This window comes from Neophocaena asiaeorientalis, unplaced genomic scaffold (genome assembly GCF_003031525.2).
Source record: "Neophocaena asiaeorientalis asiaeorientalis breed wild unplaced genomic scaffold, Neophocaena_asiaeorientalis_V1.1 scaffold46, whole genome shotgun sequence".
Taxonomy (NCBI): Eukaryota; Metazoa; Chordata; class Mammalia; order Artiodactyla; family Phocoenidae; genus Neophocaena; species Neophocaena asiaeorientalis.
This window is the reverse complement of record NW_020175393.1, coordinates 8,142,951-8,205,292: the sequence shown is the minus strand read 5'-3', so window position 1 is coordinate 8,205,292 and position 62,342 is coordinate 8,142,951. Positions and strand designations below refer to the sequence as shown.

General features: G+C 49.1%; 2 protein-coding genes and 1 long non-coding RNA gene across 4 annotated transcripts; all 3 read left to right on the top strand.

Moving 5' to 3' along the window:
- Window positions 1–1,814: 1,814 nt before the first annotated feature.
- Window positions 1,815–27,502, top strand: TREM1 (triggering receptor expressed on myeloid cells 1). The gene is given in 8 exon segments (XM_024766063.1): window positions 1,815–2,028; window positions 3,135–3,236; window positions 4,098–4,204; window positions 21,649–22,056; window positions 22,672–22,696; window positions 23,379–23,413; window positions 23,415–23,440; window positions 27,397–27,502. Coding segments are annotated over 8 exon segments (1,023 nt in total).
- A 4,026-nt stretch (window positions 27,503–31,528) lies between these two features.
- Window positions 31,529–40,076, top strand: LOC112413831 (uncharacterized). The gene is made up of 3 exons (XR_003006040.1): window positions 31,529–36,412; window positions 36,772–36,896; window positions 39,602–40,076. It is a non-coding gene; the product is annotated as an uncharacterized LOC112413831 (long non-coding RNA).
- Window positions 40,077–43,465: 3,389 nt separating this feature from the next.
- Window positions 43,466–52,043, top strand: LOC112413830 (trem-like transcript 2 protein). Of its 2 annotated transcripts, none has more exons than XM_024765945.1 (5): window positions 43,466–44,421; window positions 46,755–47,075; window positions 49,605–50,025; window positions 51,325–51,431; window positions 51,733–52,043. In XM_024765945.1, exons 1-5 carry the CDS (start codon window positions 44,373–44,375, stop codon window positions 51,825–51,827), a joined length of 993 nt encoding a protein of 330 aa, XP_024621713.1. In that variant the 5' UTR covers window positions 43,466–44,372; the 3' UTR covers window positions 51,828–52,043. The 2 variants fall into 2 exon arrangements, with proteins under 2 accessions (XP_024621713.1, XP_024621714.1); XM_024765946.1 differs by having other exon boundaries at window positions 43,467–44,421; window positions 49,605–49,995.
- Window positions 52,044–62,342: the final 10,299 nt, after the last annotated feature.

Here is a 62,342-nt window from a genome sequence, read left to right as displayed (position 1 = left end):
GACTCGGGCCGTCCCCCGCTGTTTGCATTTCTCTGGCAGGCGGCGGAGCTTGGGTTGAAAGGAATCGCCTCCATTTGGAACGTTGTTTATTTTTCTTAACTAGCCAGCGCCGACAGACGACCCCGAAAGCACGGCGGCCGGACCCGGCCGAGCCCTAGCTGGGAAGGGGGTCAGGACCGCAGGCGGCCCGACGAGGGGGGCTCTGCGAGCCCCCGCCCGGGGAATGCGCCCGGGTGCCCTCGCGGCCGGATTGGGGGAAGGGTCGCGGTAGAGCAGAGAACGACTTTCTTCCATGTAGGAAAACCTACTTTCCCCTGTCGTAGTTACCTTAGCTTTGACCTTGCTCGAGGCGGGGCGGCGAAGTGGTTAAGCTTTCCGGCTTGGGCGTCCCTCCGCCTTGGATTTCAATTCCGCTGCCTCCCCCCTTTTTTTTTAACCTCCGTGACCTTGAGCAAGCCGTCTTTGTGCCTCAGTTTCCTCAGTTTTTAAATGGGTATAACGTAGTGCTTAGCTCTTCGCGTTGTTGTAAGGACTAAATGAGCTCCTTCACGTAAACCCTTAGCGCTGGGCCTGGAACTTGCCAGGAGCTCAGGAGACGTTAGCCCCTCTCGTCGGGGCTGCGGATGGTGGTTGGTTCTCTGGCCACGCGAGGGTGAGTGGGGTGGGGGCCGCCAGCAAATGTGCGGCCCACCGGGAAGAGGCTCGAGCTGGAGGCCCACGGCTCTCAAGCCCCGGGAGAGGTGCGGGCTAGGGAGAGTTCTGAGCGTTTTGACATGAAATGAATAAAATGCAAATGATATTCCAAGACAGATGCTAATGAGGATCTATGCTTTGAGCGTCCACAACCCCGGCAGTGCCCAGAACAGTGGCGGAGCTGGTGTGAACTCAGAGATGGACAGGGTCCAGCAGCCCGGGGCTCGTGTGTGTGTGTGTGTGTGTGTGTGTGTGTGTGTGTGTCGGCGCGCGCCTGCTCCGGAATGTGCGTAGCCGGCTCCGGGTGTGCTCGCGCCGTCATGAAAATGAGGTCAGGGAAGGTCGTTCCACTCTCCAGCATAAATCAAGGAGGAAAGGAGAATGGATGTGAGAGACAGTCCCTGGAGACCGCCCCGAGAGAGGCTGAGCGAGGAAAGCGGGAGGGGGAAAAGTTCTGCGGAGAATGGGCAAGAAGCGGGCCCAGGCGCTCGCCCTCCCCGCGCTTCCCGCCCGGCGGGTCCCTTCGCCGAGCAGCGGCGCCCCAGACTCAGGCGAGATCGTGCCTTTAACCCCCGCATCCTCCTCCCCGGGCTCCCAACACCTTTCTCTCCTTTCCCCCAACCCCCTAATTTAAATGGACCTCATCTAAGCGCTCTTTGTGTGGACGGTGAAGCGCCTTACGCCCAGCCTCCTCAGGAGCAGATCAGTGCTCCCGCGCACACGCCAATTGCACTCGCAATCGCACACTTGTTACTCCCGCGCACGACCTCCGGGGCTCCCGGGGACGCCCTGCGGGGATCGGAATCCAACGTCCCGGAGCGGGCTGCTATCCGCTGTCCTCTTGCCGCGCGACTCCGGCCCCGCGTCCTTTCTCCACGCAGCCCGCCTCCCCGGTCTCGCTGACACTCACTACTACCATCGTCCTCCAGCCCCTCTGGCTCTCCGCTTTCCACCAGCCGCTGGGGGAGCGCGATGCTCCAGGCCGGTGTTTCCCTGCGCGCTGTCCTGTGACCCCAACCGGGAATCTCCGGAGCCTCGGTCTGTCCTGGGCCGGAACCGAGGCACAAGTCCCGGGCAACCTGGCTCTCAGGGAAAGGGGGACCAGTGTGGGGCAGTTCGGTATGGGGGAGGGGGAGAGGGGGTTAGCTCTCCCTTCTTTCTTCGAGCTCCAGGCCCAGAGGGCTGAAAGTGGGGCAGGGCACAGTGCAGAAGGACCGCAGCCCGAAGCGCCCCTGTGGACCCTGGAGCGCTTTGCTCTCCGCTGGCATAGTGGGTACCCGCCGCTCCAAGAACGCGAAGAGAGCAAGAAGGAGGATGGACTGGACGGCACCCACAGTCGGAGCTTTGGGCCTGCATCAGATTTATTTCCCACTGCATTCTTTTTATGAAAATAACAATGATGTCTAAAGCCTGTACGGTAGGCACAAAATCGGCACACAATAATATATATTGAATTAAATTTACATAGAGCCGTTAACCATCATGATTCTTCCTGAGCCTCCACATTTTGTAGATTAATTCATTAAGTCATGCATTCATTCAACAAATATTTAGTGAGCTCCTACTAAGTGACAGAGAAACAGAATGCCAAGAGCCTGGCCCTCCCGGCACTTACATTCTCCTGGGACAGAAAGACTGTAAAAAAACTCAGACACATAATACGACTGGGTATTAGGCTGGGTAGCCCTGTGTGCTGTGAAGGAAAGATTCAGGTGGGTTAGAGAGGGCCTCTCTGGGGAGAAGACAGAGACCTGAATGAAGTCAGGAAATGAGCCATGCAAACTTCTGGAGGGAGAGGGTCCAGGCAGAGGTACCTGCCAGTGCCGAGATGGAGAGTTGGAAAGTGCCTGGGGTGCAGCCTGACAGGGAGGGGAGAGGAAGGAAGTGAGACGGAAGGTCAGGCCTGGCTTTGTAGGTCTTGGAGGGGAGTTTGGGATTATATATACGTGGTGTGATTGGGGAGCCACTTGAGAAGTTTTTTAAAAAAGGACTGACACAACTTGCGTTTTATAAAATTATAAACAAAGACAGAATTTAACTACCATGTCCATGGGTTCCAGGTTTGTGAGTTTCTTAACCCAGACCTCCAGCTTTGTCTTAGTCCAACATGTCAGAGATGCATGCCTAGGCGAGACTGCCCCAGAAGGAGCCCAGGAGACATCTTGAACGGTACTCCGTTCCTCCCACCCACACTTTTAGGAAGGTATCCAGAGTGGGGCAGTGGGTAGGGTCTCTAAATCTGCCAGCCCGGGAATCTGGGCTGTGGGCGAGGACTCCCGGGCCTCCGGCTTGAGGATTCCTGGCTCCCCACCCCACCTGTTGCCTCTGCTCTGCCTACCCTGGGCGTTTTCCGGGCTGTGGAGACTGCGAGGGCCACTCTGACGCGAGAAGGTAAGATCCGGTCTCTCCGCGACGCTCCAATTCCTCTGCTCCGGCTTCAGAAATCTTTCTCCCAGAGCGAGCGAGTCCGCCTTTGCGCACAGCCAGCACCGTGGTCCCACACCGCCTCCGGGTGGCCAACAGGGGTACTGCAGCCGGCGTCGGTATAGGGTGCAGACCAGTAACCAGAGACCGCAGGGGGCGCCGGAACAGGCCTACTGATGGCCTACCAGGTGCCAGGTGTTGTGCAAGGCGCTTCGCTTACTCTATTTAACCATCAGAGTAACCCCGGGAGAGAGAGCTAGCATTTCCCTCACTCTACAGTTAAGGAAATTGAGGCCAAGAGAGGCAGTGTGCTTTGTCTGAGAACATATAGCTAGTAAATGGCAGAGTGATTTACTCACTTTTGCACTCTCTTGGTGCACATAGGGTGTGTGAGAAGAGGCAAATATTGGCCTCCATCCTAGGAAGCTCTCCCTCCCTTTGGCCTTGTAGAATCAGCTAGAAAATGTCTTTAGCAGGTGCACTGAGCTTCCAGATCCGTCCCTGGGAATGTCCCAAGGTCTTTTCACCTTCTCCCTCCGAGCCCATTTCAGACGGGTCCATAGTCTGCAGGGTGAGATCAGTTCAGGCACAGCTGCACAACTCCGTCTTGCCTGCTGCATGACTGAGTGGTGGTCAGGGTCTCTATCCCCTCTCTGAGATTCAGGCTGGTCGAGCACCCTTGTCCCTCACGGGGAAGAGCAAGGTGCACTGAGTGGGGAGTTCTTGAACCTTAGCACGATGGAAGGGAAGGCAGAGGTTGACCACACTGAGCCCACTCAGTGCTCCTTTTCTATCTTGAGTCCCAAGGTCGGGAGATCTCTGATTGGCATTGGGGGTCCCTCTTATCAGGGCCTGGGACTGCTCAGGCTGGTTTTGCACCTGCAACCGGTGGGGAGAGGACGCCTGGGCAGAGAGAGGCTGCCGCTCCAGCGCGGACGTGGGCGCCGTTCTCCGTCCTCTGCTGCCCCCTGGTGGTCTAGGATATGGCTGCCGCCTCCAGCCTCCTGCCCACCCAGCGGAGCAACCTTCTCGCGTCTTCTCACCTTCCTTGCCTGGACAAACAAAGGCTCCCTCCCAGAAGCCAAAGGTATGCTGGGAGAGAGATGTGAAATTTCTGGGAAGGTTAATCTGCACAACATCCCTGAGCTGCGTCCGCATAACACCAGGATTATTAGCCCCAACAAATGTTTAAGAAGAGGCTACGGTGCACTACCCTGACAGGGCTCACAGTTTAACAGAGAAGACAGACCCCAAATGACTCCTACAATCTTTATTATTATTAATTTTTTTAGCTTTTAACTTTATTTATTAAAACAATTCTTTTTTTGGGGGGTGGCACGCTGTGTGGCATGCGGGATCTTAGATCCCTGACCAGGGATTGAACCAGTGCTCCCTGCAGTGGAAACGGGGAGTCTTAACCACTGGACCGCTAGCTAAGTCCCAGCTTTTAACTTTTTTTTTTTAAACATCTTTATTGGGGTACAATTGCTTTACAATGTTGTGTTAGTTTCCGCTGTATAGCAAAGTGAATCAGCTATATGCGCGTATATATCCCCATATCCCCTCCCTCTTGCATCTCCCTCCCACCCTCCGTATCCTACCCCTCTAGGTGGTCACAAAGCACTGAGCTGATACCACACGGAAGATGAGCCTCCAGAGAGGACACCGCCAGGAGACTAAGCCAGGACCAGACACACACAGCCTTTCACTGCTGTCCTGGGACAGGGGGAGGGGTGGAGAGAGCAAGGCTGCTGGGACCTCTGATGTCCTCACAATCCACTCACTTCAACAGTCATGAAACTATTGCCATCTTATTTTACCCAAGTGCATTTTATTGTAAAAATATTCAAACAACGCAGAACACGGAGTAAAATGTGCAAGTCCCCCTTCACACACACGCCCACCCCTACCCAGACTTAACTCCTGTTAGCATCATGAGGTAGTCCTTGCACACTCTCCCGTTTTTGCACACACACACATGCACACACACACACACACACACACACACTGTATCTATGGCTCTAGATTTATCTTCATTTTAACTCATATTAATGAGGTACTATGACTCTGTGTGTCACTCAGCAGCTTGACTTTTTTTTTGCACCTAAATGTTTTGGTGAGCTGATCTATGTACAGCAGTCCACACAGATCTGCCTCATTCTTTCCAACCTGCTGCACAGTGCCCTGTACTAGTGAGGAAACATCACTTACTCAGCTCCTTTCCTTGTCACGGTCAGTTGATTTATTTCTCAGTTTCGTTATTATGTAAAATGTTGTGACACATAGCCTTTTATTTCCCTCGCTGTGCACATGTGACTATGTTCTCTCATGTAGACCCCAGGAATGATTGAATTGTTTGCAGAAAGGGGATGCCTGTTTAATAGTTGATAAATCTGGACAAATTGATTTCCTAAAAGGATGCGCTAATTTATATGTCCGCCAACAGCTTTTAAGACTGCCCATTTTCTCACAACCTTATCACCACTGGAAATGACCAATATTTCAATTTCTTATTAATTTAATGGGTGCAAAAATGATCCCCTCTCTCAATTGTTTTAATTTGCATTTCCTATTTACTAATAAAATTGATCCTGTCTTCTGTATAACTTTTCCATGGGTGTTTTTTGGATTGCAATTTCTGTCCTTTTTTTTTTTTTTTTTTAATTTCTGTCCTTTTCTGTTTCTTCTGTAGAGTTGTTGCCCTACTTATAAAGTAATTCAGACCAGTAAATTTGCAGATCTAATTGGCTTTATTCAGGGGTTCATGAATTGTCAGCATTCCATCTAGAAGGGCACTCCAAGGAGTTGTACAGAATGGAAGGTCGTTATAGGAAGAAGGGTCGGGGGCAAGGGAGCTGTTAGCAAAAGAAAATAAAGTATTATCTTAAGTCCTGGGCGTCTTTTTTGCGGGGAGGGGAGAAAGGGTTTTATCATGCAGACGGCCTCTTCTTCCTCTGAGGGATTAGCTCATTAGTGCTGACCATAACATTCCAGACTGGCTGACTGATTGTTCCTGGGGGAGGTTGAGACTGCAATTAGGTACTAAGTCTAGGTTAGTTGTCATGGGCTTTAGCACAAGTGGTGCCATTTTGGGCCTGTGGTTTTTCTCTTTAACACCCTTTACTTACTGATTTTATGAGTTCCTTATACATTCTGTATATTTTTTGTTTTTGTTTTTTTTTTAGATTTATTTATTTATTTATTTAGGCTGTGCTAGGCCTTCGATGTGGCATGCGGGATCTTTTAGTTGCGGCATGCAGACTCTTACTTGCAGCAGGCATGTGGGATCTAGTTCCCCGACCAGGGATCGAACCCGGGCCTCCTGCATTGGGAGTGTGGAGTCTTACCCACTGGACCACCAGGGAAGTCCCTGGATATTTATTTTTTGTATAACATATATTATTTTTCTATCCTGTCACTTTTTAAAGACAGTGTTTATAGCATCTTTTGTCATACGTAAGAATTGGTTTTCTAAGTAGAAAATCTGTAAGGCTTTTCCTCCCTGGCTTCTGTGTGGGGAGCTGTTTGCATGGAGGGGCCAGTCCTCTGTGGAAAGGGTGAGGAGCATTTCTCCTGGAAGCCTGATGCAAGCGGAGACCCATTTCCTCAGGGAAGGACTTCACTAGGGACACCGTGGGCGATTATGAAATTTTAGCAGCTGCAGGGAGCCCTGCGTTTCCCACCAGTGTGCCTGAGCTCACCTCTCGGAGCCCAGTTAGGGCGACAGTGAAGCCAGACCTGGGCTGAGTGTGGGGAGGACACAGTCTTGCTGTATACTTGGGCCCAGGGACTGGCAGGTCACAGTGATTTGCTGAGACTCCCTCCTTTACCCCGTGAACAAAGAACAAAGAACTTTGCTCACCATCCAGTTCTGCAAGGGTTAAGTCATAACCCACTGCAGTGGCCCATGACTGTACCCTGAGAGGAATTCGGGGTGAAAACCAGCATAAGGCACAATGAGCTGTGGACAAACGGGCCCCTAGAGAGTTAGACGCGTATCCCAGGAAGAATTCCAATGACCCCAGATTCTCGCATCTTCCCGTTCACAGGAAAGCACTAAAATCATTAACTCAAAATATCCGTTCTTTGTGATAAGCAGTGATCTTTTACCAAGATGTAAACTTGACTGCACATATACCCTGGCCCCAAAAAATCACATAGCTGGCTTCTCCTCTTCCTTCTTCGGAGCAGTTTCCTCAGGGCTGCTGAGCAACCGTCTCTCGGGCTACAGTCCTCAGTAAGCGTCCCTGAATAAAACTTAAACTCACAACTCTTATGTTGTGTGTTTTTCTTTAAGTTCAACAGCCCTTCTTCCCGGGGTAGGCATGGCCCTGCCCAGAGAAACCCTTCCCATTCCCTCGGACTTGGGTGTCTCTCCCCAGGAGCCTGGGATAGCTAAATGGCCTCAGGTCCAGAGGGCCCTCAGACTGGGGGAGGGGAGTGGCCTCCCATGTGCCACACTGAAACACACCTCCTGGCTGGCCCGCCAGCTGCAGGGCCTCGTCTCTCTGGCCCACCCTTTCCATCTCCTACCATCTCTCCCACCCTCCCCCTCAACCCCTCATCTGAAGTCAAGGGCACGTGCAGGCCAGGTGGAGGTGGTGTTAGCAGAAGGGGTCCTCCCAGCCAATCCGCCCCCTGCCCTGAGCCCTTGGGTGGGGTTGGAGGGTCTGAGGAATGATGTGGTCCTGGGGAAGGGGCCTGATTCATCAGGGCTCCCCCAGCACCTTTGAGAAGAAAGAATTGAGAAGGATAAAGGCCTCCTTAAGAAAGTGGGAGGCCTGGGGTGATGGGCTCTAAGGGCACAGGGGAGAAAGGAAGCAGAGCCAGGAGAAGCCCCTGTCCCCCAGGTGCACAGAACATCTCTGGGCCCTTAGAGACCTCAGCTCTGGCCGCCCTACCCCACCCCACGGCAGCCACGGGAAACTGTTGTGCTCTTGGCTCTCCTTGCCCAGCTACCCCTCCCCCCATTCAGGTGGGGCAGGGGAGGAGTTGAGAAGTCCCCGGAGGACACTGTGGTCATCTCAAGGCTGTCCACTCTCCCCCTTCCCCGGCACTTTCTACACGGTGTCTCTCATTTCCTGGGTTCTGGTTTTATCCCCCCCACCCCCCAAAAGTTGGGCTAAAGACAGTTGACAAGGTCAGAGCCTCATTTGGATCTGACCACTGTCCTAAGCCCCATTGGACCTCAGAGGCCTCACGCTCAGGTCTAACTGGTGGGTCAGTGATGTGTTTCCACCCTGGGAGCTTTCGTGGGTACTGGAGGGGAGAAAAGAGCTGGGAGCAAAGGAGGGGGCGCGTGCTGAGCAGGGGTCCCCAGGGGGGCTGGGGCTGGCTCAGGAGGAAGGCTGGGAGTAGGGGAGAGGCAGCCTGGGTGCTGGGGGTACCACTGAACCTCAGCTACCCCGCCAGAGGACATGAGGTTGGTGAAATGCTGCTTGAAAAAATAAGTAGACGAAAGAATCTAACCTACTTTCCTTCAATGAATCTGAGGATTTTTAGAATCAGGAAAACATTGGTGTTTATATGTAATTGACAAAGAAAAGAGCAAAAAACCAAAAACCTAGTGAGGTGGGTGCGATTCGAGGTGTGGCCATTGCAGACAGCAGCCGACCAGTGCCGAGCTCAGGGCTTCACTGTAACGGGGCACGTTGCTAGGACTGTGACTGTGATGATGACTGCATTTACTGTCATCATCTGTTGATACCAGGTGGGACTCCCCAGCTGTGCCAGCCATCGGGCCTGTCCAGGGGGCACAGATAAGGCTGGAATCCCACGAGGTGCTGCCTGAGTAACCCCCTAAGAAGGGGATGCAGTTCTCTAATCAGCAGGCCCAGAGAGGTGCCTTTTTGTAACCTCCCCACAGGAAGGGGGGACCATTTGTCTTATTTCCAGAGAGGAGCACGATATGCCTGCCGTTGGCACTGTCATCGGAGCTCAGGGCCCAGATATGCCACTCTGTTTCTTTATTTTTAACTCACTGTATTTTTTATGAGGAAGTATTTAAAAATAAATTGCAGATATCCTGACATTTCACCTTTAAATAATTCAGTAGGCGTCTCTAAAAAAAGAGCTTCTTGCTACATAGGAAATTAATATTATCACAGCCAATGCAATTAAAAATCATTTCTTAATAGCCTGCGTTCTCTAGTCCGTATTCAGATTTCCCCAGTAAACTGAGCACTTTAACCTTGACCAGGAACCCATCTGCCTGAGACCTCTGGCTTTTCCAGAATCCCCTGCCTGGGGCCTGGAGCAGAACCTGGTCCCCAGAGGAGCCCAGAAAGAAGGCAGAGAACTGGAAAGAGGAAGTGAAAGACTGGGGTTTCTGAGGAAAAGACCCCAAACCTGGGAGCCCAAGGACACCAGCACATTGCCAGACTCTTAGAGGTGAGTGTCAATGGAATGGGGGCTTTGGCACCTTCCTGGGACTATGTACCCTCTCCAGGAAACTGTTAAAAGAAAAAGACATATTACAATGTTTAAGAGTTTATTTGAACAAAAACAAATTTGAATTGGGCAGCATCCAATCTAGCAGATAAAGAAGAGCTCTGAGCTTTTCATAAAATGAAAGACTTTTATAGGGGAGTGGAAACAAAGAAGTTATACTGGCAAAAAAGCAGGTTGGTTATTGCAAAGTTGCTTTCCTTTAGGGGATGGCAGGGGTCTATTAGGCAGAGACCTTAACTAGGGGTGATCAGGTGATTCCTGATGGACTGGCTTAAGATTTCATTTCTGGGAGAGCTGAAACCGTAGATTAAGTTTTGGTTTGGTGACGTGGGGCTTAGCATAAGTGACTCCATTTTGGGTCTGTTGTCTTGTTTTAACAGAGCTCATGTGAAGTCATGGCTATTCTGACTCATCTTCATCCCCTCCCTTTTCTAGAGAAAGAAACAGAGGTTCAGAGAGGGGCAGTGACCTACCCAAGCCCACACAGGGAGAAACTAACCCGGGTCTTGGTTCCAAGCCTTGTTTACCCTGGACCCCTCCGCTCACTGGGCTTATGTGTAGACCCCTTCCCCGCTTCCAACAGCACCCAAGGGGCTCCCAGGCTTCCGGTTGGCCCACAAGAGAACTGAGGATCCGAAAGGGTGATGATGGAAAAACAGAGGGCAAAGTGGAGAAGGTGGCCCCCTAGAGATCAAAGGTGGGAATACAGGGCAGAGTTTTAGAGCTTGAAGGAAATGTAGGAAAAAATATATATTCACATAATTTTATAACCTACAAGGCTTGTTCATTTGCCCTGTTTATCTTAATCCTCACAACAGTGTGGAGGTAATATGCCTCTCCCTACGGGTGAGGAAACAGGTCCAGAGAAGGTCAGTGACCTGCTGAAAGTGGCAGGTGGCTTTATTGGCGTCCGAGACTCCTGAGTTCCATCGGGATTTTCCATTGCGGCTCCCCCTGCAGTCAGAACAGGAAGCCAGGAGGGGGTCACGGGCTGCTGCAGAATGGCACACAGCCGCAGAGGCAACCCCGTCCCCATCCAATCGTATATCAGGTTGGTGGCCCCAGCCTCCTGGTGAGGAGGAAGGCTGCCCCTGGCTGCTGCTGACCAGAAAGGGGTATCGGTGAGGATGCGTGTGCTTTGGGCCCAGGTTGGTCAGTTCCTCACCCTGATTCTTTCCTATGTCCCCTCTGCTATCCACAGAGAAGAGGAGCTGACTTCCTGTAGGTCTGCAAGTTCGCCGTCTGCCCACACATTACCTGTCCCTCCAGCTGAGATCAGCTCTCTTGTCTCTGCTGTGTCACAGGCCAGTCCTCTCTCTGCTATACCTCACTCTCTCTAAAGCTCCGCATTTGTTCTGATGCTTCATGAATAGATGATCCTACTTAGTAATCCAAGTAGCTTGGCAATGTGGATGTTTTCAGTTCTGTTTCTAAGCAATGAGGAGATTGGAGGTAGAGACCGTAAGAACGTAGACCAGGTTCACTTAGCCAGTAGGTGAGGAGGAAAGGGGTCCCTGTCACGTGGTGGCAAAAAGTTTGGCAGCACCGCCACCTGCAGTAATGTGGAAAGTGGAAAATGTACCTGATGAACTGGGTGGTATAGCTGAGATCTCCAGGCAAAGTGATGAGGGAGCTGCCTCGTTTTTCTTGTGGCTTATTATGAAATGTGAGAGGAGAGAGAGAAACTACAGGCAGGGCTATTAAATGTGAAGGGAGCTGGGACTTGATGGCCTCGAAAATTCTCAGCCTCTCCAAACAGTAAATGTTGCTAAAATCAAATCCAGAGCACTCTCAGGAAAATATGGTCTAAAGATGAAACCAAGGGTATGATTGTAAAATCCTTTGTGAAGAGCTCAGAAAGATCAATGATAGTGCCTCAGACCGAAGGCCCTTAATGAGTTTAAGGGCATGTGCCTCACAGATTCTTTCAATCAAACATGAGGTCTTCTAAGAAGCTTAAAGACAGTATGGAGGTTTCTAAAAAAACTAAAAATAAAACTGCCCTATGACCCAGCAATTCCACTCCTGGGTATATATCTGAAAAAAACAAAAACACTAATTTGAAAAGATACATGTGCCCCAATGTTCATAGCAGCAGTATTTAGAATTGCCAAGATATGGAAGCAACCTAAGTGTCCATCAACAAATGGACAGATATATACATATATATACACATACATAAAATGGGATACTGCTCAGCCATAAAAAAGAATGAATTTTACCATTTGCAACATGGATGGACTTGGAGGGCATTAGGCTAAGTGAAATAAGTCAGACAGAGAAAGACAAATACTGTATAACATCACTTATATGTGGAATCTGAAAAACACAACAAGCTAGTGAATATGACAAAAAAGCAAAGTCACAGATATAGAGAACAAACTAGTGTTTACCAGAGGGGAGAGGGAAGGGAGGAGGGGCAACATAGGGGTAGGGGAGTAAGAGGTACAAATTATTCTGTACAAAATAAGCTACAAGGATATATTGTACAACACAGGGGATACAGCCAATATTTTACAATAACTATAAATGGAGCATAACCTTTAAATATTGTGAATCACTATGTTGTACACCTGTAACTTATATAATATTGTTCATCAACTATACTTCAATTTAAAAAAGAAAGAAAAGCACTATTCCTCAGCAGCAGAAGCCCAAGGTACGGAAGAGATCTTATCTTGAAGAGATTTGCGGGGTGGCTTTTGTCTAATTGAGTGAATCCCAGTAAGATACACAGGAGACCCACACTTTTTTTTTTTTTTTTTTTTAGGAGAATAACATTCACAGAACACTACCAGCTTGGACTGAAAGGCACGAGGGAGCATAACATTTAAAAAGTCCTTTGTGAAGATATACAATACAGATTGCCAACAAACACATGAAAGAATGCTCAACATCACTAATTAGAGAAATGCAAATCAAAACTACAATGAGGTATCACCTCACACCAGTCAGAATGGCCATGATCAAAAAATCTACAAACAATAAATACTGGAGAGGGTGTGGAGAAAAGGGAGCCCTCTTGCACAGTTGGTGGGAATGTAAATTGATACAGCCACTATGGAGAACAGTAGGGAGGTTCCTTAAAAAACTACAGATAGAACTACCATACGACCCAGCAATCCCACCACTGGGCATATACCCTGAGAAAACCATAATTCAAAAAGAGTCATGTACCACAATGTTCATTGCAGCTCTATTTACAACAGCCAGGACATGGAAGCAACTAAGTGTCCATTAGCAGATGAGTGGATAAAGAAGATGTGGCACATATATACAATGGAATATTACTCAGCCATAAAAAGAAACGGAATTGAGTTATTTGTAGTGAGGTGGAAGGACCTAGAGTCTGTCATACAGAGTGAAGTAAGTCAGAAAGAGAAAAACAAACATCATATGCTAACACATATATACAGAATCTAAAAAAAAATAATGGTTATGGGGCTTCCCTGGTGGCGCAGTGGTTGAGAGTCCGCCTGCTGATGCAGGGGACACGGGTTCGTGCCCCGGTCCGGGAAGATCCCACATGCCGCGGAGCGGCTGGGCCCATAAGCCATGGCCGCTGAGCCTGCGCGTCTGGAGCCTGTGCTCTGCAATGGGAGAGGCCACAACAGTGAGAGGCCCGCGTACCGCAAAAAAAAAAAAAAAAGATTCTCACACCCAGTGTCGACGAGGGTGTGGGGAAGAACGTATTATCTATGTTTATAGTGGCATATAAGTTGTTCAGCATTTTTGAAGGTGAATAGGAAGGATCTATGAAGTTTAATGTGCATATTCTTTGGCTTGCCGATTCTACTTCTGGGTCTTCATCCCTGAGAAATACACACATGCGCGGACACACACACACACGGGCACAGAAGGACCTGGACAAAGATGTTCATCACACATTGTTTGTAATTGTGAGCCTCTGTCGAGGGTTTAGCTAAACTCCCTGGTGGTCTTGCTCCCTGGACACCCATGTTGTTCAGCCAGGAGGCCTGTAGGGGCCTTAAACTGACGCCAGCCCCTCCTAGAAAGCAGTCCACAGAGTCACAAACAAACCTAAGCTCCCCATCTGACTTCCCTAATAGCCCTGTGGTCAAGAGCCTCCCCTGCAGCCCTGGGCCTTCCCTTTACCAAAACCCCACTCATTTTGGTTCGGGCTCAGCCTGGGTGCCCCAAAGCACTCCATCCACAGACCCTAATAAAGGCTTGGGCCCCAAGGTCTGTGCTCTGCCTTGACCTCCCTGTGTGGCCCCTCGAGGCACCCGTGAGTGATAACTTCTCTATTTCAATTTCCCTTGTGGCCTTTTGTTGAACACTAACTCACTATCCAGCATCCCTAACAATTGTTAATTTAACAAAGTCACAGCAGCCCCACGGGGCAGTAATAAGATAACCTGTGGTGCACCTCTTCCATTTGGTACCACGGAGCAGTTCAAAAAGAATAGGGTTCACCTTAGATGTGAACATAGCTCCATCTCTAAACCTCGTGTTGGATTTAATGGTTGTTGCAGAATAGCATGGATAGTATAATCCCATGTCTGTAAAGTAGAATCAACTCAGACTGTATATTTATTTGCTCATGCAAGCCTGTAGCTGTAGAAACTCAGAAATTGTCTGGAAAGCTACACATTCATCAAACCATGGGGGTACCTTTTGAGGGAAGGAGCTTTGTTAGTGTTGGGGGAAGGAGTGGAGAAGGGAACTTTATCTGTTTACTACTGTGGTGCTTGTTTTTAAGAAAGAATCTTTATGTACATGGGGACTTCCCTGGTGGTGCAGTGGTTGAGGATCCACCTGCCAATGCAGGGGACATAGGTTCGATCCCTGGTCCGGGAAGATCCCACATGCCACAGAGCAAGTAAGCCCGTGCGCCACAACTACCGAGCCTGCGCTCTAGAGTCTGTGCTCTAGAGCCTATGAGCCACAACTACAGAGCCAGCGTGCTGCAACGACTGAAGCCCGCACACCTACAGCCCATGCTCTGCAACAAGAGAAGCCACTGCAATGAGAAGCCCGTGCGCTGCAACGAAGAGTAGCCCCCGCTGGCTGCAACTAGAGAAAGTCCACACGCGGCAACGAAGACCCAACGCAGCCAAAAAAAAAAAAAAAAAAAGGAATCTTTATGTACATAATTTCATATGTTGCTGTGTAATGAAGATAATGTTTTACATGTTATATTTTAAATGGTAAAGGAGGTGGGACGGGGAAAATGGGCATTTGCCGAGGACCCAGGAGTCTGTGCTCCCGGAGGCCAGTGCAGGAGGGGTGGGTGGTGACAGCCCCAGGGCAGGACACCCCACCGAGGTGAGAGGCTTGTCTGAAAGTCCAAGAAGAAGGTATAAATTGAACAACGGCACAGGAGAACCAGTGAGAACACAGTGCTCAGGAGATAGCCAGCAGAGAGGGGCTTTAGACAAACTTGAGACCAGGAAGTGTCATGGGGACTGGAGCCCTTGATGACCAGAAGAGGGGCTGGTGAAGGGCATGGTCAGTAGTGATGGGGTTCAGGGCAGGCCACCCCAAAATATGCCACTTTGGTATGATCATTTTGAATGAAAGTTACTTGGGAAACAGCTGGTACAAGAAGAACACTCTGACTGGCCTTTGTCTCCCTGAGAGCAGGAAATTAATCTCCCATGTGAAGGTACCCTCCCTGTAGCAGGAGGATAGGAAGCATGCTTATTGCTAGAGACAGGGAGTTCAAGGCTGAGAAAGCTGTAGAAACAAACTTTGTTACTTCTTCATTATCTGCAACCTCAAGCCCAAACCCCTTTGTTTTGTCAAACCTTCACAACTAATTGTTTCTTTGTCTAAAAGGTATAAAAGCTGCCTGCTTTGGTCGCTTCTTTGAACCTCATGTCTTTGGAGTTCCCATAGGTATGAAATCAAATTTGATTGTTTTCTCTTGTTGATCTGGCTTCTGTCAATTTAATTATTAGATCAGCCAAAAAGAACCTATAGGCCCTGCCCCAGGCCCTGGGGAATCTTTCCAAGTACCTTGAAGAGCCTCTGACTTGAGCCTGGCCTTGTCCTGAGTCCTCAGGTGCGTCCTGTGCTGTCCAGGTATCCTGAGTGAGAGGAGGTGACAGCGGGGGCATGGGGGGCACAAGGTCCACAATCTGAGACCAGAGGGGACAGTGCCCCTCAGCAGACGGCAGCCTGAGAGAGAGAGAGAGGGAAGAGTGAGGAGTGAAAGCCTGAGCTGCTGTTAAGCTAACCATGCCGGAGTGACAGTCCCTTATTCTGCCTGTGCCAGGCTTGTCTTGGCGGTTTCACAGACAAGGAACTCACGTGCTTGTTGGAGTCAAAGTCACGGGCAATTTTGGTTGTCTAAATGACTGCTCAGGGTTCCCCATGCAAATGGTTTAAACCCTTGCAATGGTCAAGATGGAAAAAATTTTAAAAAACCAAATAAAATTCTCTAATTAAAGAAAAAACCCCTTCAAAAGTACTTGTATGTTCCTCTGTCGTAGAATATTGGAAAACTTTGATAAATATGCAATTTGAATCAATTGTGTTAGAGCTTCAGTTCTGTCCCAATTTGTGTCGAACTTCAAAACTGCTTTCAAATACTCAGTTTCTTTAAGGAAATCTTTTTCAGTTTCTAGAATCCTTTTTCCGGTCTTCCCAGTTTCTGGAATCCTTGCTGCGTTGCCCAGGTCTTATCTCCTTCCACCTGGTTGACAGCAAGAGTCACCCAACTGGACTCCCTCCCTGCAGTGTGGGCTGTACCTCCTGTACCTGGTCTCTGGAGGTCACAGAATTAATGGTGAGCTTTAGAAGGAGCATGGAAGAGTGGAAAGAGCCCTGACGCAGTCTGATCGTGTGTGTGTGTGTGTGTGTGTGTTTGTGGGTGGAGAGGTATTGAGAAGATCTGGTCCTGAGCCCACTCCTCTGTGGGGGACCAGAGTAGAGGGCCCCAGGCAGGAAGACTCCAGAAAAAAAACATCTAAGGGAAGGCTACTGGAAGTCTAGCCAGAGCTATGGACCTCACGGACTTCATGGGAGAGAAAGTGTAATATTCCTATTTTACAGACAGGGAAATTGAGTCCCCTCTGTCCCTGCAGCCTTACTAAGAGGGAGGAGCGGCAGGTGGAGCTGCCTCTCCTCAGCCCTCCTAGGACTGCTGTGGTCTCAGCTTCTCCCAGATTCCTCTTGTGTCCTGAATCTTGGGGTTGGAGGAAGAAGTTACAGGTACTTCCTAGGTCAACAGAGTGGGTATGGGGGCCATCCTGGGCTGTTTCCTCTAACAGGGCCACAGACTATGCCACTCCTGGCAGTGACCCTGAGTGCCCCATTTCCCAGGCACCTCCCAGAACCCAGTTCCCACAGAGCCACCTGCCCCCAGCTCCTCCTGGGGGAGCTGCACCTGTGAAGAGGAGATGGACCTCAGGATTGGGGACAGAGACTGACTTGGGGCATTCTCTCTCTGCAGCCTCCATTTGCAGAGATCACACTGAGCTTCCAACAAAGGCCCAGATATTCAGCAGAGTCTGCACCCATGGGGGCTCTGAGACCTCGGCTCTGCATGAAGGATGCTCACCCCATTGACACCGGTGGGGAGACCACAGCTCAGAGAAATGGTGACTCCACCTTCCAAGCGCTCACTGTCTGTGGTGGAGGGAGGACGCCTTGTCACACAGCAAAGAGCAAGTCGGAAGGACAGAGGGCCACAGGGAGTATAGGGTGTGGGGAGGTGATCTTGGGACCCTGCTGGGAGGAGGGAAAGGAGGGATCGGTGGGAAGCTGCGGCGCTGTTCACACACACACACACACACACACACACACACACACACACACAATGGCTGTCGTAGCGCGCTTTGGCCAGCAGGGGGCGGGGCAGCCCGTCCATCACGCCAAGCGCACCCCAGGCTCCCTGGCGCTCCCCTGCTCTGCTGCAGACCAGCCCTGGCTGAGGGCCGGACCCGGGGAGGTACCGGCATCAGAAGGAGCTCTGAGCTCGGAGGCCTGGGCCCTGGTGATGCCACTAATTCACTGGAAAACCTTAAGAGACTCCCTGTGCCTCAGTTTCCTCACCGTGAAAGGGGATAGTGACAACCGCTTCACAAGGATTTTGTGGAAATCAGATTAGATCAGTGGTAAAATAGATAGCTAGTGGGAAGCAGCCGAATAGCACAGGGAGATCAGCTCGGTGCTTTGTGACCACCTAGAGGGGTGGGATAGGGAGGATGGGAGGGAGGGAGACGCAAGAGGGAAGAGATATGGGAACATATGTATATGTATAGCTGATTCACTTTGTTATAAAGCAGAAACTAACACACCATTGTAAAGCAATTATACTCCAATAAAGATGTTTTAAAAAACAAAACAGAACAAAAAGAAAAAAACAAAAAACACCGATGCCTGGTCCCACCCCACTGGGATCATTTCATTGGTCTGGGTCTGGTGTGGGCGTTGGCATCTTCTCACACCGCCCAGGTGATTCTAAGGTGAAGATAAGTTTGGGAATTCCAGAGTTAGATACTCAGGTGACCAGGCTTTGGAAACTCTAAGTTGGAAGTTTGTTTTTAACTCTTTCTCCTAAGGTCCCTTTTTTTACTACCTTATTTTCATAAAATTCAAATTCCATCTTCTCTCTCTTTTTATCTTCATAGCTCCTGCATAACCTCTCGAAATGGAAAATGTAGATTTTCCTAACAATCTGAACTCAAATTACTCAACTATGCACTCCTACCACCTATGATGTAAATAAACCTGTGATGTAAATACACATGAAATCATTAGTTAGCCTGAGCTGAGGGCTTGTTTCCTAGGCTCCTGGGTGGTGTGGGCAGTGCAGGGTCAGATAGTTGTGAAATATCAGTTCTCTTCCCAGGAAGGTGAGTATAAGAACAAAAACCAGGGTAAAGAAGTGGTTCCAGGTCATTGTTCCAGCTTAGTCCCCAGCTCCAGGCCCCAGGAAACGGCTCAGAACTCTCCATATTTTATCTGGGACAACCTTGCTGCTGAGGAAGATGACAGACTCCAGGGGGAAGGAGAGACTTCAAGGAATGAAAAGGGGCCTGGGAAGAGGGTCTGATGGAGGAGAAGGCATGGAACAGGGAGTGAATGAACTTCTTATCCTGAATTCCCTGCTCCTTCCCCTGCTCAAAAATAAACAAATGAGGGGCTTCCCTGGTGGCGCAGTGGTTGGGAGTCCTCCTGCCGATGCAGGGGACATGGGTTCGTGCCCCGGTCCGGGAAGATCCCACATGCTGCGGAGCGGCTGGGCCCGTGAGCCACAGCCGCTGAGCCTACGCGTCCGGAGCCTGTGCTCTGCAACGGGAGAGGCCACAACAGTGAGAGGCCCGCATACCGCAAAAAAACAAAAATGAAACAACAACAACAAAAAACAAAAACAAATGAGACCTAATGAAACTTAAAAGCTTTTGCAAAGCAAAGATAACTACAAACAAGACAAAAAGACAACCCTCAGAATGGGAGAAAATATTTGCAAATGAAACAACAGACAAAGGATTATTTCCAAAATATACAAACAGCCCATGGAGCTCAATATCAAAAAAACAAACAGTCCAGTTAAAAAATGGGCAGAAGACCTAAATAGACATTTCACCAAGGAAGACATACAGATGGCCAAAAGGCACATGAAAAGATGCTCAACATCACTGATTATTAGAGAAATGCAAATCAAAACTACAATGAGGTATCACCTCACGCTGGTCAGAATGGCCATTATCAAAATATCTAGAAAAAATAAAGGCTGGAAAGGGTGTGGTGAAGAGGGAACCCTCCTATATTGTTGGTGGGAATGTAAATTGATACAGCCACTATGGAGAACAGTATGGAGGTTCCTTAAAAAACTAAAACTAGAACTACCATATGACCCAGCAATCTCACTACTGGGCATATACCCTAAGAAAACCATAATTCAAAAAGAGACATGTACCACAATGTTCATTGCAGCACTATTTACCAGCCAGGACATGGAACCAACCTAAATGTCCATTGACAGATGAATGGATAAAGAAGATGTGGCACATATATACACTGGAATATTACTCAGCCATAAAAAGAAACGAAACTGGGTCATTTGTAGAGACGTGGATGAATCTAGAGACTGTCATACAGAGTGAAGTAAGTCAGAAAGAGAAAAACAAATATCGTATATTAACGCATATACGTGGAACCTAGAAAGATGGTACAGATGAACCAGTTTGCAGGGCAGAAACTGAGACACAGATGTAGAGAACAAACGTATGGACATCAAGGGGGGAAAGCAGCGGGGGGTGGGGGTGGGGGTGTGATGAATTGGGAGATTGGGATTGACATGTATACACTAGTATGTATAAAATGGATAGCTAATAAGAACCTGCTGTATAGAAAAATAAAATTCATGAGCAGTCAAAAAACAAAAAAAGGCACTAATCCGATTCCTGAGGGCAGAGCCCGCATGAGCTAATCATCTCCCAAAGACCCCCACCTCCTAATACCATCACCTTGGAGGTTAGGATTTCAACATATGGATTTTGGGGGGACACAAATATTCAGGTTAATAATAGGAGCAGTAGTTGTAGGTAATGGTAGCCTGACTTTGGTAGTGGTAGGTAGTTTGACCCAGCATTACTGTCTAGCCCATTATTTGGTATCCCATGGAGGAAGGTATCCCAGGCCTGGGTGGATATACTGTAGTCTCTCAGTAAAGTTATAGAGCCCTGCTGTGTCCTGCTGAAAACACAGACCTGGATCTTCTTACTGCCATTCTACTTGGTCCTCCCATCAGCAAGGCTCCATTGGACCAGACCAGAAAGTCATTCCAATTCTAGGTTCAACATCCAAGAGTGTGATTAAAACTTTTGTCCCTGTAATCCAAGGGTTCTCAGCCTCGGCACTATTGACATTTTGGGTGGGATAAATTTTTGTCATGGTGGCCGTCCTGTGCGTTGGAGGATGTTTACCAGCATCCCTGGCCTCTACCCATTCGATGCCATTAGCACCCCCCTGCTCCCAGTTATAACAACAGAAAATGTCTCCAAGCATTGCCCAATGTCCGCAGGGGGAAAATTGTCCCCAGTAGAGGACCACTGCTGTGACTCCTTGACATCCCGTAGTATTTAGAACTCTTTTGGATGCAAGCAACATAAACCCAACTAAAGCAAAAATAGGAGGGGGGATTTCTTGGCTCAGGCAACTGGGAAGTATGAGGGGTGCTGGTTTGGAGCACAGCTGAGTTCCTGCCTCAGATAATGTTGCCAGGTCTCTGTCTTTCTCTCTCTCTTTTTGCCTTTCTTTGCCTCTGCTTGCCCTCATTCTCAAGCAGACTATTTCCTCACAGTGGAAATGTAGCAATTGAAGTTTCACATCCCACTGACCAATCAACACAGCCAGAAAGAGCTTTCTTCTCAATAGCTGCAGCAGTCTCAGGGAGGATTCTGATTGGCCCAGCCTCAGTCATGTGCCCATTTCTAGGCCAATCAGCATGGCCAGGATGATGAACTTCTTTGATTGGCTAAACCTGTGTCTGGGTGTCCATCCTGGAGAATAGGGTCAGCCCCATCAGTAAAGCTACATAGGATGAGAAAGATGAGCACCCTGAGAAAGAGGTGCTCTGCTACCCAAGGAAGGGAGAGGAGAGAACCACACAGCCAGACATCAATGTCCACCATGTCCTTGAGATGGCTTCCTCACCCTTTTTCCAATAGTCTCTTGAACTGATCTCTCTCCCCTGACTCAGATGAAGTTCCTCTAGCTGTTCAGGGGAATCGCTCTCTGCTAGTAGCATGTCTTCACATCCACTCTGCACCCTGCACGTCCTTCTCTATATCTTTCCCTCCCATCATGCCCCTGTTACTCACGGTCTTAGCATGCAACCCAAGCTCTGTCTTTATTCAAGCAATTTCTTCCTCTCAAAAACAATCATTTATAAAAGTTGATTTGCACAAACCATATGCAGTCTAGCTCTTGTAGTAAAAAAAAAAACAAAAAAACCTCCATAAAACTACTCACAGTGATAAGATCTGGGGTCTAGTGCTAACTTGCAGGGAAAGTTGCATCTTCTCCGGACACCTTGAGGATCTTGTCTGAAAATTGGGTGATTGAACAAGTAAAAGAGGTGGCTCCTCTTTCTTTTTTCCAAAGAGAGAAAAGCTATTCCTCACAGAGCCTAGCTCTAATTCTCTGCTTACAGAAATCCAAACTGCCTCTGAACTACCCGAGGAAAAGTGTACTCTAGCAGAGGAGCGGACCTTGAAAGTGGACTGTCCCATCACCCACGACACGGATTCCAACAGCCGGAAGGCTTGGCAGAGTCTGAAAGATAAAGGGGCGGTCCAGACGCCGGCAATCACAGAGAGAGTCTCGGGGGAGTTTAGTCAAGTCCAGGTGGGGAGGTACTTCCTAAAAGACGTCCCCAGTGAGAGCATGCTGCGCGTCCAAATGACCAACCTTCCAGTGGAGGACACAGGGCTGTACCGATGTGTGATCTACCAGCCTCCCAAGGACCCCATCATCCTGTTCTACCTTGTCCACCTGGTGGACCAAGAGCGAGTAACCTGGGGGTGGGGGGTTGAGGGTGGGGAGGGCCAGGATGGGTGGGGGTGGAGCAGTGGTGGTAGCACGAACGGGGCTGTGGCTCAGGATTTCTAGAAGCCTGTGCTCCCCCAGAAGCTCCTTGTCTCTCATTTGAGGTCCTTGAAAGACATTTGGTCCAACAGTAAGAAGTGGCTTCTTTGTATGGGATTCCTCTTGGGGAGTAGAGCCTAACGTGCTATGCTGTTGTAGGAAGTGGGTGAAAGGTGAGCGGTGGACTTGGGACAATTTAGTCTCATTCTTCAGGTCTTCATGTAGTAGTCAATTCCTTGGGAAGCCTCTGTGAGTCCCCTCCCCCTCATAAGGATGCATCTGAGGGCCCTCCTGTGTGCTTCCAAAGCAGTTCTCCCCAGACCTTACTGTGGACATGAATCACCTGGGGATCTTATTTCAAATGCAGACCCCGATGCAATAGGTCTTGGGTGGGACCTAGGTTCTGCATTTCTGATCTCTTTGATAGACAGCACTATTTCACTGGATTAAGTAGTGGCCAGTTTCCTTATCTGTCTCCCCTATTCATATCTGAGAACCCTGAGGGCAAGACCTGAGCCTTGTTCGGCTCTATATCCCTAGCAACTAATGAAGTGCCTGGCACACAGTAGGGCCTCCGTAGATGTTGACTGGATGAATTAAGGAAAGCAGATTAGAGGGAGGCAGGTTCAAATTCCTAGCACCTGTGGAATTCTAAGCCGAAGGAAGACAAGATACATATGCAATATATTAATAAAGATAACTTGTAAAGCAATATGCCACAGGTACAGGTGAGTGCAAGGCAGAGAGAATGGTATAAAGTAATCAGGGAATTATTCTTGAAGAAGGTGGGGGCATACGGATTGGTGAAGAATAGTAGGCAAGTGCATTTCTAAGGACATGAATAGCTTGGAAATTCCTTCCTTGTTCCCTATCCCCCTCCCTCCGTCTTTCCCACTCTTCTTCCCTTCTTCCCTCTCTCCTTCTCTCCCTCTCTTCCTTCTTTCCTTTTCGTTGTCTCTGACCCAGACAGATGCCACACTATTTCTTTAATTTTAGCAAAAGGAAACCTTGCTTCATGAATGGACATGTTCATTTCCCTCCTGAGTTCCATTTACCCTACCACTCATCCATCCATTTGTCCAACCACCCAATGTGCCTTCTTACAGATCCTTCGGGTACCCCTGTCTCAGGTGACAATCCTACCCAGAACTTTGCTCAGATTCCCACCCTTCCTCCTATCACCACCAAGTACTGAAGCAAGCTCCATCCCAGCCCCAGGACTGTGACCCAACCCCTCCCCATGTCAGCTACCAGCGTCTCCTCTCCTGGCCTCAAAGTCACCCCCCACAAATGTGACAGATGTCACCAGGTATGGTTTCCAGGTCTCTGGGCCCCTGGTTTGGACACCAAGCCCTTTGATTCCCAGTCCATGTGCTGAGAGTGAGGGATGGGAAGAGTGCAAGGCAAGGGTGGACTTGAGTCACCTCAGTTGGGTGGACCTTCCCAGGGGAGGAAGGAGGTCAGGCTGGAGTGAGGAGGCAATGGTGAGGCTGCCACTCTCCCCATGGTTCCCCTCTGTTTTACTTCTTGCACACCAGAGGAGTAAGAGAGGAAAACGGCATCTTTGCTGAATTCCAGTGGCTCAGCCAACCCCTGATGGTGTAGTGGAAAAAGAGATCCTGTCTTCTAACGTCAGTCAGACCGAGTGAAACTGTAACTCTGGGCCAGTCAGGAGCCCTCTCTGGCTTCAGTTTCCTTGTCTCTGCAGTAGGGTGGGGTGGAGCTCGAAAAACCAGAGCTGGAAGTGACGATCTAGCCAAACAGCTCTGAGCAGCTGCTACATGTTAAGATTTCCTGGACTGTTAGCTTTGGCTTTTATTTTTTTTCAATACTGATGCATGTGACCTACTGCAGACCAACAGAATTAGAATTTCTGGAGGTGGGGCTGGTCTTAGTATTTTTTCTGAGATTTTCAGGAGACATTTTTAATGTGCAGGCAAAGCTAAGAGTCACTGCCTTTGCATGCACACCCCTCCATACAGCTTATTACTAAATGTTGATTTATGTTAGAACATATTTATCATTAAATATTGAATGAACAGAGAAAGAAATATTCTTCCATATTCCCACTAATCTATCATGTCTTTTTTTCTCCGTCTTCTAGTTTTTATTCATGCTTATACATATTTTAACATAGCAATAATTCTAACTATACACATTTTCGTTATTTTTCTGTGCTAAAACTGTTCTCCAAGTTGCTACCTAGTCTTTGTAATTAGAATTTCAGCATACTTTTTTATCAGTAGAAAGCCATTTATAATCATTTGCCTTAGACATTAGATTATTTTAGACATTGAGATTATTTTCATTTTTTGTAGCATTGATAACTCTGAGACGAACATATATTTGCAGATGTCTTTTTCTTTTTTCTTTTTTTTTAAAATTTTTTTTTAATTTTATTTATTTTTGGCTGCGTTCGGTCTTCATTGCTGTGCACGGGCTTTCTCTAGTTGCAGCGAGCGGGGGCTACTCTTCGTTGTGGTGCGCGGGCTTCTCATTGCGGTGGCTTCTCTTGTTGCAGAGCACGGGCTCTAGGCGCGCGGGCTTCAGTAGTTGTGGCTGGCGGGCTCTAGAGCACAGGCTCAGTAGTTGTGGCACACGGGCTTAGTTGCTCCGCGGCATGTGGGATCCTCCCTGACCAGGGCTCGAACCCGTGTCCCCTGCATTGGCAGGCAGATTCTTAACCACCGTGCCACCAAGGAAGTCCCCTCTTTTTTCTTTTTTAAAATATTTATTTATTTTGGCTGCACCATGTCTTCGTTGCGACATGTGGGATCTTTAGTTGCAGCACGTGGGATCTTTAGTTGCGGCATGAGGACTTCTCAGCTGCAGTATGCAAACTCTTTGTTGTGGCAAGCATGCAGGATCTAGTTCCCTGACCAGGGATCGAATCCGGGTCCCCTGCATTGGGAGCTCGGAGTCTTACCCACTGGACCACCAGGGAAGTCCCCTCTTTTTCTTCTTTTAAATTGTTTATTCAGAAGAAATTCCCTTAAGAGAATTTGAACATTTATATTGTTCTGTATACATATTGCCAAATGGTTTTCCAAAGATTGGAAACAATTTGCAGTGGGATCCCTAATGCATAAGGGAAGCAGCATCACTGCAGGCTTGTCTACAGGGATTTGGTATTTAAAAAATATACCTGTCAAAATAGATGTGAGCTGGGACCTGCTTTAATCTCTCTATTACTGTGGACTCTGAGCTCCATAGCGTAGAGGCAGCACCCTTTCCTCCTTATGTTGTGCCTAAGTGCCTGCTACCTAGAAGGTGCTCATTAATTCTTGAAAATAAATGATCTAGTGAGAGTCAATGTTTTTCATTTTTCACTAATTTTCCAGCATGTAAATTGAGAGCGCAAACCTTCGCCCACATTCCTACTAAAGGCTGCATCTCCTTCATCTATTTATCTGTTAATTAACAGGAACCATTCTATGAGTCATATTCCAGTCAGGGAAGCAGAAGCCACTGAGCTGTTTGAAAAAGAGAGAATTTAGTGGAGGGAGCCGTTTGTCCAGGTGATGGAAGAGCTGAGACACCAATCAGGGGATGGAGGGTGTGGTGCCCCTGAGGAAGCCACCGTCACCGTCTTAGGAGGGTTCTGCTGAGGCAGGCCATGGGGAAATTCTTGTGCAAATGGTTTAGGAAGTGATCTCAGGTAAAGCCATTCGGGAAGTGGGACCGGGGAGGGAAGGAAACCTAGCAAACGGTGTCATAACCAAGGCGAGTCACACAGGAAGAACCTTTGTTCAGTCCTGCAGGGGGTTCTGGGGACCACGGGAGTTGTCTGTATGTGGGGGGCTGGGGAGCTGGAGTATTTGTACTCCCAGAACTCAGTGAGGGGCCATCCCAGCGGCACAGGAATTCCCAGGCACTGTGGCTGGGGTAGAGGTGGGATGGGGTGGGATGGAGTGCGGGTGTCTGGCCACCTGCGTGCAACCTCAGAAAGGGATGCAGTTCTGGCCCTCGAGAGTGGACACGTTCTAGGAGCTCCGTGCAAGAAAATGTTCAAGGGCTGGGAGGGGATAAGGTAGGGCACCGGCAGGAGAGACTTGGAGAGGATGGAGTTAGCGGGGCTGGGACCTTCAGGCAGCAGGGCTGGAACCGGGCACAGGCTGGCAACGCAGAGGGCACAGCTGCAAGCTTGAGGGTCCAGAGTGGCGCTGCCTTCCAGGCCGTGCCCCAGTCCCCAGCCAGTGCTGCCAGCGGCTGAACTTGGCTGGGCTGCCTCAGACATCTAGTTCCCGGAGATGCAAGGCAGTGCCGCAGGCTGGGGGTGGATTTTGGCACAAAAGGACCTTTGGTGCTTTCTATCGCCATTCTGTCATTTCTCCCTTTGCTGGTTTGCACATTCAGTTTTAAGTTTTGCGTAGGCAAATGTGTTGATTTTTGAATTATTTTGTGTTGATATTTTGAATTGCTTTTATTCCTTAATTGTGCTTGATTCTATTTCCTGGTTACTTCTCTATTTTTTCCTCTTATTTTAATCTTAATCCATGGAGGGGGGGTGTTACTTTACTTTATGGTATAAATTATAGAACAAATGCCTTTTTCTTCATCTTGTTATCCAGATCCCACAAGACTATTTACTAGACAATTCTTGCTTACTTACTGGGCTACCGATTTCCTTAGATGCTAAATTCTTAGAAACCCTTAGATCTATATCTGCTTCTATTTGTTGCCCTGCTGCCGATTTCTCTTTTGGACCCTGTGTCTCTATAGATTAATTGTGCTCGAACCTATTTCCACATCTGCTGAGTCTAGATAGGCCAAGTTTCCTCACTCATTTGCATCTCTTTCTTATGGTACCTACTGATGTTTACCCAGGACTTTTAGAATCATGTTGCTAAAGTCTATAAAAATTCATGGTGGGATTTTTCTCAGTTTATAGATGAGGAAACTGAGGCCAAAGAGGTGAGGTGACTCTCCCAGGAAGTAGGTCCTGATGCTGAGAATGGAAACCAGGTTTCCTTTCTCTGGGAGCCCTCGCTCCCTCTGCTGCATCACAGCGGGAAGGAGCCTCGTCAGCCTGCCCTTTCTCCCTGATGCCTCTCTGGACATGGACCCTATGCTCTCTACTAAGTATATTTCTAATCGGTAGCTTTAAGCAATGGAACAAGCTAAATGCACAGGACAATCCCAGTTAGTATGGGGAAAGGAAGGATGAGAGCAGATGAACTAAGGGGTGTGAAGGACTTTTGCAAATGCTCAAGTGTACAAGAGCATGTGTGCCAACAGCAGCACTGAATCTCCTCTCTTCCCCAGGGCCCCTGGGACCCGCATTGTCATTCCCGTGGCACGTGGACTCCTGAGTAAGAACCTGGTCTTCATTGCTCTTTTTGCTGTCACGCAGAGGTCATTTGCATCCTAGGCGCTGGAAGCCACGAGAATGAACTCTGACCTCCAGCCACGTCCATCTGGCAGTTGTGTCCAAAGAGGAGTGTGAGGGGCAGGGGATGGGGTAGGGCGTCAATGACATGAATTGAAGCTGTAGCACAGGTACTTTCTAAGGCTCAGGATCCCACCTTCTTGGCCCCGCTAACTCCCCTCACTTCACTGATAACCTTGGGTGCGTGCTTTGCCCCCTCACAAGAGAAGCTACTGCCCCAAACGTGCCATTCCACCAGCAGTTCAGGGTGTGCATTAAATACACTGTCCAGTGCTTTTCACTGTCAATGTCTTATGGGGGTCGTGAGACACAGGGGGCACAGCTGCTCACTCTGCCCTGGTCCTTGCCCTGGACCACAACATTTTGGCCTGAATTGGACAGAATTCCCGCTAGAGAGCATCCCGTTCGCCCGACTGCCAGGGCCGTCCTCTCCTCTACAATCAGATGTTTACGTTTCTCCCCTTAATTTATGGCCCTTTCGACACTCCCAGAAAAGACTGTTGAAAACCACGGAACGAAGAGAAGATGAGATCCACGGTGAGAATTCCATGTTTGGGAGGATGAGCTAGGATCCAGGGCATAGGACGGAAAATAGGATATCATCATTTGACTACTGCGTGCATTTATTGTGTGCATCATCAGGGATGCATTTTGCCACTGGATCCTCAGAACAGCCCCATGAAGGCAGAGAAGTACGTGGCTGGAAGGAGACCACGTGAGAAGTAAATCTCCTCTTACTGGCAGGAAAAACTAGAGCTCCTTTACTGAAGACCACGCACCTAAAAGCCATATAGAATGGAATAACCGGGAGCCTACTCTATCTAAATGCTTCTTCCTTGTACCACACGAGGGGCAGGGATGGTGGGTGACCGGCTCTCACCAGTTAGGCTCCTGAAGGCTGTCCCCCATGTGCACTTTCCCCTTCCTCTCTCTCTGTTCCTTTAACTCCCCTTTCACTCCCAAGCTCTTCCATAAAATAGGCATCCAGGGCCACCAACAGATTTAAATCACTAGTTTCTGATTTTCTACCTCTTCTGACTCTAAAGGGGACGGGGTCTCATTAGTGGGGAAGAGATGATAGGTCCTTCCATTCCCATTCAGGAACGGCCAAGGCCAATGCCATCCTAAATTCCCCAAGAAAAAACACACTCTATCACCCACAATCCACCTCGTGTTAGGAAAACACAGTCTTACCATCAGGTTGCCCTTCCCCTACTCCTGTGAGCTAAGGTACAGTCTTCCCCTCCCTGGCCCCACTGCCATCTTATGAGGACTTCCTCACCAACCTGGGGCCTGAACCCTCCAAGAGGATGGCACTGATCCCATACAGATTATCTCTGATCATCCAGCTGAGTCCATTAGAAGGTGATGAAGGGAATTCATGTCATCCTGGTGCCGTGGTGAGAGTCTTCTGAGAGGCACTGGATCCAGAAGCTGTTCTGCTCAGCACATCTATTGATATTTTCCTGGCCAAGAGAACCCAGCCACACGGAGGCTGTAAGTGCATGGCATGCAGTGTTTGCTTTCTCAGGTGGCTTGTTTGGGACCTGCATTTCAGCAGTTTCAATGTTTCCTCTGTTTGTGAAGTTGACAAAAAAGGCTAGGGCAAGGGAGGAACCACCGTTAAATGCTCTCTAGGAGAGGCAGAGCACTTTAGGGCAGTCTCTTTCGAACTGCAGTCCTTAGGCCACCCGCATCAGATACTCCTGGAGCTCCAGACACCCACTGAATCAGAGCACGGGCTGTCTCTTGGTGGTTCTCAAGCTTGTTTGGGAGATAGGGTTCTAAGGAGTCATCGTGCTCCTTTCCAAACACCACGACGCATTTATATATTCATCCTGAGTTAACCAACTGCATGATTTGGTGTGCTTGTGTGATTAATTTAATTATAGATGAAATAATACTTCAGTTCAATATATTAAACTCGCCTGAGGAATTACACACACTAAATTGGAAGGCAAATGGTTGTACTGGACGCTCTCCCACTTGCACCATCAGGCCCACTCTCCATCCTTTTCCTCCCTGGTCTGTTCCTGGGAACTGACCAGGCTCCCTTTCCCACCAGCTTCTGGTTGGGTGTGGCCAGTAGGCAGCAAGAAAGAAGGGCAGGGGATGGAAAGAGAATGAGGTCAGAGTTTTTATCCTCTGGGTTCCTTCTCCGTGGAGAGGCACGAGGGGCCCTCAAGGCCCCTTCAAGCCTTGCATCAAACAGCTGTTATCTTCAAGTTTGGGCAACTGCTCCGGTCCCTTGATTTTAGGCCACGGCAAGTAGTCACTCACCACTGCTCCAGCCCCAGGGTACTGCAGCCTCCCTTAGTGGTTTCCCCGAATTCTACCCACACTTTCATTAAACACTTCTCAGTCACCTGTTTCAGTGAGCCACCTCTTTCTTGCTGGGACCTTGACCTACACAACAGTGTTATGTGGTTAATTACACAGGCCTTGGAATTAAACAGGACCCAGGTTTGATCTCAGCTCCGTCACATCCTTGATGTATGTCTGATCTTGAGTAACTCAGTTAATCTTGCTAGGCCTCAGCCTGAAGATATTCCTCACTGCCTCAAAGGGCATAATAACCAGGGCTTCCCTGGTGGCGCGGTGGTTGAGAGTCCGCCTGCCGATGCAGGGGACACGGGTTCGTGCCCCGGTCCGGGAAGAGCCCACGTGCCGCGGAGCGGCTGGGCCCGTGAGCCATGGCTGCCGAGCTTGCGCGTCCAGAGCCTGTGCTCCACAACGGGAGAGGCCACAGCAGTGAGAGGCCCGTGTACCGCCAAAAAAAAAAGGGCATAATAACCAATACGAGTCATGATTCTTGATGCTACCAACTGAATCCAATCCTGGCTAGCAAAGGAATTTAGAAAGATATTGGTAGCTCACAGAGTCGATGAGAAGGCTGAAGGACCCGTTTTAGAAAATGGCAGAAACCAAGTTATAACTTGAGACAGTCCAGTGGTGTTGCCGTTGTCACTGCCCCTGTACAGGTGAAGCCACCAAGTACTTGCCACCATACTATTCCTGGACTCTCAGTGCTTCAATTGCCTCTGAGTAAGTCACTTACAACTGGCCCTGCATCTTGTATCGCACCCCTAGGATCCAGAATCCTGGGCAGAATCATGCATTTGCCCATACTTAGGTCAAGTCACATGTCTGTACCATAGGTGCCAGGGAGAAGGGGCAGAAGAAATATCTGCCTCCATGCTCAAGGGAAGGGGGCCTCGTGAGACCCAAACACTGGGGCATAGCCCCCAAATGGGAAAGGTATTGGGTGCTGGAGAGCCAAAAGATGACAAGTGTTCATTACACAATCCCAAAGCTGACAGAATTAAACGAGATAACCTGCGTAAAGCACCTGGCACACAGTAGAACTTCAATCCATGGAGGTCACTCCTGGTGCTGTTATAATTGTGGTCTCCAAGCTCACGCCTAGACTAGGAGCTCAGGGAAGCACACACCTCTGACGTGGGGAGAGCCCCTGAGGAATGCTTTGGGGCCCGCCTGACTCACACACAGCTCTTACAGGTATCCTGTTTGAACCACTTGCTTCAGAATCACCTGGGCTGCTTGTTAAAGCGCAGGCTCCTGGGCCCTCTCCACACTTACCGAATCAGTATGTCCGGGGTGGAGCCCAGGCACGTGTCTGTTTGCTAAGCTCCCCAAGTGATTCAGCCATATGCCCACCCTTGAGAATTGTGGTGTGGCATAACACGAAAGATGGTGGGTCATCAGGAAGGCTTGACTCGGGCCTCAAAAGGCAAGTCAAATCTGGATGCACAGTGTCAGGCAGGCAGGGATAATGGTGGGAGGGGTTGTGGAATGTAGTGGTCAGTGGTCAATGATGAGAATGTCTTGGTGGCCTGAGGAAGTGAGTGGAGCAGAGGTGGGACATCAGATGGGTGGGTCTAGACTTGCTCCGGTGGAGAATGGGGAGCTACTGAGTGTTGCCCAATTGGGCTGTGACAAAATGAAAGCAGGAAGGAAGATGTCACAAGGGCAGTGATCTCTCTTTTCTGCTGCTGCTTCTGCATTTTCCTGAGCTGCCGCCTCTCATCGCATTTTCCTCAGGGTTTCCCAACTGCAAACTGACAACCAAGCCTCTCAGGGAAGATGGAAAACACCCAAGTGGGGCAACATCCTCCAGTAAATGGAAAAGGCACTGAAGCGACTGGCACACAGTGGGTCCAGGGAGCAGGATGGAGTGAGGGGAAGGGCTCTGGGGGTGGCCGTGCCTACCGCTGCTGCTCTAGGTCTCAGGTAAGGAGAGGCAGGGAGAGGGATGTAGATGGCCAAGTGGAGGTACCTACTAAGAGGGGTTTTCTCTCATTTCTTAAGGAGGGACTTAAGAGAGAATGAGATCAGGGTATGTACATGTTAGAGACAGGAAAGCAAGAAAGGAAGGTCGTGAATGCGGACTGTGCTGGTTGACCCCATCCCATCAGGGATTGGATGATGAAATAGAAGGTGGAGGTTCTTCTAGAGCATCTTGAGGTTGAGAAAATTATGTGAAGTCAAACAAACAGTCTCTCCTCGCTGTGCTGATATCCTGGGAGACGTCAAGAAGTGTAAGGCAGTCTCCCCCTAAAGGAATCAGGCGCTAAGGCATAGGGGCATTAATAGAGGAAAAGGCAAATGACGACAAAAGGGTCAAGCAGCAACATGAAGGCCAAACTATGGTGGAAGTCGCTCTAGCAAGCCACAGAGAGGGGATGTGGAAAGAAGGTAAGGGCAGACAGAGCTGGGTTCAAATCCTATCTCTGCCATTTTCTACCTATGTGACCTTAGGAAGTCCTCTCTCCTCTTTGAACTTCATTTTTGTCATTTGTAAAGAGTACCTACTCAGAAATACTCATTTGTAAATGGTACCTACTTCAGAGGGTGTCCTGAGAGTTTAAAAGCAGACTGATGTAAACTACTGGCTCAGGATTTATAGCACAGTAGGTGCCTAGTAAAAGGTATAGTGGATGATGATGATGTACCCAGGTGTAGGGTGATCAGTGGTATTGAGGACCTGTTCAGGTAGACTCCCCGTGCTTTCCTTTTGTCTGTATCTGAATATGGTATTTAAGCCAGAGTTCTAAACTACCTTGGGGAGCTCCTCATTTTACCCTGGGTATTTCCCACATATACATGAGGTATACATGTTTAAAAGCTTGTTTGCTTTTCTCTTATTAATCTTCTTTTATTACAAGGATCTCAGCTGAGAACTCAGAGGGTAGAGGGAAAATGATTTTTCCTCCCCTACATCTGTCAACCTCTAGCTTCCTTCCTCCACTGAGGTCTCTCCAACTTCAGGCAGCCTTTTTGGACCAGATCTATGAAACCTATGCTGGTAGTTTCACATATGTGCAGCCCACATCCGGTCCATGGGACGTACCCATTTCATTCACCCCAGAAAACTCATGGAGCCCTGGTGGATCCCCATACAGCCATCTTCTCTTCACTCTACCGTGGGGACAGCTAGTCATTGGCAGTCTCTGCCCATTGTAGTTCTCAGGTTTGAGTCAGACTCCAGTCTGCTGTGTCTCCCAAACTCCAGGGGACGCTTAACAAGCTCTCCAAGTTGTGACCCTGAAGCCCCTCTCCCTAAGCTTGTGGTAAGGGGCAGGTGTCCACTCCCTTCTGCGCCCACGGTCACAGGACACCAAAACTGTCTCCAAGAATCCTCTCCTAGTCTTTAAGATCCCCACAACTTTATACCCTTGATGTGGGCAAGGTTTAGATACCTTTTTGTGTGTGTTGCACTGGTCTCCCAGCTCACTCTGGAATGGGGCATCTATTTCCTTGGGACTTCCATTAGTCAAGGTTCAGCTGCAGACAACAAAATCCAATGTACCTATGTTAAGTAGAAAGGGATCCTTTTAAAATAGAATATTAAATGGTTTACAGAATCAGATCCTACTCTGAGCTTCTGGGAATGACTGTCAAAGCCAAGCCACACTACAGCGGGGGGAGATTAAGGGGCCACTGCTCTTCCCACAGTCAGCACTCTGAAGAATCAGCAAACTTTGCAAATCAGGAAGCTACTGGCATAGTTTCTCCAGACCCACCCCACGTCAGCCACACTCTATCCCACCAAAGTGGATGCCTTTTTCCCTACTTAACTCAGTTCCAAATTTGTTTCATACAAATGCCTTTGATGGGTAAAGCCTAAATTATCTCTGGAGCCCTAGCTGCCAGAAAACCTGAGAAATGATTGTGTAGACCTTTCATAATAAAGAGGCCCACGAGAAGGAGGTGGGAACGGAATTTAATTCCACAGCATCTGCCCAAACAATCTCAGCGAAAACTGAGATGCAAATAGTTCACATTTTAAAGATTTTCTTTCTTGCTGTCAGTGAAAGACAAATTGAGTGGAAAACAAACACCCACTCTTTGTTGTGTTATGGCAAATACGTTCTTTTATCTATTATAGAGTTATGTTATAACAGCAAGTTCCTATTCACCAAAAATAATATTTTGGATATTATTATATGCTATATATCACCCTCAAGCCATAAAAAGATACAGACCCAGAGAACAAATTCCAAACTTTATGGTACTTTTCTTGGAAACTTCAGTGTGTTCTAAAAAATGAATCCTATTTCCCATCCATCTACTTTATTCTATTCCTGGGATACTGACATAATCACTCATTGTGCAGTGACATTTGGAAAATTCACCTTCCACGGCAGTCACGAAAGTAAAAATAGTTCCACTTTAGCGTCCTGTAAATTGAGAGTTTTCAGAACTTCATAAAATCAGAAACGAGTACTTTAGGAACCAAGTGCAGGTCTTTGGGGGTAGGGGTTGCTGTTTCTACCAATTGCGGCTATTATATTGTGATCCTTCCTCAATCTTAATCCAGCCCCATCTTTGAAAGACTTGCCTTGAACCAAACTTCCCAGTACATTCGGACCTTGCCTTATCTAAGCCGCTCTCAGAGCTCTGTTGAGGCTGAGTTCTCCTTGAACTCTGTGAGGAATAAGTTCAGCTTTCTCTTATTAACACGTTGTGCTGGGGATATTTGAGAAACAGCACGGGACAATGTAATTAAATCCATCCATTTCCCCCTTATGACTTATGCTTTGGGGTCTTATTTAAGATGTCCTTCCCAATCTGAAACACAATTATATTCTGAATATTGTCTTTTAGACAATGTATGAAGAGAGTCTCACACATTATCTTCTATTAGCTTTACAGTTTTGACACAAACAGGACACAACAAAGAAATCTGCCCCTTAGCATGGTGGCAGGGTCTTGTTAAAGTCCACCTCCGTCATTTAGAGCTGTGCTAGTACTCTAGCCATTAACCTCATGTGCCTATTTGCATTTAAATTAATTAAAATTCAACGAAAAATAAGAATTCAGTTCCTCAGTTGCACTTGCCTCATGTCAGAGCTGAACAACCACACGTGGCGAGCGCCTACTGTGCTGGATGGGCAGGTACAGAACAGCTCCATTATTGCAGGAAATGGTGTCAGACAGCACTGCTTTCTGTATCTCTGTTTCAACATAACTGGCCGGCTAACAAAGCTTTCAGTTCCTTGTTATAAATTTAGTGTCTTACTAATACAGATGAAAACTTTTTATAGCACACTGTACTTTCACGCCTGGGTAGTTTGCTTTAGCGTTTCCATTTAACTAAAGCAGATTTTCCTCTTAGAGAATCACACTTCTGATTTTGTACTTTCCTTTCTCAGAGAAGGGTTTATATTATTTTGGTGCTTCAATCCTTTTGCCCTATTCCCCCCAAGTCCCCTCCAAAGCCTTCTTGCCCTCGCACAAAGCAAGTGCAAGTGCGGCCCATTTGGATGGATGAGGGGGATACACTGCCGGAAGCCAGGGTGCATGGGGGCTGCTCGGCAGTGGGCAAAGCGCTGGGGGGCCGGGTGTTGGAGGACAGGGTCCAAATGCCCAGCTCGGCTTTGATATCTTTCTGTGAAGTCTGTGAAACGTGGGCAAGTCACTGGCCTGCTCTTCAGCTCAGCCTCCACAAGAAAAAAGGCTGGAGACCCGCTCTGGGGTCCCCTCTGCATGCGATCAAGGCACATGCATGAACAGCGATGCAGAGTTGAGCAAAGCAGGGCTCACGCGGTTAAGTTAAGCCCCCTTGGCCCTTGGGGGACTCGCAGGCTGTCTAGAGAGGATGGAAGAATGTCCACAACAGGGTGGTGACAGAACACAGCACAGAATCAGGGCCAGTGCAGCCAGACGCTACGTGCTCAGGGCAGGGTCGGATGGTGGCTGCAGGCTGGAGTCCTCTGCACCAGCTTCTTGCAAGAGGGCCCCCTTGTGGCCCAACACAAGTGAGGCTAGTTGGGGAGTAGCCCCCAGAGGCATTCTGGGGGCTGGTGAGGGGGACAAGCTCCAGCAGCCTGAGGCACGACCAGCATGGAGTGGGACCATAAGGAGACTGGACACCCCGGGGGCTAGAGACAGGGTGGGCACAGATAATGGGGTCTTAACGCAGACCCAGGCCTCTAACCGAGCAGTGAAGTCCAGTTAATGCAGGGGAGCTGAGCACTCTCGTGAGCTCAGTAAGCAAGACACACAGTCAGGGACAAGTAGCTGTAGACCCCTCCCCAATTTGTCCCCTCTTCTCTGGGCTGCCTAGTGACCACTTGGCCTCCAGGTCTCTTCGTTACTTTCCTCAGAAACTCCAGCTTCCCAACTCCTCTCTCCTGTTGTCGCCCTTCTCCCTGGGGCTCCTGGAGGCCCAGCTCCGCAGCAGGACCGGGGCAGGGAGACTCCTGCTCATTTTAGGGAGCTGAGATAATTACGTTACCTGAACAGGACACTGTGCATACCAAACGCACCCAGGGAGAGCTGGGTTATAACCAACTGGGAAAAACCGTGAATTCAACACCCACTGGAATGTATGCCTGACCGGCGTGCAGTGCAGCAAACCCACCTCAGGTAAACTAGTCACTTAAAATGACCCTACTCGGTGTTCTTTAAGCCTAATCAAACTAAGTGTTTTAAAAACGTTTTCTTTGTTAGTTATCAAGTGCTTATAAATATTTTGTGCAAATAGTCTCTCTCCCTTTTTAAGTGAAATTTTTAATTTTAGAGTAATTTTAGGGTTCAGAAAAATGAGGATATTACACAGAGTTCCCATATATCCCACACCCAGTTTCCCTTATTGCTAATATCTTACATTAATGTGGTACATTTGTCATAATTACTGAACCAATAATGATATATTATTATTGACTAAAGTTCGTACTTCATTCATATTTCCTTAGCTTTTACCTAATGTCCTTTTTCTGATCCAGGGTTCCACCCAGGACACCTCATCACATTGAGTCTGCATGTCTCCTTAGATTCTTCTTGGCTGTGACCATTTCTTAAAATTTCCTTATTTTTGATGGTTTTGACAGTTTTGAGGAGTACTGGCCAGGTATTTCATGAAGTCTTTCATTTGAGAGTTGTTTTCTCATGGGGTTAGGGGTTTGGGGGAGGAAGACTGCAGGGGTAAAATGCTGTTCTCATCACATCTTATCAAGGGCTCATGCTATCAATGTGATTATCACTCTTGATCTTAACCTTGATAACCAGGCTGAGGCGGTGACTGTCAGTCTCGTCTACCATAAAGTTACTCTTCCCCCCTTCTCCATGCTGTCCTCTTTGGACACTATGGATGGCCCACACTTAGGGGGTGGGGAGTTATGCTTTCCCTCCTTGAGGGCAGAGTATCTACATAAATTATTTGGAATTCTTCTGCATGGGAGATTTGTCTGTTCTCCCCCATTTATTTATTTATTCAATCATTTCCTAGGAACCATCTTTACAGTTCCTTGAATTAAAACTTTGCCCCCCCCAAACCTCCCAGGGTGGAAAGACATCATTGACCTCCCCCATGCCTGGAACTCAGGACCCAGCTCAGGCCACCAAGGGCCCCTGACCACTCACAGGCAGAACACAAAGTGAAAGAAAAGAGGAACAGCCTCTTCACCACGGTTTCATTTTGGGCATCCCCAGGCGCCCCCAGCAACAGTGAAGGAGTGTGACGGGGTGGAAGGTGTGAGCTGTGGAGATGGGGAGGAGTTGGGCCACAGGGAGCAAGTGAGGCTTTTTAAAAATGTTTTGGTCACGCCATGTGGCATGTGAGATCTTGGCTCCCCGACCAGGGATGGAACCTGCACTCCCTGCAGTGGAAGCGTGGAGTCTTAACCTCTGGACCCCCAGGGAGGGCCCGGCTTTTTGCTTCAAAAGCATATTTTTTTTGAAGTATAGTTGATTTACAATGTTGTGTTAGTTTCAGGTATACAGCAAAGTTATTTATATATGCTGGATTCAAGTTCTTTCTCCCAATCCATAGCTTGCCTTTTTGTTTCCTTAAATAGGTGTTTGATGGGCAAAATTTTAATTTCTCATTAAGTCTAGCTAATCAAAATTTGAAATTTTGTGCTTAGTGTTTTTTGTGTCCTATCTAGAAAACATTTGACTAGCCCAAAGTCATGAAGATACTCTCTAATGTGAGGCTTTTTTCTTTTTAAAAATTTTTTAAAAGAGGAACAGCCTCTTACTTTCCTCTACAATGACATTCTAGAAGCTTTATCGTTTTAGTCTTTACATTTAGGTTTATGGTCCATTTTAAACTAATTTTCATATATTATATGAGGCAAGACTTGAGGTTCGCTTTTGTCCTTGATCCAGTTGTTTAAGCATCAATTTTTTAAAAAGACTTTTTTTCATATTTAATTACCTTTAGCAAACATTGATTTACTGTATATGTGGGCCTATTTCTGGATCCTCTATTTTATTCTATTGATCTATTTGTCCTTACACGAATACCACGCTGTCTTGATTACTGTAGCAAATATTTACATCAGATAATGTAAGTATTTCAACCTGTTTTTCTTTTTCAAGATTGTTTTGGCTATTCCATAACCTTTGCATCTCTGTATAAATTTTAGGATCATATTGTTAATTTCCACAAATAAAATGTCTATTGACTGATGAGTGGATAAACAAAATGTATATCCATACAATGGAATATTATTCAGCTATTTAAAGGAGTGAAGTACTGATATAACGTTGCAGAAAGTACTGCTACAACATGGCCAAATCTCAAAAACACTACCCTAAAGGAGCCGATCACAAAGCACCAATACTGTATGATTTTGTTTTCTTGAATTGTCCAGAAGAGGCAAATCTATAAAGATAGAAAGTAGTGGTCACCTGGGGCTGCAGTGTGGGGAGAGGCAGGAAAAGGGAGAGTGATAAGCTGGAAAGTGGCCTCCCCAAGGATATCCACATCCTAATCCCCAGAACCTGTGAATGTTACCTCATATTGCAGATGTGGTAAGTTAAGGATTTTTTTTTTTAAACATCTTTATTGGGGTATAATTTAAACATCTTTATTGGGGTATAATTGCTTTACAATGGTGTGTTATTTTCTGCTTTATAACAAAGTGAATCAGCTATACATATACATATGTTCCCATATGTCTTCCCTCTTGCGTCTCCCTCCTTCCCACCCTCCCTATCCCACCCCTCCAGGTGGTCACAAAGCACCTAGCCGATATCCCTGTGCCATGCGGCTGCTTCCCACTAGCTATCTACCTTACGTTTGTTAGTGTGTATATGTCCATGACTCTCTCTCGCCCTGTCACAGCTCACCCTTCCCCCTCCCCATATCCTAAAGTCCGTTCTCCAGTAGGTCTGCGTCTTTATTCCTGTCTTACCCCTAGGTTCTTCATGACATTTTTTTCCCTTAAATTCCATATATATGTGTTAGCATACGGTATTTGTCTTTTTCTTTCTGACTTACTTCACTCTGTACGACAGACTCTAGGTCTATCCACCTCATTACAAATAGCTCAATTTCGTTTCTTTTTATGGCTGAGTAATATTCCATTGTATATATGTGCCACATCTTCTTTATCCATTCATCCGATGATGGGCACTTAGGTTGTTTCCATCTCCGGGCTGTTGTAAATAGAGCTGCAATGAACATTTTGGTACATGACTCTTTTTGAATTTTGGTTTTCTCAGGGTATATGCCCAGTAGTGGGATTGCGGGGTCATATGGTAGTTCTATTTGATTATCCTGGATTATGTGGCTGGCACTAAATGCATTCACATGTATCCTTATAACAGGAGACAGAGGGAGGTCTGAACACACACAGAAGAGAAGGTGATGCGGAGATGGAACAGAGAGATTTGAAGATGCTGGCTTTGAAGACTGGAGTGATACAGTCACAAGCCAAAGAGTGTTGGCACCCACTGGAAGCTGGAGGAAGCAAGGGATAGATTCTTCCCTAGAGTCTCTGAAGGGATCACAGCCTTGCCAATACCTTGATCCTGGATCAGTGATACTGACTTCAGACTTCTGGCCTCCAGAACTGTGAGAGAATATATTTCTATTGTCTTAAGCCACCACATTTGCAGTAATAGGAAACTAATGCAGGATGTGACTGCTAATGGGCATGGGGCTTCATTTTAGGGGGACGAAATGTTCTAAAACTGGACTGTGATACACTGAAGTGTATACTTTAAATGGGTCAATTTTATATTATGTGAATTATATCTCAATAAGGCTGATATACGATGTTTGTGGGGACTCCCCTGGTGGTGCAGGGGTTAAGAATTCACCTGCCAATTCAGGGGACATGGGTTTGGTCCCTGGTCCGAGAAGATCCAACATGCCGCAGAGCAACTAAGCCTGTGTGCCACAACTACTAAGCCTGTGCTCTAGAACCCGTGAGCCACAACTACTGAGCCTGTGTGCCATAACTGCTGAAGCCTGTGCGCCTAGAGCCTGTGCTCTACAAGAGAAGCCACCGCAATGAGAAGCCCGCGCGCCACAACTAGGGAAAGCCTGCGCGCAGCAACGGAGACCCGATGCAGCAAAAAATAAATAAATAAAATAAATAAATTTATTAAAAAAAGACATATTAGACTAAAGAGCCCTTAAACTCATTAAGAAGAAAACAAACAAATAAAAATGAAAAAAATCTGAAGAGACCCATCTCAAAGAAGATACGTTGATGGCAAATAGACACAATAAGATATACTCAGTATCGTTAGTTATTGGAGAAATGCAAAATAAAATCACAATGAATACTACTGCACACTATTAGAATGGGAGAAAAAAATACCTGGCAACAATAAAATGCTAGGAAGGATAGGGAGCAACAGGAACATCAATGCAAATGCAAAACGGGCAGCCACTTTGAAAAACAATTAGTTTCTTTAAAATTAAGCATAATCTTACCATACAACGCAGCAATTTCACCGTAGGTATTTACCCAAGTGACATGTAAACCTATGTTCACACAAAAACCTGTGTATAAATATTTGTAGTAGTTAAAAAAAATTATTTATTTATTTATTACACAGCAGGTTCTTATTAGTCATCTATTTTATACATGTTAGTGTCAATCCCAGTCTCCGAATCCATCTCACCCCCACCCCCCTGCTTTCCCCCTTTGGTGTCCATACATTTGTTCTCTACATCTGTGTCTCTACTTCTGCCTTGCAAACCAGTTCATCTGTACCATTTTTCTAGATTCCATATATATGTGTTAATATATGATATTTATTTTTCTCTTTCTGACTTATTTGGAATAACCCCAAACTGGAAACCAAATCTGATTGTCCCTGACCTGGGAGGGATATGTATAAACAATTGTGATACATCCATACAATGGGGTCCTGCTTTGAAGTAAAAAGAAACAAAGTACTGATATACTCAACACACAACATCTCAAATGCCTCATACTAAGTGAAAGAAGCCAACTTAATATGCTTGGCTGGAGGAAAGGGAACCTTCCTACACTGTTGGTGGGAATGTAAGTTGGTGCAGCCATATGGAAAACAGTATGGAGGGTCCTCAGAAAACTAGAGTTGCTACATGATCCAGCAATCCCACTCCTGGGCATATATCCGGACAAAACTATAATTCAAAAAGATACATGCACCCCTATGTTCATAGTAGCACTATTTACAATAGCCAGGACATGGAAACAACCTAAATGTCCATTGACAGATGAATGGATAAAGAAGGTGTGGTACATATATACAATAGAATATTACTCAGCCATAAAAAAGAATGAAATAATGCCATTTGCAGCAACATGGATGGAACTAGAGATTATCATACTAAGTGAAGTAAGTCAGAAAGACAAATACCATATATCACTTATATGTGGAATCTAAAATATGACACAAATGAACTTATCAACCAAACAGAAACAGACTCACAGACAGAGAACAGACTTGTGGTTGCCAAGGGAGAGGGGGTTGGGGGAGGGATGGATTGGGAGTTGGGGATTAGCAGATGTAAGCTATTATATATAGAATGGATAAACAACAAGGTCTCACTGTATAGCACAGGGAACTATATTTAATATCCTGTGATAAACCATAATGGAAAAGAATATTAAAAATGTATATATGTATAACTGAATCACTTTGCTGTACAGCAGAAATTAACACAACATTGTAAATCAACTATACTTCAATAAAAAATATATGCTACACACTGTACCAGTCCATTTTTATAACATTCTGGAAAGGGCAAAACTATAGAGGGAAAAAAAAAAAAACCAGATCAGTTTCCTAGGAACTGAGGGTGGAGCAAGGGGAGAACTAAAAAAGGACACGAGGAAACTTTGGCGGGTAATGAAACACTTCTATATCTTGATTATGGTGGTGGTTACAAGTTCCCATGGGTTTCTCAAACTCCCAGAACTTTCTACTGAAAAGGGTGAATTTTACTCTATGTAAATTAGAACTTAATTTTTTAAAATCCAAAATAGAAAGACACAAAAATATCCTGCTATGTTAAATTATTTTGTACACAAAAGCCTAATTAACGTATACACATTTTTAGAGATTTTGATAAATCCTTCCAAATTTCCCTCAGTAACATTGGATCCAGTTTATACCTGTCTGTCAATGGAATGAGAGCATTTGGGTTTTTATATCCTTGTCAGCACAACTATCAGTGATTGCACTTTTCACAAGGCCTCACTCAGGGCTAGGGACACAGCAGGGATTTAATAGAAGCATTTATGCCAAGCACATGAAGTCCCCACAAGAGATAAATGAGATTTTCCCTGAGTCCTGAAGCCATTTACTGTTCTGATGGAGGAAAGAAAGGAAGGAAGATACCATGTGTGTTGGGAGGAGAGACAGCCTCTGAACTCAGGGGTCTGAGGAGCAGTGTTAAACTGGGCGAGAATATGAAAAAGGAAGGGTGAATAAGGAAAGCATACTATGTCTTATGGGGGCTGAGAGGTCTGAAGTGACAGCTGTATCTCATTTCTATATGCTGGTGCCCAGCACCAGGCATAGCACATAAGGCTGTAAGAACAAACAAACTGATGAGCGAATGAATGAATGTTGAGACTAAAATTTGGGATCAGCAAAGATAAAACTTCCTTGCTCTGGGAATTGCGGGTTCAAGCTCCGTTTAAGACTGTGGCCATGCAAACTTGAGGACGTTTGACTCTGAGTCCTGTCTAAGGAGAAGAAAGTCAGCATAGGTGAGTAGGGGGAGGGCACATAGTCATGAGGGTCCACCTGGGTCCCCACGCACATAGGAGCCTACGACACAACTCCTGGATGTCAGAAGTCTATCCTTCTGATTCTCAGCCCTGGGGACTGAGTGAAGGGTGGGGTCTTGGGCCAAATGCTGGGTCATTTTAGCTGGAGCTGGGCGGCTGTATAGGAGAGATAGGGTTGGTTGAGAGGAAGTTGAGTGCGCATGCCTGTGTGCTGTTTGGGGGCTGGAGCAGGGGAAGAAGGGGCAGGGGGCGTGGTTTCTGGAGAAGAGGTGGGGGAGGGGAAGCATTGGGGCTGCTTTAGGAAGGCTGCAGCAGGGAGCCGGGGTCTGGACAGAGCTGATGGGTGATTAGAGGTGTTGGTAGGAGAGGCAGAGAGAGGGATAAAGGTAAGGAGATGTGAGCATTGAAAAGGAGAGGCAGCTGCCGCTTGTGTAAGTATGAGACAGTGCATGAGTGTGTGTGTGTGTGTGTGTGTGTGTGTGTGTATGAGAGAGTGTGTGAGTGTATGTGTGAGTATGAGAGAGTGTGTGTATGTGTGTGTGTGTGTGCGTGCGCAGGCATACGTGAGAGCACGGGGGCTCCTCCCTGAACCCAAACTTTATGCTCCGAGTCTTACGATTTGAATCTTCTTTTCTCCTGTCACTCTAACCATGACAAAAATAAGGTTGCATTTGAGCATGTAAGGGGTTATTTGCAAGTGTGAGCATGAGTGACTGTTCTGTCCAGCCAGGAGCCTGGGAGAGAGAGAGGCAGAGAGCCGGGACAAACACACAGATGCACGAATGAGTGCATGAATAAGCACATGGGAGTTTACAAGAAGCTCCCCTGAGTGTGGGTTCGTGAAAAACGCTGGGTCTGAGATGCCCCACCCAAGCCCCATAGTCTGTATCTCTGGGTCTCTGAGCACAGAGGATTCCAGGGACGTCTGTGCCTGAGGTTCTAGAAACCTCACGCTAGCCCCCTAGAATAATGAATAACTGGCTTCAAAGGATGGCATTCCTAATGGACCAGATTCCAGGAGGGAATCCAAAGAGGGTGAGGAGTCTTCTGACCCCGAGAGCCCTCCCTGGGCTGGGAGGCCCCGGACCGGGTGGAGCAGCCACACCTGCCTGAAGTTTTGAGTAAGAGAGGGTGGAAACTGCACCAGCACCGCCCTCTCGCAGGCCCTGCGGGCCCCTGCGGTCTGCCGGTCACAGTGGGTCCCACAACTTCCTCACTTCCCTAAATGGGCAACTTCATATTTAGAACCCCAGGTCTTCCCTGGCAGCCCCAAGTGGTACGTCCAGCATAGGCCTGGGGCCCTAACCTCGGATCCCTGCCCCCTGCTGGACTTGTGCCCGTCCCCACTGCTGGGAGCCATGGCTCCCGCCTTGCTGCTGCTGCTGTGGCTCCAGGGCCCTGTCGCAGGTGAGAGGGTGGGCGGGTGGCTTACGGGGGAGGGAATGGTCTGCTCCTGGACCCGCTTCCTGCTTTTCCTTTGCTCAGTGATCTTGTGGGGTCGGAGGAGGAGGAGACGGTCTGGCTGACCTCGTAGCTCCCCAGCAGAGACCGGTGGGAAGGTGCCCTCCTAGTTATCTGGCCCTGGGCAAAGCTAACCCAGGCCTCACAAACTAAGATAAAGCTCTGGAGCCTCTCTGCATGGGCCCCTTTATCTGCCTGTCTTCCTCAGGACCTCTGACCAGGGCCACCGTACTTCCTCACACACAACAAGCCCTCATCCCTTGGCCTCTGTCGGGAGAGCCCTGTTTGGTGCCTATGGGAATCATTACCTTACGTGTGTGCGCTTTGAATTTGCTTTTTCTTGGAATGTTGATGCCACGACCTCCGTCCTTACCCCCTGTCCTGGGGTGGGGGTAGGGAAGCAATCCCTGAAGCAATCTCTCCCACCCCACATCTACTAAATGCTCCTTGAGGGGGCCTCACCCCATCCTGCCTCGCTTGCTGCCATGACAACCAAGTTACCATTTCCTGTTCAGTTCTGCGCACCTCCTGTGTGAGGGGTGGAAGGTGGGCACATGTAAACACAGTGCCCTGGAGACCCATTCCAAGGTCACCCTATCTGTACGCCTCTCCCAGAGAGACCCGCTTTTCCAGGCCAGAAGAGTGTCCCCTGGGGTCCCCCAAACCTGCCACCTGCCAAATAATTGAGTTGGATCCTTCTGTTTAACTTGCATGGGACAAAGAGATACGAGAGAGGGCGTTACCTTACTCCAAGCCTCAACTCTAGTGGCGGCTGGGTTGGAAACTAAGGTGGATGTCTGGGGTGCTGGGCCTTTGGCTATCACAGCTCTGGGTTCCATTGGGAAAGTCTGGAGCAACCTGCATTTGGGAGAAGGAGACGTGCACTGAGCATGTACTACATTCAAGGCACTGTCCTGGGGCACAGTTCTCAGAGCCAGCCAGAGACAGATAAGAAACAGAGACATTAAGTGATCTGCTCACATGGTTAGTCAGTGGTAGAACCCGAGTTTTAACCTATGTTTATTTAGACTCCAAAATGCTGTCCACTCTGTCCTACTGGGGAGAACTGTGTGCGTGTCTGCAGAAGGCTCGGAGGGTGTTAGAGGAGAAAATGCCAAGCTGAGGGTGGGTAGAGGGCTGGAGGACCCTCACTGCAGCTTTCTCTCTCTCCCTGTTCCTGATTCACCACCTCAGCCTTAGTTTTACCCCCTCCCCATCAGACCACGGGTTATGAAGCTCACTGACCACATCTTCTTCCTAGGCATAGAAGGCAACATATGAACAGTGAGTAACTGTAGAATTCTTTGGTTTACACTCCATTGGGAGTGTATATAAATGTCCGGGCATATCGGATCTATGGGTTTTAGGTAACTAGAATATTTTATTTTTTCTTTTTTTTGCGGTACGCAGGCCTCTCACTGTTGTGGCCTCTCCTGTTGCGGAGCACAGGCTCCGGACGCACAGGCTCAGTGTCCATGGCTCACGGGCCCAGCCGCTCCGTGGCATGTGGGATCTTCCCGGACCAGGGCACGAACCCGTGTCTCCTGCATCGGCAGGTGGACTCTCAACCACTGCGCCACCAGGGAAGCCCATAGAATATTTTAAAATTAAACATCACCTAGAATGAACTCAGACAACTTGCTATTTAAAAGGTGACTAGAGTAAACCTGTTTTTGAAACAAATAACTACTCTTAATATTTTCAAAGATTGAATTTTCTTATCTACCTAAGTTCGTTGTGCTCTGAAATTTCAGAATGATGACTTGCGTTTGTGTCTGTGTCTCTGTCTTATTGAGGGCAGGACCTGACTCTTTCCCACAAGACCCTGAAGACAGGGCTTATTACTCTTCCATCAGACTAGAAAATGCCGCAAAGAAAATGGCTGCGTCTGCTGAAGTTCCCTGAGTGTAAGGGCTGAGTTTCCTTCATTAGACTAGGGGCTCCCTGTGGGCTAGGCCTGTGTCTCCACCATCAGACTGGGCGTCCCCGTAGCGCTAGCCCTATCTTCCTCATCATTTTAGGATTCCCCAAGGGCACAGGACTACTGTCTCCCCCATCAGTCTGGGAACTACGGGGCAGGGCTAGTGTCTCCTCCAACAGACCAAGAGCTCCCTGGGGGACGAGCCTGTGTCCCCCTCCATTGGAGTTGGGCTGTATTTCTTCTTCACACTCTTGAGTTCCATGACAGCAGAGCAATATCCACCTCCTCTCCCTTCACCATGAGCTTTGAGTTTCAAGATGCTTCCTTCCTCCTTTCTCAACAAGTCGTGTCTCCCCAGGTGCCCCTGTCGAGAGCGTGTACTCCAAAGTGCGGCACTTTGAAGGGGAGACTCTGTCTGTGCAGTGCTCCTACAAGAGCCGCAAAAACCACACAGAGGGTAAGGTTTGGTGCAAAATCAGGAGGAAGAAGTGCGAGACTGTGTTCACCCGTGTTGGGGTGCAGGGGCCGCGCTATTTGCTGCAGGACGATACCCAGGCCAAGGTGGTCAGTATCACCATGGCGGCCCTGAGGCGCCAGGACTCGGGCCGGTACTGGTGCATGCGCAACAACTCTGGCATCCTCTACCCTCTGATGGGCTTCCTGCTGGAAGTGTCTCCAGGTGAGCAGGCCTGCTGGGGCACTGGGATGCTGGGGGGGGTGTCCTCCCCGCCCTGTACTCCACTGACATCAAATGTAACAATAATAATAATCCATCAATAGGCATGATGTACAGCGGGGTTTTCACAATTCCTTTACAGACAGCTTCATGGGCATTCTTGTCACCCTTTTACAGATGAAGGAAATGAGATGTAGAAAGTCCTCGCGGCTCTGACTTTGTCCAGGGTCACAGAACTAGCAAGTGGACGAGATGAGATTAGAACTCAGGACTCTCTGTGCTTGTTTTATTCAATCATCTGTTCCATATATATTCACTGAGCCCTGATTCTGTGCCAGGCACTATTCTAGGCTCTGAGGATACAGTGGTGAGCAAAACCGGACCCATTCCTACCCTAGGGGAGGTGACAGGCAATAGCACATTGTCAGATAAACAGTTGCAGATAACAATAAATGTTCTGAAGAAAATAAAACAATGTGATGAACTAGAAAGTTCAGTGGTGGGGGGAGCTACTGAATTAGTGGGGCATCAGAGAAGACCTCCCTGAGCAGATGACGTCAAGCAGAGTCTGCGTGTGATGAGAGCTTTCTAGCCCTGTTGAAAGTGAGTGATTCAAAGGGCTTTCCAGCTGGGCAGAACTGCACGTGCAAAGTCCCTGAGGTGAGAAGAAGCTGGTCCATATTGAGTGTGGGGCAGAGTGATAGAAGATGAGGCTGGACAGGCAAACAGCAGCCCTAAAGTCCATGATTTGGGGTTTGAGTTTTATCCTAGGTAGAATAGGAAGCTATGGGAAAGTTTAGAGGAGGTGATATGGTGCCTCGTCTTTAAGGTTATCAAAACTCTCCCTTGAGTGTAGAAAAAGAGAGGAGGGCCAAGAATGTAGCCCTGTGCTCCTTCCACATTTATAAGATGGGAAAGGGTGAGGAGCCAAAGAGCAGCCAGTGACTGTGAAACTTATTATCCACCCTTCCCTGTTCCCCTAACCCAACTGCATCCCCATCTTCTGTTGGGTCTGAGCTAGGGTAACTGCTGTCTCTAAGATATGGAGCAAATCTCATTCCTTCCCTCTCCGGGTTCTGATTTAGCCCTAGGGAAGTAGTCGAAACCAATTTATTGAAGCCTTAATTTGCAGGGATACAAACATGAAATGGTTTTATTTTTCCCTTAGTGTATCCCTCTGTTGTACTATGTCAGATCTCACTTTCCATCTCTTAACCACAGTTTGGGGAGATTCCAACTTTGCAGACCTTTTCAATTATTAGGAAATGAAAAATGCACAGGCAATTAAAAAGGCGAATCTTCTAGCAATATATGCTCTTCCAGTCCCCCTTGAAAACCAGGTTTATGGCCCCAGGCACTTGAAGTGGAGAAGGGGGACTGCTGCTGTCCAGCTCCCCATCCTTGATCTCAGGAGGTAGGGAAGGGGTACCCCTCTCCATCACCTCCTCCTGGCCCTGCCCCTCCCAACCCTTTGGTATATTGAGGCAGGCATGAAGGAGAGGGAAACGGTTGTGTGACTTCACTGACCCTTGTAGGAGGTCTCTCTCTGTTGGATGTCACTCCTTTTCTGCCCACTCTTAGATCCTCTGTGGCCAAATGCCAGCTCTCCCAAGGCACCTGTGTCTGAGTTCTTTGAAAGGTCCTTTGGGGGCCTCTTCACACGGCTGAGCAGGATGATGTGGGAGATCTGGCTCCAGATCAGCCCCTTCCCCCATCCCCACCCTCACCAATGCCACTTGTTCTGGTTCCCTTGCCCAGAAAAATGGGCGCCTTCCACGGTGACCATGTGGCTCTCAGGAGGGCATCCTTGCACGCATAGTAGTGGGAAGCAGCAGCAGCCAGCAGCAGCCCTCTCCCCCTCACCATCCCTCTCTATTTTCCTGTTCCCTGATAAGAGTCAACACTGCCTTCTAGACTGAGCCCTCACAGCTCCTACCACTCCCTCCTCTTCTACCATCCAAAGTCCAAACTTCTTCTAGAAAATGGGATGATAAAGGCCTGAACTGATGCATGAAGGTGGCAGGACCAGTTCCTGTGTCTCTTAATAAGCCCCCAAGGAAGGCACCTGGCCCCGCTGCTCATGGCGTTCTTTGGGATCTGGGCCTTTGATGCTTCCTTGTCTTCGTCTCTGGATCCCAGTCACCAATCATGGAGCAACTGGGAACGTTCATGTTCAACATCAGAGCAGAGAAATCTCTGACTTACAGGAATGAGGAAGGTCCAGGAAGTGACAAGAGAGATGGGGGTGGGGAGGGAAGTGTCCTCTTGGCCCAGGTGGCCTGACAGGGGACACTAAAAATTTTGTGAAAGGCTCTTCCTTCTTTCCTGTGCCTACTTCCTCCTCCCTGACCTCACCCTCTGAACAAGCACGCACCTGGTCCCTCGGCAGAGCAGAATCCTAGGTCCAAGGTCAAGGAGCAAAAGACAAGGACATGTCCGACCCAGACAAGCGTGTGGGCTGCCGGGAGCTGCTTCTAGCACCAAGGCCCCCGACTCAGTCTCACCTTCCTCCCTCCCTCTCTGGTCCCTCAGCCTCCACAACCAAGAGAAACACTCCTCTTACGAAGCTGCCCACCATCCTCCAGAGTGGAACTGTCGTCACAGCAGGCCCAGCCCTCACTTCAGGCCCTGATGCCCCTTTCACCACCAGCACGACGGTGTTCACACCTGGACTCCTCACCTTGCCTAGACTCTTGCCCTTCCCTGCCTCAGGGAGCATCAGACTGACCTCTGTGACGGGCTACGGCTTCACTGGCACCAGCCCCTCCACCACGGGGCCCAGTAGGACCATGGGGTCCCAGACAGTGACTGCGTCTCCCAGCAATGCCGGAGCCTCCGCTGCTGGCCCAGCCTCCACCCCCACTAAGGCTGGGCACCTATGCACCATGGGATCGCCCACCACGGGAATGTGCCCCACTGGCAGGTCTCTCCTCAACCTATTATCCCCCAGCAGGTACCCGGGGGGCCTGGGTTGAATGCCATTTTCCCAGACATGGCAACAGTTCTTGGTGCCTGAACAGACCCCAAGGTGAAATGTTGCAGCAGACCAGCCCCTTTCGCCCACCGGGAACTCAGTTTGGCCTGTTGCTGAATGGGAGGTGGGAGAGGGAAGCTGGGATGGACATGGGACAGAAATGATGGCAGTGGGAAAGGAGGGCAGGGGCTGGGTCAGCACAAGAGTCTGTGGATGAAGAGGAGAGGGTAGGGACCAGACAAGGGGAGCAGCCTGGGCAGTAGGAAGTGGGAAATGGGGACACTTTAATTTGGGTTCCCTGAGGAGTGGACTCTGAGACCAGGATTCACATTGTATTTGGAACACTGGAAAGAGCATGGGGAAGTGAGACAGGGAAGGGACGGCAGCAGGTAGAGAACTTACTGAGGCTGGTTATCACTGTGGGCAGCAAGAGCTCAATCCCATTGGGGAGACTCTAGGGTCCAGTGTCTAGCAGCCACTTGGAGGGCAAGGGAGCTGGGGTATTTATACACTCACTCTGTTGGTCATTGGTAGAGGGCTGCCTGCCATGCGTGGCATGGAGACAGCCAGTGACAAGAGAAAGCCCTCAGGCCCCCAAATTTTTTAATTTATTTATTTATTTTGGCGGTACACGGGCCTCTCACTGTTGTGGTCTCTCCCGTTGCGGAGCACAGGCTCCGGACACACAGGCTCAGCGGCCATGGCTCACGGGCCCAGCCGCTCCGCGGCATATGGGATCTTCCCGGACCGGGTCACAAACCTGTGTCCCCTGCATCGGCAGGCGGACTCTCAACCACTGCGCCACCAGGGAAGCCCAGGCCCCCAAATTTTTAAATGGAGTTGCTGAGGACTGGTGTACACGGAAGTGATACAGAAAGGGAATATAGGCAGGGCACCTATAGCATCTGTTCCAGAGGACAAAGGTGGGAAGTGCCATCCTCAGTCACCACGAGGAGAGTAAGAACGTTGGTCTCTTCCGTCACAAATGGGGGTCTCTTAGAGCACTTGTCCTCAGCAGATTTGGGGGAATAATGGAGGAGAGGTACTAAAGTGGAGATGCTTCCCTTCGCTGGGGGCAGGGGGCTTCATCCCCTTACCTCTGAGCACCTCACTTCCTTCTCCCACAGCTGGGTCCCCAAGGAAGGGAGGCCATCACTCCCCGCGGGGACTGGCAGGTTTCCCCTGGTCCCACTCCTCTCCCGTGGTGTGCAGAAAGACGTGGGCCAGGGTGGGGCACCCTAGTACTCACCTCCTCCGCACTCTGTCCTGTCTCCGCAGGCACCAGGACTTCTATCCTGCTGTGCTCGTGGCGGTGCTGGCCTTGCTCCCAGTGCCTGTGATGCTGATCGTGGTCTATGGGTTCTGGAAGAAGAGACACATGGGAAGTGAGTAGAGCCCACCCTCCTGGCCCCCCGAGGACAGAGCGCTGGGGGGTTTGACACCCTTTCCAAAGTGCCCGACTGCCCTCGGTCCCCAGATGGTGTGTCCTCGCCTGTGTCCAGTCAGGAGGACCGTACACCACCCAGGTGAGGGAGGTGGGTGGGCAGGCGGCAACAGCTCAGCGTAGCCTTCTGGGGCTGAGCCAACAGCAAGCGGAGGGCAGAGGCAGAGGGGCTGGGCTGGCCCAGGAGCTGTGGGTGGTGGGCAGGGGGACCGCCCTCTTCATCTCTGTCCCCATCCTCGCAGGCTACAGCATGTGCCGTGATCCTGCCAGATCCTGGAGGGACCCATCCACAAGACCGGAGCCTCCGTGGAAGCCTGCTTGGTCTGAAGCCACTTAACTGTATGGTGTGGGGGAGCTTCTCCCAGAGGGGTCCCGGGAGACCAGAGGAGGAGTGAAGATGGGGACCTGTCTGGATTGGAGCCAGGCTGGGGATGAGGACTGTGCAATGCTGGACTCAGGCCTTCCCAGAACCGGAGGCTGCACTGCATCCTCTCAGTTCCCCTGGGCTGCCTGGAACCTGGAGGGGGACAGGGGGCAGAGCAGGGGGCACCAGGTGGGAAGTCCCTGGGGGTAGGGGGGGAACCACTGAGGTGATTCTGCTGAGAGCCACAGACTCCTGGGCCCTGGCTGGATGGCAGAGAAGCCCCAGGTGTGCTGTTTGCAGACAGAGACCTCAGCTCCCATCGGCCTTGGAACCTCTTACTATCAAGCTGATGGGGGGAGGGGTAGACAGCTAGGGCTGCCCTCTCCCCACCCGGGGCTCTGTCCTCAGTTTCCCTCCGCTCTTTTCAAGCGTCCCCATGCCCTTGGGGGAAGAAAGAGTCCAGAAACAGCCCGTGTCCCAAGGGTCCCACCCTGGAAGAGAAGAAAGAACAGTGACTAAGAGTTGGGGGTCGCCAAAGGTGTTGGGGATCCCAGAGCTGTCCAAGCCCCCCACCCCCTGGGCCAAGTGTCCGCCTCTGGATTGGCCCTGATCTGACTGTGGCTGCTTGTCCGTCGAGTCCTGGGAGCCAGCAGAGCCCACACTCCCGCTGCTGCTGCCTGCTGGCCAGCCCCTCCAGGGAAAGCTGTGACTGGGCAGCTGAGAACCCCTCACCCGCAGGACCAGCTTGTCTCTCGACTTGCATGCAGAGGCTGATCAGGGCTCTCTCCCCCAGTTCCCACACCCAGGCTCCGGGTCTGAGCTCCTGAAGAGAACAGGGGGCCCTTGAGAGTCCAATGGAGGGGAGGCCATGGCTCAGAGAAGGGGGGGGTCACCTTCCCTCTGGGGACTCATTGTCCCCTGGGAAGAGAGGACCCACTGGTGACACAGCAAAGACACCTAAGAGCTGACCAGAGCCTGGAGGACTGCCTGGGCCGGGAGGGGCAGGGAGGATGGAGCTAAGGAGCCTGGGCCAGGGGCCCAATGGCCGGGGGCGTCTGCCCCTGCCTCACTGGCTCGTGCCTCAGAGTTGGCTTCTTCTGCGGTGAAGGCTGAAGAATATGGACTGCATTCCTCCCCTAGGGAGGGGTATCCACCAGCCTGGAGCCACTGGAATGAGAGACTGGGGGGAGATGTGGCCTGTCCACCCTTGGTCTTGGGACACAGCCCTCCCAGGTGGGAGATCAAATGTCATAGTCAGGGGAGTGACACAGCTGGGGCCTTGGTGGGCAGCCAGCCTTCAGGTGCCACTCCAGGATGGAAGTGGGGAGGGAGGAAGGGGCAGGGGGCAATCCTGGGGGACAGCAGGGAGGCAGCACCTCTTTCCCATGTCCAGGAGAAGGCACTAGAGGGGAGACTCAGACTGAGGAACTGACAGACCTGGTGCCAGGACACACACACACACACACACACACACACACACACACACACACGGTGATAACCATCCTCCTGAACCTGGTGTGTAACTAGGACGGTGTTTATTCTCCACCCTAAAACCACACGCTGACGGCCCTGCGCCGGCTGAGAGCGGGATGCTGGTGGGTGCAGAGGCTCAGGACCGGGACCCAGGGATGCCACCTGTCACTGTAGGACCCTGTGCAAGTCACTAACCGTATTGGGCCTCACTTTTCCTCTCTTGTGAAAGGGGACGCTAATTCCTACCTCTCAAGACTGTTTTCAGGATAAAATGAATTAACACGAACCTCAAACACTGAGTAAAAGCCTCACGCTGCTTGGTCCTCCAGTTCTTTTCCAGGTCTGATGCTTGTCACATTCTACTTTTAAAACCATCGGATCCTATTTCTCTGTTTTGTACTTGACGGGAAGGGGCTAGGGAGGGTGTAGGGGGACATGGTCTGGTCCCAGGAGGTGGGTCTGGGCCCAGGCAGAGGCCTTTGTTACCTGATGTCATGCCGGGTAGCTGTTAGGCGGACCGACCATCCTTATTTGCCCAGGATGAGGGGCTCCTGGAACCAGACACACCTCCCACCCGTGGAGCCTGCCCCCATGTGAATCCATGGTAAGGAAGGACACAGGGTGCTGAGAAGGAGGTGCAGACTCTGTACCCAGCTTCCTAGCTCTTATGGGCCAGGGTGGCCTCTTTGGACCTCCAGGCTCCAGGACATTTTACTCAAACCCTGGCCCCTTACATGCTCCTTCTGTTTGCCCTTCTCCCCGGAGCTCCAGGGGTATCCAGACCCCCAGCAGATCCAGGGCGGGCAGGTGCAGGGCAGGGGTGGGTGTCAGGCCAGAGCTGCTATTGCCTTTGGTGGACGAGACGAGGAGTCTTCCTGAGCAATGGACTGAGACTACGGGACATACCTGCGAAGGGCTTCCTGTCGTGGCCAAGGGAAGGAACAAATACAGGAAGCCCAGCACCCACGGGATGTTCACTCTGTGAGCCCTGATCTGATCCCACAGGACATACGTGTTCTTGCTGTGAGGCCAGCGGGCAAGGCTGAGGTTCACAGTCCCAGTGGCTGCAAATGTGCTTTTCATTCTGCATCACCCTGCGTGGGTGGACGCCGCTCTGTGCAGCCCGGCTCCTCCTTCGGGCTGATGGGCTTCTTGACCCTGTGCTGGGAGTAGTGAAGGCGGAAGGCAGCCTCACGCCTGGGGCAGACCCTTCCCAGGGCAGCCCCCCGAACCCCACTGATTGACGCAGGGGGTCTGAAGCCCCGGCACCCCCTGCCACCTTGGCAAGTTCTGAAGGGTATCCCATCTCCAGAATGGCTCCCAAAGTGACCTGAGCTTCCTGTGGCCCAAGGGCAGCCTGACTTCTGCCTGTCCTGCTTCCCCTGCCCTTCTCTTCCCCAGCCTGGTCCCCGAGCACTTTAAACTTCCTGGTACTAATCACTGCCTCGGAGTCTGCTACCCACAAGCCCAATCTGCCCGTCTGCTTGTTTACAGGGTTGTCTCTTTTCTTTGTTGTTTCTCTAGTAACCATTAATGGCCTGTGACAATTGTTTTTCTGTAGCTCATATAAAGACAATTTTAAAAAATGTGTTTGATTAGTGTGGCCTTTCAGCAAACACTATGGAGTGACTACGGCAGGCTGGGAGCTGGGGCACAGGGATGACCTGAGGGGCAGAGATCCTTTCTCCTCCTCTCCCTCCCCCTCCTTCTGCACCCATCTCCCCCTTCCCCTCCCCTCTGATGTTCCTGCCCCCAGCTTTGTTCTCTCCCACCCTTGCCAGGGACCCTCCCTGCACCTCCATTCCTGGAAATGACTCTCCATCTCTCTTCCCCTCTTCCCTCAGTCCCCACGAAACTTCCCAATTCCCAGGCAGGCCTGGGCGGGAAGTCTCTGACCCCTGGAGACCTTGCAAGTGTCCCCTAACTCTGTCATTCACCTTCAGCCCCTGCTTTTCTTCGGTGGGGAGGAGAAAGTTGAGGCTTGGGAGGAACTGGTAGGAGAGAAGGGAGAAGGGAGGAGGAAAGATAGGTTCTTAATTTGTTACCAAGTCCAAGCTCGTACTTCTTGCCACACGACAGGCCAATCCATGGAGAGACAAGCTGTTGGGATAAGGAATAGCGATTTCATTTGGAAAGCCAGCAGACAGAGAAGATGGTGGACTAGTGACTCGAAGAACCATCCTAGCCCAGTTAGAATTCAGGCTTGCTTTATACTAAAAGGGGAGGGGGTGTGGCTGGTGGCTGCAAACATCTTGGTGCCAGCCAGACCCTGGAGGGGATGTGATAATCCTTTGTTCTTGTAGTTGTCTACGCAGGTCAGGTCACCACGTTCCTGTAAATCTCCAACAAGACAAATGTGTTTCTCTGTTGTGCAACTTTGTATCTCTATATGAATGGAAAAGTGTTATACCTTTAAAGGTCAGAGCCTTGAGAATGGGCTCTCCTGTATATTTCAGGCCATAAACAACATTCTTAACTCCAAGCAAAAGCAATGGAATACAAAGGTGAAAATAAAAGAAACAGATCCAATATGGAGTCAGATTCGTTCTTCAGTATTACAATTTCACCATGGTTTCCTCCTGGGCTTTTATGGCTTTCTCCACCCCAGAGGGAGTCAGACAGGCTGACGGGGAAGAGGCTGGGCACAAGAGAGCCAGAGTTCCCTGGAGTCTCTATCTAGTCTCAGATGTAGCACCTGCAGCTGAGGGTCCCACCTATAGGCCAAGGTCTCCCCCTCTTCTCCAGGCAGGCTTCAGTGGATGGGCTGAATCCCCCTGGCTCTGGGTTTCTCTCCTCAGGGGCTTCCCTGCTCCCTTGCTTTCCTCCCCCCCAACCCAACTCAAGAAGAGGGCCCACGGCCTGGGAGGCCACATACCTGCTGCCACCTGTCCTGCTGGTGCTCTTGGCCTCAGACGAGGGGCAGGCAAGGAGGGCAGAGGGATCAGGGCAAGAGGAGGGGGAGATGGCTAAGTGAGATAGGTATGAAGGGGGCTCTGGGGAGGAGAGGGCAGGGACAGGGTGGCACTGTGGCCAGAGGCCGGCTCTGGGGCTCATTCTGAGTGTAGACACAAAGAGGGTGGCTCCCTGCAGGGGGGAAGCCCTCATCTCACAGCCCTGCAGTGGCAGTTGGCAGGGCTCCCTGACCTGAGGGAACAGAGGCCAGAGTTGCTGTGTAAACTAGAGGACAGGACAACTCCGTGCAATGCTGGTATCCACCCCAGCAAGGCTTAAAGATGAAAACCCACACAGGGAAATATCAGCACAGAGCTGTACTGTATCAACCATGTTCCAGGCTCTGGACAAGCCCCAGCAGCTCTGATTCTCTAGCCGGATGACCTCAGCTTGGGCTTCTTCATCATGGCTGAACTCAGGGCAAAGGACTGGGGGTTCTATTGGTGTGGGATCTACGAGTCTTCCAGGAACTCTGGTCTCAGAACCATCCATCTGGTATATCCCAGGGTGAGTTCCTTTCCTCCTTTTGTGTGCCTCTCAGACTTCCTGAATCACAAGATGTTAGGGCTGGAAAGGACCCTAAAAATCACTTCCTTCAACCGTTTCATAGCTGAAAACTAGGGCCCCTTCCCCAAGGTCTTTGGTTGGTCAGGGGTAGAACCAGCACCAGAACTCAGGCCTGCTAGCTTTCATTAGGTTCTTCTTTTCCCGTCACACACATTTCTCTGAACCTTTTTGTTGCTACCAACAGGACTCCTCCATTGATGTGTGATGATTGCAGAGCTTCCTCAGGCTTGAACAAGACTGGCTTATTGGTCCATTCCCAGGCATCCCTACCCCGACCCTGACCCCCAACTTTCTCTCAAAGGGCTGTGCTCGAGATGGGTCACAGGTAACTGGGTGAGGGTCAAGAAATGTGGACACAGGAGACAGCCAGGTAGCGAGGCAGACATGAGGCCCTGGGGGTGGAGCTGAGAGGCACAGCAGCCAAGGCCTCAGAGGGCCTGAACTTGCCCCTGATAGTAAGAGACCTTACCTGTCAGAGTGGGAACTTTGGGGTCATCCCTAACCCAAGGCCCTCAGTATTCCTCTTGCAATCTTCAGAGTTGCAAAGCATCCCCTGCGTTCTCTGCAATGGTCAGGGCTTGAGTGACACCCTCCCAGACTCCTGCCCTACAGGAGCCTGTCCAGCTGTTTGGATGCCTGAGGACCCAGATCGGTGGCTGGGTCATTCACTGCCCAAGCCTTGGCTCGTTCCCTTCTGCATGTAGGGCATGGGGCTAGGCTCCGGGAGGGGAATCAAAAACCTTGAGACCCCATCCTCAGCTGGAGGAGCCCACAGCCCAGCCAGGGAGACAGACAAGTAAATTAAGGATTATGATGCAGGGTGATAGGTAACATCAGAGAAGCATGTTGGGTGGAGGTCCAGTGAAGAGAGGAACAGGTTGATGGAGAAAGCCAGGATTTGGACTCTCCTGGGGGACTCCCCAGAGGAGGTGACACTACCTGGGCCTTGTTGGTTGAGCAGGAATTTATCCAGGGGAGACAACACAGGTTGGGAGGGTGGAGGGAACCATTAAACGTTGAAAGTGTATGACACGTTCAAATGAAAGCAGAAGAGACTGTAGAACACATCCAGTATACAAGTGACCGTGTGATGCTTAATCTAAAATTGTGGCACTTCACAGTGAAGGAAATCCAACACTGCGGAGCATGACACCTCCATTCATCTGCAGGGCCATGTGTGGCCTCCTCTTACCCAGGCCTGGGGGCTACAAGTGGGGAGCCCTGGAGTGTGGGGCAAATAGATAGGAGTGCTCCCCTCCCTGTCACCTCCTCCAGCTTCAACACTGCTCACCACCAGGAGCACCAGGAGGACCACTGCTGCCATCAGCCCTGTCATTGACAGGCACTGTCCCCTCACCCCTGTCCTCTCAGCCCTTCATTTCCTCCCCCACACACACTGCTGACTGTGCCAAATGCCTCCAACTACCACAGTCCCACAGATACCTGGCTCTTGGGATGAAATGGAGTCAGACAGTTCGCTTCCGGTCACTTCACCTCTTTGAGCCTCAGTTTTCTCATCTGCAAAATGGGACCGATAACATTCCCACTTTCATCTGGGGTTCTTACCTTTGGCACTGTTGACATTTGGATATTATTCTGAACATTTCTTTGTTGTGAGGGCCCATCCTGTACGTTGTAGGATATTTAGCAGCATCCCTGGCCTCTACCCGTTAGACAGCAATAGCACAAATACCCCCAGACTGCACAGTTGTGGCAACCAAAAATGTCTCCAGACATTGGCAAGTTTGTCTTGTGGGACACAACCTCCCCCAGTTGGGGACCACCATTTTACAGGGTTGTTGTGAAGATTAAATGAGATCATGGACTCAGAGGGCCCAGTGCCAGGCATGTGATCAGGGCTGCTTCTTCCTCTTCCTTCCCATTCCAGCCCTTCTCTATCTTTCAATACAAGCAGGGGAGCTATCCTGGATCCGCAGGGGTCTAGGGAAAGGGCACACTCTGTGGTTACTACCACCCATGGCCGGATTTCTTCTCTAACCCCGCCTGATGGTTTCCAGGTGGATGATGACAGCGGAGGTGGCACAAGTGAGAGTCACTCACCCCGCCTTCCTCCTGGAGGAAGACCTCATCCTTACACACCTGCCCACCGGACCTCAGACCACCCTCCCTTCTCCCCTCCAACCCCTCACTCCATTTCTGGCCATGACACAGGTCCTATGAGCAAGGCTGACATCTCATTATGGCTGAGGGCAAGCAAGGTCCTGTCTAACAAAAACATTCCCAAACAAGCTGTCTGAGTAGGAGGCAGTGAGATTGCAGCAGAGGCTGCGTGACTCACTGGGATTTTGCCCAGGGAGCTCTAGCATCTGGTTGGCAGCTGGATTCGATGACCTTTTATATCACCCTGGACAAGTGATGAATCTGCAGTTCCAAGTAATCTTTCCCATGATGTGGCAGGACATCACCCTTCTGCCCACATGGCCTGGAGTTCCCAGAGTTCTGAGTCATTCCTTGGGGGCACTTCTGTCTCTGTCTCTGTGTGTCACCATAGGAAAAAGAATAGGTGAACATACATCAAAATATCACTACGATTATCTCTGGGCAATGGGATTAGAGGAGGGAAGGAAAATTCCACTCAATAAAATGAAGGACCGGCTCTGGAGCCAGATTACGTGGATCTAAATCTAACTTCTACCTTATATGAGCTGTGTGATCCTGGGTAAGTTATTTAATTTCTCTGGATCCCAGTTACCTGGAACAATCATATTATCTACCTGATGGGTAATAAGGTAACACATGTAAAGTATGTGTTTGCCTAGTACATAGTAAGCACTCAATAAGTGTTAGTGTGTTTTAAGTGGTGGGATTATGGACAACTTTTACCTTTTTAGAGTGAATTTTCATATATTTTTCTGATAAAGATTAACTGAATATAGTTTTTAGAAGATTTTATAAGTGCTGAATACATTTTACATAGGTATTCTTGCAATAACCATAATCCCGCCTTGAAAGCTGGGCGCCACCTAAGTGTGGCAGCTGATCCTGGAGGAAATTGCTTGTGGTTTGAAGGTATGGTGTTTCAACTGCACAAGAAGTATTTACCAAGTAACTGTTGACATCATTTGCTCTATGTCATCTACTTATTAAGCACGGTTAAATCTTGAGTCTTATAATTTCAATACTAGGTCTTTAAAAATTATCTAATTTTTCTAAATGAGACTGTAAAAATTCTGCTAAAATTTTCTTTTCGAAACAAGCAAATTTCACAGCAACGAATTTGTCTTTAGGACTATTTTTGCTTTCTACTCTAATTAAGGCACAAATTATTGCTCCAGAACTCCTGTGGATGTCTCGAAATTTAGAGTAATTTTAAAAGGGTCTCATGGCCAGATAATGTTAGGAAGGGCTGATGCTAGATGCACATTGGTCTCAAGATTTATTTCCTTGTTGATCCCTGATTGCCCAACACACTCTGGGTGTAGAGGGAAGGACTTGTGACCTAGCTTAGACCAGGGCATCACACAGAAACAGTGCCACTGTGTGGGGTCCAGTCTGTGCTAGAGGTGGGAATCAGCCCCTCCCTGGAGAAACTTTTTCTTTCTTTTCAGAAAGGCTGCAATTCTCTAATAATTCTCTTTCATTTTTAGGCATTATGCATCCGACTACGGCAAGACCAATTTCAGCTGGCAGATCTCTGTGGTCAAAGCCTGGCCTGATTTCTACCCTGATGGGCATTCTGACTTCTCAACTCGATCTTGGACCAGAAGCCCAAGTGTGCCTTTCTGGATGAGATGGCCAGATATGTCCCAGACTTTCTCTGATGACTCATTTGAGGGCCTTACTTCACTCCCCAAACCCAGGTATTAACCTTCTAGAATCCAGCCACTACAGATTTTACAATATCAACATCACTTCCACATCTAGCAACGAAGAGGAACTGCCTCTTGTTTATTGCATCTCCCTAGCACCTGGCATGGTGCTTGGCATATGGTAGGTGCTTGGAAAATATTTGTAGAATAAATGAATGTGTCCCTGAGAAGAGTGCTCCAGCCTCTCCCGTTCCCTTCTATAAGAGGGAAAGGAATGCCAAGAAGGAGGGGGCATTTGAAGGCCAAGTTTCCTTCCAGGAACAAATGGCTTACACAAAAGGGCTGAATTATCAATCATTTTAACAGGGTTCTTTACAGAGGAGTGGGCAAGGATAAGGGAACCAGTAAGGGAAGGGATCGTGATGCATCCAAAGACTGGGAGCTGTTAACACCCCCACACTTGAAAGAGCAAGGAGAAAGAATTGTGTTATTGGAACTGAGTGAGCACCAGAGCCATGGAAGAGGGACCACCAATAAGAGCTGTAGCTACAGAGGAAAGCAGCCCCTGTTTAAACCACAGCAGATGAGGAGGGAGTAGGAGGAAGTAAAGACGCCAACTTATTTCTCCTCCTGGCCTCCAAACTCTTGCCAATATCTTCCCTTGACTCGACCCATCAGTAAGCCAGTAAGCTGGGAGCCTGGGTTATGCAGTCCAGAGGGGGTCAGTCTCCTTGGGACAGAGCAGGACTAAGCAGAAAGAACATGGGTTGGTGGAGGGGGCAGGAGAGGTGAATAACTAGCACAGCGGTCAAGGATGTCAAAGGCAGCAGAAAAGCCAAGAAGGAGAGGACTGGGAGGAGGCCACTTGTGACTTCTAAGGATCAGATTCAAAGGCATGAACAGCAAAGCCATCTCTAAAATTTTTTTTAAATAAAAGAAATACAAGATAGAGAAGCAAGAAGGACTACAATTCTGCAGCCTGTGGAAGAAAAACCACATTCACAGAAAGAGAGACAAAATGAAAAGGCAGAGGACTTTGTACCAGATGAAGGAACAAGATAAAACCCCAGAAAAACAATTAAATGAAGTGGAGATAGGCAACCTTCCAGAAAAGAATTCAGAATAATGATAGTGAAGGTGATCCAGGACCTCGGAAAAAGAATAGAGGCAAACATCAAGAAGATGCAAGAGGGCTTTCCTGGTGGCACAGTGGTTGAGAGTCCGCCTGCCAATGCAGGGGACATGGGTTCTTGCCCCAGTCCGGGAAGATCCCGCATGCCATGGAGTGGCTGGGCCCGTGAGCCATGGCCGCTGGGCCTGCGCGTCTGGAGCCTGTGCTCCACAACGGGAGAGGCCACAACAGTGAGAGGCCCATGTACCACAAAAAAGAAAAAAAAAAAAGAAGATGCAAGAAATGTTCAACGAAGACCTAGAAGAATTAAAGAACAAACACCTAGAAGAATTAAAGAACAAACAAACAGAGATGAACAATACAATAACCGAAATGAAAAATACACTAGAAGGAATCAATAGTAGAATAACTGAGGCAGAAGAACGGATAAATGACCTGGAAGACAGAATGGTGGAATTCACTGCCATGGAAAAGAATAAAGAAAAAAGAATGAAAAGAATTGAAGACAGCCTAAAAGACCTCTGGGACAACACTAAACCCTACAACATTCACATTATAGGGGTCCCAGAAGGAGAAGAGAGAGAGAAAGGACCC

Coding starts and splice junctions, on each gene's coding strand:
- LOC112413830 (XM_024765945.1), top strand. CDS start 44,373: ATGGCTCCCGCCTTGCTGCTGCTGCTGTGGCTCCAGGGCCCTGTCGCA. Junction 44,422..46,754: donor GCTCCAGGGCCCTGTCGCAG/GTGAGAGGGTGG, acceptor GTGTCTCCCCAG/GTGCCCCTGTCGAGAGCGTG. Junction 51,432..51,732: donor GAAGAAGAGACACATGGGAA/GTGAGTAGAGCC, acceptor CCATCCTCGCAG/GCTACAGCATGTGCCGTGAT.